Below are 61,831 nucleotides of genomic sequence, written 5' to 3'. Positions count from 1 at the left end.
CTGTTACCAAATCACAAACAAACTTACAATCGTTTCGTTAATAGTGTAATTGAAAATTATTGCCCATATATGGTTTTATTTCAAGTTGAATTATCATTTTAATGGACATCAAATGTTTCAAATTTTAAAAAAGTATGATGTCTTAATTTTAAATTAACATAGTAATTAATAGACTCTAAAAGCATGTTGTCTTTATTTCAATTAACATAGTAATTAATTCATAAGGGGTATCTCATATTTTTTAAAAGGTAGTGATAAAATCACTAACTATCGATCATTACATATGTATATGTATATATATGTATATATATATATATATATATATATATATATATATATATATATATATATATAATATATTTACAATGTAATGACAAAACTCAAGTTAGAGGGCTAAAATTTGGTTGTGAAGGGCTATAATAAAAGTAGAGGGTTACAATAAAAGCAAATGTAGTTCATATAAAAGATTATCAACTACTAATAAATACAGGATACTATCAAAAATGAAATAAATGAAGTAAAAGTTTTTACGATATATATATATATATATATATATATATATATATATATATTATATATATATATATATATATATATATATATTCATTTTTTTAAATTCTTAGCTTCATCTCTAAGCCAAACCACTTCAGCCATATTCTCTCTCCTCTTAGCTTATTCTCCAAGCCAGACCACACATCACCAACAACCATATCTCTACTCCACCCATTTTCTCTCTCCTCTTTGCCAAATTGCTGTAATTAAAGCCCGAAATTGTAGAAATTTGGGTAGCAAATTACTGTAAAAAAAATTGCGATTAATTAACCTTTAGATCATCAAACAACATCTGAAGAAGTGAAATTAATGAGAACCGAAGAAATGTGAACTCGTTTTCTTCGTGGAATCTTAGATTGAACATTCTTCATAAAAAATTTCAGTAACAAAAACAACAATAGTAATGTGAGTAGATTGTAAAATATTTGTAGGGTGTTACTGGTTTGGTCAGGGGTTACTTGTAGGGTGTTTCTTGTTTTGGTCAGGAGTTACTTGTAGGGTGTTACTGGTTTTGGTCAAGGGTTACTTGTAGGGTGTTACCGGTTTGTATAGGGCCTACAATTAACCCTTGAATAAGTAACTCATACAAGTAACTTTTGAATAAGTAACTCATACAAGTAACCCCTAAATTAAGTAACTCATACAAGTAACAAGTAACTCATACAAGTAACCCCTAAATTAAGTAACTCATATAAGTAACCCCTAAATATGTAACTCATACAAGTAACCCTTGAATAGGTAACTCATACAAGTAACCGTTGAAGTAACTCATATAAGTAACCCTTAAATTAGTCCATACAAGTAACCCTTGAATAAGTAATCCATACAAGTAACTCCTGAAAAAAAAATACAAGTAACCCCTAAAAAATACAAGTAACCCCAAAATACGTAATCCATACAAGTAACCCCGAAAAAAATACAAGTAACCCTGACAAAAATCAGTAACCTCGTTATGCGCGTGTCTGGGTCCGTTATTTTTGCTGACTTGGCAGCAAGCTACATGGTGTGGCCTGCGCTGTATGTTTTTTGGTTTTTATTTGTATTTTTTGTTTGCGTTAATATTGTTTCATAGAAAAAATACAAATATAAAATCAATAATATCACGTATTTCCTATATTTATAATTCGTTGTTGAAAATTCTCTTATATGTTTTTGGTTAAAAAATTATTATTGCTTTTGTTTCTTGAATTGATATTGTAATTATGTCTGAAATTTACTTAAATTTTAGTAATATGTTCCACATAAACATAGTAACTACAAAATATTTATATGTAACAAGTATTGAAATATAAGTAGTATAAAACTTAAATTAGTAACAACGAATCCCTTATATTGAACTTAAAATTTGTGTTTAATCAGTTACTAGAATATATAGATGAAGAGATCCATGTTTTATGATTGTGATTACAACAACTTTTATTTTGTGTTGCTAAAAAATAAACTAACTTATCAAACATTGATGTTGATGATAAAGAGAAAACTGAAGAACATTGGAATTAACGATTTATCATTTTTCTTCAACGAAATATTATGTTTTAATTATGGAAAACACCAAGTTCAATTAACGTATCAGGTTGATGTGAAACAAATCATATAATGGAAAACCCCAAATTTAAATATCAACAATGTTAAATATTACAAATTCACATTCACTTACAAAATATTAAAATTAAAAACTGGAAATTTAAAAATAAAAATTGTAATCGACGAATTAGATTTCCAAAATTGTTGTTACACGTGCAAATCTCCGATTTAATTTGGATAACCCATCATTTTGCCAGGGGTAATTCTCCATTTTAATTACATTTCTTCAGTACTGGAATTGAACTCCAATTTTGCGATTATGAACCCTAGAAATTGGGATTTCAAGGGATGTGAAAATAAAATAAAATAAAAAAATATATTATTATATTAAAAAATATGGAGCAGATTGTGTGCACAAATCCAGAATATTGAAGATAAAAAACATGTAAATTATTTTCACAAACAAATCTAGGAAAAAAATTATAAAAGAAGAGATGAACATTATGAAGAACAATGGAGGAGAGAGAAGAACCCTAGAAATTGGGGATTTGTGAAACGAAATTTAAAAATAAAAATCGTAAAAAAAAATTGAAGCAAATTGATTCCATAAATTCAGAATATTAAATTTTTTGACATGTAAAGTATTTTAAAAAAAATTGGATAATTTTTTTTTAAAGGAGAGGAGAGAGAAGAGAGAAAGTTAGACCCCAAAAAATAAAAGGGTCGGTCGAAGTGAGAGAGGAGAGAGTGCGGGCTGTTGGGAGAGTGGGCCCAAGTTCATTTGAAATTTGAATTTGAAATTTATATTTTTGATTTTTTTGGGACTCAAATGAACAACCAATGAAAAGGCGACACATCATTAGTGTATGTCTGGCCCACATACATTCAGTGTATGTGTAGCCATTGCGATTATAGTAATGAACCAATGCTTCATTCATTACGTAAATTTTTTTTTAAAAAAAAAGGGGAGAGAGAGAGAAAAGTACATGTTTTTTTTTAAAAAAAAGTCTGCCAAACTCTAAAAACTTGACAAAAGTAATTAACTCATCTTTCCCACCATTGTTTTGCTCGCCTACCATATGTCTGTAATTGTAAGAATTGTCTTACAATTACGGGAAGAACAACAAAACCCTTTTTTTAAAAAAAAAAAATACTCCCTAACTACGAATCAAAAGAAGCCATATAAATATATAACTCAAGGTCAATGAACGAAGACGTAGTTTGTAGTGGGTTGGCTGACAATTACTGTCAAGAAAGATGAAGGTGAAGAAGAACCATGGCTTACCACTATTCTCAAACAATTAAGGTTGGTTGTAGCAGATGATACAAATTAAGGAAGAATATGTTTGAGGAAAAAAAAAAGAAAGCTTCGTGAAGCTAGTGTTTCTCACGGTAATTTGGTGGGATTAGGAATTTATAAATTTAGTGTTGTGAAGGTGGATTTATCTAGAAGGTCTACAAGATAAGAATTGATAAAGTTTGTTTTTTTTTATTTCAATCCGATAAAACCAATTCTAGGAAATCAATTTCTCTTTTTTTATAAATCCGAAAAAAGAAAATAATTAATATATATATTTGAAAATAAATTATAAATTTAAAAGTTTATATTAGAAAATTGTTGACTAAAATATGCTACAAAAACTTGGGGTATTACAGACGTCCTCTCCTCAATCCTAAAAACCCCCTTCTCTCCCCCCTCAACAAACCCTTTCCTCCCAACCGGCGTCAAAACCTTTATCCCCACGCCGGCGAACCCTAATCATCCATCCCCTACCATTTCCACCCTACAACCACCATGCTGAAACCCCAAAATAAAAAAAAAACCCAAAATTTAAAATCAAGGGTTTTGATTTTGGGGTTTTAGGGGTGGTAGTTTTGGGAAAAATTGGGCAGCGGCAATGTGGGGCAAGAGATTGTGGTTGCCGGCGAAGGTGTTTTGGTGATTGTTGCCTGATTTTGGCTCAAGGTGGTTAGGAAAGGAGGGGTATTTATGGTTCAAGGCAAGGAGTGAAAAGCATGTGGTTCAGGGGAAAGGACGAGAACCAACTCCGGGTTAGGGGCAAGGGCGGCGCCGATGCGGGGGAGGCTGAGCTGAGTTGTGGCGAGGTGGCTGTGGAGGTTCGCTGGTCGAAGGTGGCTGGTTGGTTGTGTAAGAGGTGATTCTTTTTTGATTTTTTTTAGTTTTTTAATTAATTAATAAATTATTAAATAATTTAAAAATGAACTAATTATAAACTGCCATGTGGCATAGTTAACAATAATGACAAATGGAGTTAACTTCTGTTAGTCATTAAGGGTAATTGGTGACATTTTTGTTAAACTCGGGAATATTTGGTGAATTTGAAAATTTTCATGGGTATATGGTGAATAAAAAATAACTTATAGGAGCATTTGGTAAAAAAAAATCCTTTTTTTTTAAAGTAAAAAAACTTATGCTCAATTTCTCTCCTTCCACGTCATAACCACTACAAAGTCCACAATTCCTCTCTCCCACATGCACCATAACCACCAATCCACCAACACCATTCTTCTTCTACCTCCCATAGTCCCATCCTTTCATACTCTCCAACTTTTTCCATCCATAACATAAAAACCACCTTAATTAAATAATTATTTAAAAGTAAATAATTTATCGCAAAATCGTGAGAATGGTGGGTGGCATTTGGATTTATGTTGGTTATTTTTGGTGTTGGTTGAACGGTGGTCAACTTGCGGTGGGGTGGGTTAGATAGTTGTGGTTTCATGATGTAATCGAGTTAGATGGGTGGTGGTTTTATGGTGTAGGTGGTTTGGTTTTGTGGTGGGGTAGGTTAGATTGGTGGTTATGTGGTGGGGGTAAGTTAAACTGGTAACATAAGGGCTCTTTATAATTATAATAATACTGAATAAAAATAAAATTTGTTTTCTTTTCTTTTCATCGCTTTAATGTATTTTTTATTCAAATACTTCGGCTAATTTAATTTGATGATATATACTTTTAAAAAAATGTTAAAATATATTATGTTATTACATTTGTTCAATGTATATTTTGATAAAATTAGCTCTTTTAAAATATAAATTAACTTGCTGATAGATAAATATAATGATAAATAGATGAAATAATACAGTAACAAACAAGAAAATATAAGTGATTATGTAAGTAAATAAAAAATAAACAGAATGTTCACTAAAGATAGCAAAATACAAGATTAAATTAATATAATGTATAAAAGATACATTAAAAGATTCAATTTGAACTCACTCGTATGCAATTTTCTACCATTAAAATGTTTGTTCTAAATTTACCATCATGTATGAACACTCTTTTTAGTCTTCTTTAAAGGTGATGTTCAAAATTATTTGGGTCAGATATAATATATAAAATTGTAAAAATAAATGAAACTAAAAGAATACTCTATAAGGAAAAATAAATGCAAAAACGAACATGACATCATAAAAGAAAAAAAAGATAAAATAGGAAAAAAATGAACAATAATCATATTTGAATCCACAAGCTCCCCTAAGATTAACTTCTTACCACTAATCCATGAATGGAACATTACTTCTTTATGCAGCAAAACGTTAGTATATCTGCATTTTTTTTAAAATAGTATGTGGCTTTTTCATATTGAGCCCCAACTACCATGGCCCTAGGCGATCACACCCCTCGCCTACCCTCAGGGACGGACCTGGTTTTGGCAAGGTATAGGAGGAGAGATAAGGGAGGAGGAGCAATGAAGGATTTTTTATACAAAAAAATAAATAATAAAAAAAAGAAATAGAACTAATGAAACAATGCCACAAGGTCTATTTAACCGGTTTGGCAGGTAAGTTCAAGTCACGGATCGTTTAAGAAAAATGTGTACAATAGTTAGGACTGCCCTTAGTTATTCAAAAGTTGGAACCGTTTAAAGAAAATCTTCCATATTTGGAACCTTTGTTGTAAATTTTCCTAAAAACTATAAATGATACCATCCAACCTATACATGATATCATAAAAATTAATCGATGATATCATTCAAACAATTAAGCATGTTATTCAAACAATGAATATACCATCCTACCTAAAAATTAGTGACGGATTTTAGAATGAAGCTATATTGAAACTTGTTATAATTTAAATAGAGTTCCCAATAAAAGGAATGAACAAAGTTGCCCCTTATGAACTTTGGCACAAAAAGAAACCTACTCTCAATTACTTTAAGGTATGGGGGATGTAGGACAATTGTAAGATTGCTGAAACCCAAAAGAAAATCATTGGGTGAAAAAGGTAATTGATTGCATTTTTATAGGCAATGCGAAATATAGCAAAATCTACAGGTTTTATGTCATTGAACAAAAATGACTTTGTCTCAATTCACACGGTGATAGAGTCAAGGGATGCAATTTTTGATAAAAATCGGTTTTCATCAATTCCAAGGCTAAAGGATCGGATATTGTACCTAATACTGCTTCCGCCATTGTAGGTGATCCTATTATTAAAGATCATAAGACTATTTTGTCGGAAGTTAGGAAAAGTAAGATAATTAAAAAAAGAAAAATCATTTGGACTTGATTTTCAAATTTATTTAGTTGAAGGTCAAGTGAGTCAATAGAGACTCAAACACTATAATGCTATAGTGTGGAGGATCTTAAAACCTTTTTATGAGGATATGAAGTTTTATGATGCGACATTTTGGAAAGAAGCTACCCAAGATGAAATGGATTCAACTATGGGAATTGAAATATTAATACTCGAGTTTTGTCAGATTTATCACCCGGTTGCACTCCTTTAGGTTGTAAATTTAGGTTGTAAATGGATTTTCAAAAGAAAATTAAGGATAGATGGAACCGTAAAAAAGTAAAAGGTCCAGTTAGTTGTCCAAGAGTACAAACAAATTCACGATATTGATTACTTGGATACAAACGCACTGATGGCAAGAATAACCACCATAAGGTTGTTGATATCTCTGGTAATGACTCGTGACCTTGTACTTCACCAAATGACTGTAAAAACGACATTCTTTAATGGTGAATTGGAGGAGGAATTGTATATGAAATAACAAGAAGGCATTGTTATCAATGGACAAGAAACCATAGTGTGCAAGTTAGATCTTTGTATGGGCTAAAACAGTACCTAAGCAATGGCAACAAAAGTTTGATGATGTTGTCTTGGAAAATGACTTTAAGATGAATCAGTCGGATAAGTGTGTACATAAATTTTTTGATAATTATGGTAAAGGTGTTATGATTTGTTTATATGTTGATAACATGCTTATCTTTGAGACTAAAGTGGATCAAGTTGAAAAGAGCAAAGAATTTCTTTCATCTAAGCTAGATTTTCCATGATAGATATGGAAGAAGCGGATGTTATCCTTGGTTTTAGGATAAAGAAAGGGAATGGCTCAATAAGTTTAGCACAATCGCATTATATTAAGAAAGTGATTAAGAAGTTTAGTGGGTTGGATAGTTCTCTCATGTCTACTCTAATGGACCTAAATGTTTCTTTGGTTCCAAATGGAGGAGGTCTGGTTTCACAATTGGACTATGCTAGATTGGTTGGATGTATGATGTATGCTATGACAAGCACTCGACCGGATATAGCGTTCGCCGTAGGCAAGCTATGTAGGCGTACTTGTAATCCAAGTATGAATCATTGGCAATCTCTAAGTCGTGTTCTAAGGTATTTGAGGAAAACCATGGATTATGGTATGGTTTACAAAGGAGTAGATCCTTCGAATTTAGAAGGGTAACAGGTTCTTGTTGGATCATTAATAAAGAGGATCATTCTTCTACTAGTGGTTGGGTGTTTCTTCTTGGAGGAGGTGCTATTTTATGGGCATCTAAGAAGTAAACACGTATTACAAACTCAACAATGGCTTTCGAGTTCATAGCGTTGCCTTCGGTAGGTAAAGAAGCAAAATGGCTAACGAATTTGATAAATGAAGTGGACTTGTGGCCTAATCCCTTGTCACCTATTTCAATACATTGTGATAGTTCTTCTACTATATCAAAAGTATATATCCATGTTTATAACGAAAAGTTACGTCGCATAGGAGTGCGCCATAGTTATGTGTGTATGATGATAAAGGATAGGGTTGTTACTATTGATTTTGTTCAGTCTAATTTCAATTTGGCGGATCAATTTACAAAACTGTTGACAAGAGAGATTGTGAATAAAACTTCATTGGGATGAGTTTTAAGCCCATTGATAAGTCATGAGTGGAGGAAAACTTGATTTGACTTCTAGTACAACGCTAGACCTTGAGTTTGCAATTTTGGAGAAGGGATGAAGATGAGCCCAATTCAACTGATTCGGTGTTTATTGTTCAACGCTATACCCCTTCAGTTGTAATGGCTAGATAATTTATATAACCATTGCTTGTTCTAAATATTGTACATTCATTGTACTTGATATCAGGGTTTTAAGGTGTAAAAAAAATTGCTATTCAATGCTTCCCCATAACCACCTACAACAAGTAAAATAAGTTGAGTACGAAGTTTAGTACCCTACCTGCAACAAGTGAAAGATAAGTACTCAATCTGCAACAATAGTTTAGTACCCACATTTATATTTCACCCAAAGGTAGAGTGAGAGAGGAGTGATTTTTTTTTTTCTTCTTTGGTGAGAATGATCTTTTGAGTCCAATCAATCCAAATTAAAATTTAACGAGTCAAATATCAAAAGAGTAGAATTTTTTATTTTTGACTGATTAAAGAACAGAAATTTGATTGAGTAACAATATTCCTTAATGACAAGGGTGGGAAATTAAACTCACCGCGTCGAATATATTCACCGCGTCGAATATAGTCTTAGTCAACACTCAACACTAACAGGAGTAACAACGACCCCAATAGAAAAATAATCAAATCAGCGATGTATTTTTTTTCTTTTTTTTTGCGCAATTTCAATAAATTCCCCAATTCTTCATCCGAATCTTCTTTCAAATTCCTCTTTCTCAGCCAAATTCGAAGGATTAAGCGTCTCATAATCTGTTTTGATTGATCAAATCTAATGTTATTATTACTGTTTGGATCCAATTTAGTCAAAATTGGGCCTAAGCACTAAATGATCCAATTAAAAGCCCAAGGTCAAGGTTCAACTCTCCAATTGCACAAAAGTCAAAGGTCAGCCCACAAAGCATGCCAATTGGGCTAAGGCCCAACCTCACCATGTATGATGAGATATAAAAGCCATCATATTGACACATTCATAGATGGACGTTGAGATTCTAAGTCATATGCTCATTCTTGCATTCAGAAATATTCCACAAAAGCCTCAAGCTACAAACTCTCTTGCATAGTGTCTTCCTTTTACACATTGTACTGACTTTAGCATCGGAGGGGCCTTCCTCGGAAACACCCCCGAGGCTAGTTTACGTGTGTTCACTGTGCAGGAAACCTTCGGCCCAACACAACTTGGACCGAATCCAGTCTTCTCCATTTCAGCGGACCTTCGGCAAGGTCCCATTGTTTTCAACCGAAACAATTTGGCGCCGTCTGTGGGGAAGACTTTCAAAACTCTTTAAGCCAAATTCCTAACCAAGATCATCTTGCAATTATCTTAGCAGCCATGGCTAAGAACCGCAAGAGCAAAAGCCTCCGTCAAGGAGCGGGCGAAAAGCCTAAAACCCCTACACCATCGCCCTCGCCGGACCGGAACTCTCCCAAGGGTGCCGGCTCGGGGGGAGGATCATACAAAGAGGATTCCCTATCTCCTGTAATGCATGACTCTCAATATAGGCCGGACCACTCTCGGTCTAGCAGGGGTCAGTCTGATCATAGGACATATTCAGTGTCCCAAAGCCAACCATCGGCTGCGCGGCCTCATTCCCACACTCGGCCGAGGACCCCTTTGACGGGCCCAGCTCGGAAGAGGTGGCAAGAGCGCTGGCAGTACTCATGGAGGCAATGAGGGCACAGAATATGCCACCGCCTCGTGATCGAACTCCTCCGCATACCCGGCATCAGCGGAGGAAGTTAGACCATGACGGTGGGAAGCTTCCTTCCTTCCGGGAATTGGAAGAGTGGGAGGAGGATTCTTGGAAAAATGAAAAACAGAGGAAAAAGAACTCTCAATTATTTAAAGGATCCTCATCCTCAAGACCAGCAGCGCATAAGAGCAGCAGCTCAGCTTCTCGGCCAGAATCTACTCGCCGGGAACCTGAGACTGTTCGCAGAAGCGTCCTTGACCGACTCGGCGGCCAGGAACCGAGCGTGCGTAGTCGCCTCTCGTTCCCTGCAGCCGAGGCCCAGACTTCCCAGCCAGGGACGAAAACCACTCCTACCTCTCTAAGAGGGCGGAGCGCGGTCCCTTCGGCCAGGAACAAGGGCAAGGCCGTTATGCTACCCGCTAGTTCACCATTCGAGCAATGGATACTGGAAGAGCGCGTACCCACGGTTAAAATACCGTCGCATATCACATATGACGGGACCACGGATCCGAAGGACCACGTGGCCTCGTATGAGACTCATATGCATCTTTGCCCCAGATCCGAGGCGACTTGGTGCAAATATTTCCCAACCACTCTCAAGGGGATCGCGCAAGCGTGGATCTCCAAGGGAGTAAGGCAAGGCTCCATAACAGGTTGGGATGATCTGTCCTCCAAGTTCAGGAGCAAGTTTTCCACGGCAAACCGCCGAGAGAAGACTACCGCAGAGCTCATGAGTCTGCAACAGGGGAAACCGAAAGCCTCCGAGACTACCTGACCCGTTTCAGTAACGAGTCATCAAGCGTCTCCCAGCTGGACCAGGGTTAGCTGTTTTTGCAATGCAGAATGGCCTTCAGCCAGGAAAGTTCCTAGACTTCATGGTCATGCATACCCCGCAGACCTTGGAGGAAGCTCTTAGTGCTTCGGATAAGTTCATCCGAGCCGAAGAGTGGAATAAAGCAAAAACCCAACCTCAATCCGGGGGAGGGAAACAGAGGCAAATACCCTTGTCTGAAGGCCAAGGCCATAAGGCAAAGGGAAAATCAAAGGCTCCGGAGCCATCTTTGGCCAACGACCTAAAGAAGGACAGGTTTGCCTCATACACAGGCAGATACGAGTCCTACACTCCGCTCTCTCTTCCACGCGCCAAAATTTACAGTGTGACGAAGGAGGAGCAGAGTTACCGAAAGCCGAGACCACTCCCAGAGTGGTATCAGCGAAAAAATAAAAATCAGTGGTGTGAGTTCCACGAGTCTTCGGGCCACAACACTGAGGAGTGTATCCAACTGAAGGACCAGATAGAGGACATGGTCCGGAAGGGATACTTGAAAAAATACATCGCGGATCACCGCGAGAAAAAAGAATCCGAGAGGTCAGCAAAGGACCCTCGGCAGGACCTTGATTTCCCCCGGAAAAACAGTAAAAAAACCGGAGGGGAAATTCCCTCCGATCAATGTTATCTCGGGAGGAATATACTCTCGGAGGGAGCACAAGCGTCACCTTAGAGCTTTGACTCACCAGGTGAACAACGCTGACATTCAATCTCCCCAGTCGCCGGTGCCGAACATGACGTTCACAGCCGCCGACTGCCGGGGGATTACGTTCCCTCACGAGGATCCGTTGGTGATCATCGCCACGGTGGCCAACCACGACGTCAGTAAGGTCCTTGTTGACGGTGGCAGCGGAGCAAACATTCTGTTCCGAAAGGCCTACAATCAAATTAAGCTGAAGCCCAAGCACCTTACGCCGGTACCCTATCCGGTATCCGGGTTCAATGGGCTTCAACTTATCCAGATGGGAAGGTGACACTTCCTGTCACCATCGGTTGCGATGAGGCAGCCCGGAACGTCATGATTGAGTTTTTGGTCATCGACGCTCCTTCAGTGTACAACGTGATTTTGGGGAGACCCATAATTCACGAGATCCAAGGGGTCGTCTCAACTTATCATCAGCTGATGATTTACGTCTCAGACGCCGGCTTCCCCGAAAGGATACAGGGCAACCAAAAGGACGCCCGAAGGTGCAACTACCTCAAGCCATCCAGTAGTCGCCCAGATGACGACAAGGATGAGGAGGAGAAAGAAAAAGAAAGAGAGCCAAGCACAAAAAAGCCGAAAGGCCTAAGTGCTTCGGCCCAAGGATCCGTGCCCAGAGAAAAAGGTCCCGAAAGGGAAAAGGTTGACTCTTCAGCTGAGCCGCAAGACTCAGAGAGCCATCCGAAGAACACAAAGACTGGGACACCTGCTGACATTGGCAGCAGACCAGATTCTGAAGAGTCCAGTCCATCGGCAATGGACATGGATCAACAGACTGAAACAGTTGAGTTGGCCGAAGGAGATGCTGAGAAATGTGTAACAATCGGGATGGACCTTGATCCGAACACCCGTTGTGAACTTATTCAACTCCTTCGGGACAACAGAGATGTGTTTGCTTTCTCGGCAGCTGATATGCCCGGGATAAGTTCAGACCTCATCTCCCATAAGCTTAATGTTGACCCAACGTGTCGACCAGTTAAGCAAAAGAAGCGGAATTACTCCGCCAATAAGAACCGAGACATCGCAGCCGAAGTCAAAAAATTATTGGAGGCAGGGTTCATTGAACCTTGCCAATATCCGGAATGGCTGGCAAATGTGGTGATGGTTCAGAAGCCCAATGGTACCTGGAGGATGTGCGTTGACTTCACGGACCTAAATAAGGCTTGTCCAAAGGATTTTTATCCCTTGCCGAGAATCGATCAGCTAGTCGATTCGACAAGTGGCCATGCCTTGCTTAGTTTCATGGACGCATTCTCGGGGTATCATCAGATCTTTATGCACCCCGACGATCGAGCCAAGACAGCATTCGTCACGAACGCTGGGGTGTATAATTACAAAATGATGCCCTTCGGATTGAAAAATGCGGGGGCAACCTATCAAAGGCTGGTGGATCAAGTTTTCGCCGATCAAAAGGGCCGAAACATGGAAGTCTATGTTGACGATTCGATCGTCAAAAGCAGAAAACTAGAGGACCATGTAAAGGACCTGGCTGAAACTTTCGCCACCTTGAGAAAGCATCAAATGAAGCTGAATCCGAAGAAGTGTGTCTTCGGCGTGAAGTCAGGGAAATTCCTGGGGTTCATGGTCAGCAAAAGGGGGATTGATGCCAATCCCTCTAAAGTCAAAGCGGCGCTCGACCTTCCTGAGCCGAAAACGAAGCGGGATGTTCAGCGGCTCACCGGAAGAATGGCAGCCCTCTCGAGGTTCATTTCCAGAGCTTCGGATAAGGGTTTACCCTTCTTCAAAGCCCTGAAACTCCCGAAAACAAAAGAGCTTGTTTGGGAGGAAGAGCAAAAAGACGCCTTTCAACAGCTTCGGGAGCATCTGGCTCAACTCCCAACGCTGGCTAGCCCAGCTGAAGGAGAAACTCTATACCTATATGTGGCCGTTAGCCCGGCCACCATCAGCGCAGTATTGCTGAGGGAAGAGAGTAAGAGTCAACAACCGATCTATTTCGTCAGTCATACACTGACGGATGCCGAGACCCGCTATCCTCTACTCGAGAAAGTTGCTTTCGCGGTAGTAGTAGCTGCTCGGAAGCTGAGGCCCTATTTTGATTGCCATCAGATAGTGGTCTTAACTGATCAGCCGTTGGAAAAAGTTCTCGGCAAGGTTGAAAAATCCGGTAGGCTAGCCAAGTGGGCTTTTGAGCTCACCGAATTCAGCATCAGCTACCGTCCGAGGGCTGCAATTAAGGCTCAAGCCCTGGCGGATTTCTTGGCCGAATGCTCATACCAAGAAGTGCTGGACAGTGAAAAGAAAGTCTGGACCGTGTTTACGGATGGGTCTTCCACCGAAAACGGTTCGGGGGCAGGAGTGGTGATAACTTCTCCCGAAGGCAAATCCTTTGAGTATGCACTAAAATTTTCTTTTAAGGCCTCGAACAATGAAGCCGAATATGAGGCAGCAATCGCCGGACTACAATTATGCATCTCCTTGGAAGCCGATCATGTCTGCTTAAAAACAGACTCCCAGCTAGTTGCATATCAGATCAGTGGCAGCTATGAGGCCAAAGAGCCCTCCATGATAGCTTATCTTACCAAGATCAAATCAGTCATTGCAGAGCTGAAAACTTTTGAGGTTCAGCTGATCCCAAGGGGTCAGAATACTCAAGCCGATGCACTCTCCAAACTTGCTAGTTCATCTTTTACCGAGCTGAACAGGTCTGTATATGTAGAAGTGCGTCGAGAGAGAAGTGTCGACGAAGCACCTGAAGTGTGCTGCGCTGACCCAGAGCCTAGTTGGATGGAACCCATCTTAGCTTTCAAGCTTCGGGGAGAAACTCCTGAGGATAAAGCTTTGGCCTCCAAGATGAAGAGAACCAGTTCTAGGTTCATTGTCTTCAGGGGGAACTTCTGAAAAAGTCCTTCTCAGCCCCATTGCTGAAATGCGTGGGACCAACAGATGCAGATTATATCCTACGGGAGATTCACCTCGGCATCTGTGGGAACCACGTGGGGGAAGAACCTTAGCCCACAAGGCATTGAGGGCCGGATATTACTGGCCCACCATGATCGCAGATGCCAAGGAGCTGGTTCGGAAATGCGAAAAATGTCAAAAATATGCTCCAGTTATCCGTCAGCCAGCAAGGGATCTTCAGTCGATCCTTAATCCACTCCCGTTTGCCCAATGGGGACTGGATATACTGGGACCATTTCCAGAGGCTGTGTATCAGAAAAAATGGCTGATAGTTGGTGTCGACTACTTCAGTAAATGGATCGAGGCCGAAGCAGCCTCGAACATTACAGAGCAAACTGTCAGAAAATTTATCTGGCAGAATATCATCACTCGCTTTGGCATCCCGAGAGTATTTGTCTTCGATCATGGGAGGCAATTTGACAACTTACCGCTGAAGCGATATACAGATCAGTTCGGCATAAAACTGGCATATTCAGCAGTATGCCACCCGCAAAGCAACGGACAAGCCGAAGCAGCAAATAAACAGATCTTAAATGCCCTCAAGAAGAGGGTGGAAGATCAAAAGTCCAAATGGCTAGAAGAGCTCCCTGGAACCCTTTGGTCCCTTCGGACAACTGAAAAAGAGGCAACGGGCCACTCACCTTTTGAACTGGTGTATGGTGCCGAAGCCGTCCTTCCAGTGGAAATTGGCTCTGAGAGCCTTCGAGTGCACCATTTCTCGGCTGAGAATGAGCGACTGATGAGGGAATCTCTTGATTTCCTCGACGAAGTAAGAGACTCAGCTCGAGATAAAATGGCCGCCTATAAGCAGAGAGTCAGCAAATTTTATAACCGAAGGGTCCATGCAAGGCCTCTCAAAATTGGAGATCTTGTCCTTCGGAATGCTGCTGCAGTTCAGAAAGGCCGAACCCATGGGAAACTCTCAACTACATGGGAGGGACCTTATGAAATTTATGATGAGCTTCAGCCAGGGACATACCGACTTCGGCAGTTGGATGGAACTGAGTTGAAAAATCACTGGAACGCTGATGTACTGAAAAAATATCATGTGTAAACCCTTCGGGGCAGAACAATCTTTGTAAGTACATTTTGAACTAATGAAAGGCCTTGGAGCCGCCATTTATATAAATATTTACAACTTTTTATCCTTTCAAAATTTTCTTTGTTCTATCTACTCTTTAAGGGTTTTTTATTCAGCCTCGTCTGAAACCTTCGCCTTCGGGTAACTGGGTTTCAGATTGCTGACAAAACTCGTCTTTTTAAAGAACACTGGTCTTTCAGCTGAAGTCAAACTTCAGTAAGACTTGTTCTCCAAAGGCATGAGTCCATGGACAATTCTGGGATATTGCCTTAGCTGAGCCTTGTATCCCAGAGAGCCATTATCCGAAACATTGCCTTAAGTTGGCCCTGTGTTTCGGGTATCCATTTTTCAAAGATAGACAGAAAATCAAGGATAACAGCAACAGTTGAAAATTTTTAAATCAGCCTCGTCTGAAACCTTCGCCTTCGGGTAACTGGGTTTCAGATGGCTTACAAAACTCGTCTTTTTAAAGAACACTGGTCTTTCAGCTGAAGTCAAACTTCAGTAAGACCTGTTCTCCAAAGACATTAGTCCATGGACAATTCTGGGATATTGCCTTAACTGAGCCTTGTATCCCAGAAAGCCATTATTCGAAACATTGCCTTCAGTTGGCCCTGTGTTTCGGATGTGCGTCTTCTTTAAGAACGCTGGTCTTTCAGCTGAAGTCAAACTTCAGTAAGACTTGTTCTAAAGAGGTTAGTCCCAGAAAGCTAATATCCCAAGCATTGCCTTCAGTTGGCCCCGTGTTTCGGATATCCAACTTTCAGACAGTCAATCTTCAGTAAGACTTGTATCCCAGAAGCATTGCCTTCAGTTGGCCCTGTGTTTCGGATACCCATTTTGAAGAAGTGCAGAAATTGCTTATTCAACTGAAGTCATACTTCAATTTCTGGGGGGCAAGAAGCACTCAGTGCAACTATGTTCGGCAGAGTTGAAGAAAAGAAGCAGTAAAGCATTCAAAAATAAAGCAACTGAAGAAAAGAGCATCAAAATAAAGCAACTGAAGAAAAGAGCATTAGATTAATATTTCATGCTCAAAAATTGAGCTACAAGTTCAATAATTCAGTATCGGCAGCCGCCCACAAGCGGAAAATAACAGCTGCCGAAATACGTACATAAGCAAAAAAATAAAACTGTTGTACGACAAGGCAAGCTGAAGCAAAAAACAAGGCAAAAAAACTCAGAAAGCGGCAAGTCTAAAGTTAAGCACATGATGAACCGCAAGATTCTGAAGACGACTGCCCGAGTTCCTATGCTTCAGCCTGAGGATCAGACTGATCAGCGTTGAGCCCCATGGTGGCCTCAGCCCCAGCAGCAGAAGAAGCGGGCTTTGCACTTTGCCGAGCCTCCCTTTCCCTCTGCTCAGCTTCCAACTCCAGTCTCTCAGCTTCCTCTTCGGCTTCCTCAGCCTTAAGAATTTCAGCTTCGGCTGGAGTTGCATACTTCATGTGAGGGTCTTCGGGATTCTGGACCCACTCAGCACATTTAGACCAGTCCAGCTTCGGCTCAGCATGAAGGCAGACTCTTCGGCATACTCGGAATCCGTTTCTGAAACCCATCTCATATTCCTCTTGGGTATAAACACGGACTTTGAGTAAAGCCTCAGCATCAGCCAGCTTCTTCTGGGTCTCCTCCAAGTCTTCCTTGGATTTCTTCAACTCATCAGCGACTTTGGAGGAGGAACCCTTCAGCTCATTCAGCTCTTGCTGAATTTGGAAAGCCTTTGTCTGAGCTTGGGCCACTTCAACTTTCTGGATCAGCAGTTGATCCTCAGCCTCTTGGAATTTAGCTCTTTGGGCTTCAGCAGCAGCAGCAGCCTCTGAGAGTTGGACGTCTTTGGCCAGGAGCAACTCTTCAGCAGCCATTCGGCTGGCTTCAAGAGCCTCTAGACGCTGCTGCACTTCAGCTTGTGCAGCAGTTCCTTCTTGAATTCGGCTCTCAACAGCAGCCTTGAATTTGGAGACGTCCACTCCCATATGCTCCTGGAGGAATTTTTCCCCTTCCATCAGTGGGGGAAAAACTTCCTTCTCCATAGCATCGCAGAAGGTTTTCAGGGCTTCGGCAGCTTTTTTTCCCGTACTCCTCAACCTCCTGCTGCTTCTCTTCAGCTGCTGCTTGCTTCAGCTTAGCAAGCTTTACTTCCTCTTCAGCAACCTTCTTTTCGTGCACAGCAGCGTCTACCCTATCTTGTAGGGTATCTATCAGCTCTACAGTAAGAGTCTGATTGTGCACGAACTGAAAACAGGAAGACAAAAATAAATAAATAAAAAAAAAATATATATATATATAAAGAGCTGAATTTCGGAGGAAATGAAGGAAAATTACCTGCATCATCAGCAGTTGGTTTGACCTGGCTGGGTCAGGAACTGATCTGCTGGATTCGCCCATCCCAGCAGTGGCCTTCAGCGACCAGATCCTTGCCCTGTCTACTTCGGACATGCCAGCAAAATTGCCGAAGTAGGCTGCAGCTCCTTCTCGGTTTTGACCCCATATGAGGTCCCAGATGTGGTCTGGGATTGGAATTCGGGGGGCCGAGAAACCCATTTCTCCAGAATGCAGAGTCTGGAAAGAAGGGAAGGCGACGATGGAGCTTGATTAGCTTTGGTTGTCTCAGCATCGTCCTTCTCAGAGGAGTCAATTACTATGACCTCCTCTTCTTCAGGGGTGAGGACGAAAGCCTCAACCTCTCTTGCGATGTCTGCCGTGAAGCCCTCAGCGCTGGACATCACGGCATCCTTATGTTCGTGCTCATCAGCACTCTTCTTGATTTCTTCTGGGACCCCTCCCTTAGGTTCGGGAGTTCTCTGATCCACCTCCATCTCAGGAGGTGGCGGAGGGGTCTTTTGAGGTGATTGGGGTGTTGGCTGGGGAACCCTCGGCGATCCGTTGCCTTCCTCAGGTTCCCTTATTGCGACGCCGATGGTCATCGGCCTCTGCTGAAAGTCATGAGGGCCGATGATGGCCATCCTTCGGCGCCTTTTCAGAAGGGGCTGCTCGTCCATATCTGAGTCTGAAGACTCTTGTATTTGGTCTTCGGGACGAACAGGAGCTTTGCCTTCTCTGTGTCTGTTACTCTCTTCAGATTGTAACAGACAGGGGGGAAGAAGAATGTGAGTAATAAAAAAAAAAAAAAAAAGAAAAAGAAAAAAGAAAAAAGAAAAGAAAAAAGAAAAAGTTGTCTGAAAGCTCACCGAGGTCTTCAGCAAAGCCTCGTCTTCTTCAGCTGCTCTAGCTGCAGCTTCGGCTTCAGCAGCTCTGGAGGACCCTTCTCCTCCTTCGCAAGCCTCAAGTACCCGTGCAACCTCTTCGGCTGTGCAGGCAGCTTCAGCTTCTTCGTTCAGCAGCTGAAACCAAGGGTCTCTCTTCTTCCACCAAGGCTTCTGCCTCTGATACAGAGCAACAGCCTCAATTTGGAAGTGGGAAGAGTCTAGATGAACTTCCCTATGCCTCGGCTCAGTGATAGACGGGGCCCGTTCAGTTACAACTCGCTCTCGGTTAACACCAAGACGAGCGTAGTTAATGCCAACGTTGGTCTCGTCCCGCTCTGAAAAAAGGAAAGGGGAAAGTTTAGCTCAGATATATCGGCACAGCATAAAAAAAAGCAAAGCGAGAGAAGAAAAAGAGGTAGTTAAAAAGCCTCGGCCCCAGCCGAAGAAGCTTACCATCCTTAAACTTTCGGCTGAGGCCAACAGCTGCTAGCATGTTCTCTTGGAAAACGTAATGCGTATCGGGGAGCCAAGTCTCCGGGATATGCTGCATTCGACCACTCCCCCCCGGGTTCGGCAGCTTGCCGAAGATATGTTGCTGATCCAGGTTCGGATCCGCCCCGTTATCTGCGGGGGGACCTAGACTTCCCATTTCGGGATCAGGCTCAGCTAAGTACCGGGGAGCGCTGAAGACGCAAGGGTGGCCCGGATCTGTGGGTGCCCTAACCCAAACCCATTGACCTCTCCAGTCCTTGTCTGAAGAGTCGTTTGGCCACATGGTCAAGTATTGGGGCCGGGACTCAATCCGGTACCACCCAGAACCATGGCTTCCGTGCCCACTTTGAATATTTGGCACTAGCCGATGGAGCTTTTTGAAGCAGTGCAGGTTCGGCACGTACTTGAAGAACTTGCAGACCCATAAGTATGTCATCACCCTTCGGATGCTGGTGGGGGTTAGCTGACATAGGGAAATGTTGTAATGGATCAGCAAGTCTCGGACGAAAACGTCCAAAGGGAACCTCAGCCCGTACTGAAGCTGTCTCGTGTACACCCCCACATACCCCGGGGGTGGACGATGGATTCTATCGGATGCTGAGGGCATTCGGCACCAATATCCATCAGCTTCACAAATGCCGTAATGCAACTCAATTTGCTCGGCAAATCGATATTGATCGGCGTTCTCTACCCACCATGAGTAGGGGCGGTTCTTTATCATGGCCGAAACGACTTCGGCATTCTCCCATTCTGAAAACCCAGGGAGGATATCCCAAAGGACAGCGGGAACTTCATCATCCCGTCCAGAAGCGCTCGGCTCATCCGTTCTTTGAGGAGGAGCCGAGGAAAGGGGAGTCGCCCTAATCCCTTCAGCAGGGTCAGACTCCGGCCTTTGACCATTCCAGGTCCCAATCCTGTTCCTAGGATCGGGAATCGGCCTTGCTCTTCTTGGAGCACGGGCTCTACCTCTAACTCCTCTTGCCATGGATTATTTCGAAGAGAAAAGTCGAAAGGAAAGGGGAAGGAGTTCGAATTCGAAGAAAAATAAACTGAAATCAAAGGAATTTACCTTAATCTGAAGCGAAAGTTGCCGATTTACGAGTTCGTAGTGGCAAGTCTCAGTTTCTAAGCTCAATGCTCGGGGAATTTGCGAAGTTTTGATGCGGGTTCTTGGTTTCTCTCTCGAGGAATTCTGGGTTTGTGTTGGTGAATAAGTGAGGAGAATGACACGCCTCTGTTTATATCTCCAGGTACGGGATACGAAGAGTCTATGCTTTAATTTCTCTTAAATACCCACTAAGTAACCATTAAACACATGTCTTGTGATTAAACTGCCCATTATCTGTCCAACTTCCGCAAATCATTAACCGTTGTTATCTCATTAATTACGGTTTAAATTCAAATTTTTGGATCAATTAAATCATTTACTTCCCTCCTTTTCTGAATTAAATCAAACCCGACCCGTCATCCTTCCAAATCGGGTCTGGGGGGCAAGTTGTTTGGGTCCAATTTAGTCAAAATTGGGCCTAAGCACTAAATGATCCAATTAAAAGCCCAAGGTCAAGGTTCAACTCTCCAATTGCACAAAAGTCAAAGGTCAGCCCACAAAGCATGCCAATTGGGCTAAGGCCCAACCTCACCATGTATGATGAGATATAAAAGCCATCATATTGACACATTCATAGATGGACGTTGAGATTCTAAGTCATATGCTCATTCTTGCATTCAGAAATATTCCACAAAAGCCTCAAGCTACAAACTCTCTTGCATAGTGTCTTCCTTTTACACATTGTACTGACTTTAGCATCGGAGGGGCCTTCCTCGGAAACACCCCCGAGGCTAGTTTACGTGTGTTCACTGTGCAGGAAACCTTCGGCCCAACACAACTTGGACCGAATCCAGTCTTCTCCATTTCAGCGGACCTTCGGCAAGGTCCCATTGTTTTCAACCGAAACAATTACTATTTGTGATCAATTATCAATTGTAGTTTTATTAAAATCCCAAATTTCTGATTTTGATATTGTTCTTCAATTTTTTTTATTCATAATTCATTTACTAAGAAATGATCGATATTTTCTGGGTAATTTCATGTCAATTCTTTGTTTAGTAGGATGAGTGGTCGCTCAATTGGAGGAGGTAGTACTCCAAAGAAATTTGATGCATACCCTAGAGTTGAGATCGATATCGAATCATTAGGTTTTAGAAACCCTAGAAGAACTAGAAATTCTAAATCTAATTTGATCATGTTCAAATCAGTTGCAAATCGTGTCAAGTATTATTACAAATTACATCCTGTATTAGTCTTTTTGCTAATTTTGTCATTTGGGATTGCAATTATAACCATACTTATATTTTATGAAAATCGTGTTCGATTAGTGTATAATTATAGGCAATTCGATGCGAAACCGGATTTTTATCCGCTTCCTAAGCTTACAAATCTTGTGATGGTAGCTGGGCATTCAGTTTATACTAGTAGTAATTGTGGGAAAGTTGATAATGAGAAGTCTTGGTTTTTGGAATCTTATCAAATGCATCCTGGACAAGCTGCCACATTTTTGGAACATATTAAGGAGGGTGTTGATGTTGCTGCTAAGGATGATCAAGCTTTGTTGTTGTTTAGTGGGGGCGAGACTCGAAAGGACGCCGGTCCTCGTAGTGAAGCCCAGAGTTACTGGCTTGTTGCCGAATCGAAAGGGTGGTTTGGTGAGTTCATCTATATTGTTTGTCTATGCCTTTTGCCAGTTCCTAATTTACTTGAAAGAATGTGTGTAATATGATTGATACTATGCTTTAACTAAATTTTAAATGTTGCCTTTTATTTTATCATTGCTCAATTCTGTTATATGCAGTATTATGCACCAGTGTTGTTTTCTGAATAATTAATCACCCTGACATTGATACAATGTCTTTACAGAAAATCTGTAGTATTATTAGGGTTTCCTTAGGAATTTGAGAAATTATCGAATATGTTGTTTTAGGCACTGGCAATATCGGAAATTGAGGATTTCCATGAAGCAAAGTCCTAATTTTTGAGTAATTTTAAGAATTTCAATAGGAAATGAGGAATTCCTTGAAGCTAAATCCTTGGTTTTGATTACTATTATACGAAGTAAGAATTTTCATAGGAATTTGAGGAAATTCTTAAGGTGAAGGCCTAAGTTTTGATTGATATTGCTGAGCGGAAATTGAGTCAGGTATTAAAAAAATGATGATTCTCCAATAGTATATTATTGAAAGTTGAAGTTATGTAATAACCTATACGTAGTATTAGGTATTATAGTCATACCACCATATCTATCAAGCTATTATAGTATGACCCTTAAAGTGTTCTTTTGGAGAAACAACAGATTAAGCCAAAGAAAATGGTGCACAAGATTTAGGCATGAAACTCACTCATGAGCAACCTAGTGTTTTGTTGACCTGTCCAGCATGGAAACAACACCTAATCTACTGGAGATTCCAGTACCATTCGAAATCTTTTAATAATTGGGGTATGTTTTCTTCTTTTTTTAATAAAGCTGGCTTGTAAAGGATTTTCATAGAGAAAATTCTTTGATACCCTCATGTGAATGCTAATCTTTGTTTGGAGATATAATTCTGTAGGTGAGATTGTTTAGTAGGTTTTCCTTCATAAAATCCTAGATTTCAGCTATGTTAGTTCACATGATCTGAAGTTTTGCTAGATCTGATTCTAGATTAAAATAAACTTTGACGTAATTTGTACACTAATCCTTAAGATAAAAACTTCTCAAATGAGATGTCATTGGATTCGTATTATTGTGTATTTTCCAAAAATTAAATGTTCATAATTTTTAATTACAAAATTAAAGATATTTAATGATGAGAAAGCACAAATGAAATCATCGAATTTCAATTTTCTTAGTATTTCTATGTCTCTTTCCCCTCAGCTTAATGTTGTTGTGATTAACAATACTTTGCTTAAATTAAAATCTTTATTGTTGTTGTTGTTTTTTTTTTTTTTTTTTTTTTTTTTTTTTTTTTTTGTGCTAACTTTAACTTAATTAAACTTCTTTTGTGCTTAACTTAAACTTAAATTTGCCTAATGTAACTTATATTTGGAAATAGTGGCGGAGCCAAGATTTTAACAATGGTAGGGCATCGTACTACTTGAACACTTTTATCAATGTCTTAAATTTTTTTTTACAAAAAACAAGACACATCTATGTACTGCAATAGGACATTAAGAGGGAAAAAAAAAGAATGTTGGGTAAGAGATTAGAACTCATCCTATGGTATACAAGGTAATGTTCTAACCACCAAGGACATTAAGCCAAAAAAAAAAGGAGAAAGGAAAAAAAAAAAAAAAAGAACCATTCATGTTCTATTGGTTATAATCAAATAAGTTATTAAAAAAAAACAATATGGTCTTTACTGCAATGAATTATTATCCTTTTTCTAGAGTTGATTGGTTTTAACCCGGTGTATTTTAATCTTCTTCTCTTTTTTTTTTTTAAAAAAAAAGTAATTTATTTATGTTTAATATGTAATCCATCCGTCCCATAATATAGTTCTTGTATTCCTATTTTTGAGATCCAAAATATTGTCCCTGTTTCTATTTTTGGATAGTATTATACTCTTACTTTTTTAACTTTATTCATTGTACTTCCTAATTTACTCTTGAATTTTGCACATGCATTATACTTTTTTCCACTTTCTCTTTCTCACTTTTGTCTACGATTGTACTTTTTCACTTTTATTAATGTAATTCATGCACTTTTTCCTCCTATTTCTTAAATACCTTGAAAGAACTATATAATGGGATAGAGGGAGTATATATTTTATTTCATTCATTTTTAAAGATAGTCATTCTTGGAGATAAAGCTCCACTTAAGCTAATTTCAGAAAGTGGTCATCTTATATGTTGTGTAGATGATTACGAAAAGAGTTCTGCGTATATGAATGCTGGGTAAACCATTGTAACATTGTATGGTCTCACGTCATGATTAATGTTGTGGGAGATTATACAATGCACTACATGGCCTATAATTAATAGTGATCAGTTAGCAGGGTTTTTTTTTATTTTATTTTATTTATTTATTTATTTTTTATATCCAAGTATGGTTGGACCTTGTCTTTTACTCTTATGGAATGGTTACAGTAGTACACTGAAGCACAATCAATCTAGATTAAGGAATAAGGTAAGGGACTAAGGGGTAACTTTAATTTAGGGTTTGCTTATGTAAATGTGCTACATTTGTCTACGTTTGTCCTTTGATTGTGACTTCCGTATGACTCCATTAATCAAAGCTTTAAATTTTTGATTGTTAATTCTTGATGTCCTGTTAATCAAAGCTTTATGTTAAACTTGGAAACCTATTTAAACAAACAGTCTGCATTGAGCTTTGTTCAGTCATCTTAAAAATGTCTTAGTCACTAATAGATTAGAAATTAGGAAGAAGATATACAATAGTGTACCAAAGCACAAGGCTTTGAATCACTAAAAGGTGGAAATCTGAAGCTAAAGTGGAGGAGCTTTGTCATCAAGTTCAACTTGAGAGGGAGACTTTGCAGGGAGAAAATGAAGCTACCATGGAAGCAGTTTAATTATTAATTAAAGCATACAGGAAAGAAGATTGAGGAAGCAGTCCTCTAGAGATTAAAATTCAGAAAGAAGCTCAGTGTATGGTGGAAGGTACTTTTCAGCTTTTCTAATGAATCAAATGACCAAGATAGAGAATATGAGTATATTGGGAAGCATGAATGTCTTGATTCACTTCATATTTTAAATTGGTGTGAGAGAGAGAGAAGAAAGTTAATGTGGTTGCTATGAAATTCAGGAATTGCATTTCACTATAGGACCAAGGGATAAAGGAGATAAAAGAAGTTATCATATAAGTTTAAGCCATATACACTTTTGATCAGTCAGCACTTATTTGTGTCCTTTTGGATATGGGCTATTTATTATTCTTCCTTATTTGTTTCAATTGCCTTTGGGTTATTTCTGGACATGGGATTGAATCTATTCAGTTTCAAATTAAGTCTTATCTTGTTATCTAGGTACTGAATAATTTCTTTGGATTTATACTTGTTATTTAAGAATGTTGAGGATAGCATTTTGTTTGGGACCATAGTTAAGATTTTCGTTCAGGCTGGTTGAATTTTTTTTTTGTTTGGTATAAATATGCTTGAGTGCACAACAGTGGCAGCGCCTGATATATATGTACAGTGACATTATATTGCTTGGTCCTTGGACTTATGGGTCTTTGCCTGATCTTTTGACCAGATAAGGTTGCCATATTACTAGATAATTTATTTTAACGTGTATATATCTACTGAGGGTTACAGTGGACTAAATAAAAGCTATCAAATGAACTGTTTTTACTAATATACTCAGTTGCCAATCAGATCAAGGGCCTAATAAAAGTAGCCTTTTGAAGATCAAGAATTCATAATGTCTTAGATCATGTTTAAGGTGCAAACATCTTCTTTGTAGCTGCAATGCTTCATGGTTAAATTTGCATGAATTTTACCCTCCTAACCTGCCATTGGTTGGTAGCTAATGGTGTTGGGGCTAGTGGTATGTATTCTATGTAAGGAATGGCTAATAGTTTCAGATCTTTTGAGGAGTTTTTATGATAAATTTTTGGAATTTGCTCTTAATACTTCGTAATGTTTGGCGTTCCATTTTTTATCTCAAAGGCCAGAAATTGTCTGAAAGAAAGAATACCTTCACTGAGTCACCATTGAACTGCTATTTTGTCTTATCAACTAAGATACGTAAAATTTGATGATAATCTGCTAAAAATTTGAAAATTCCTATCTAAAACTTGTTTGGCATGCTTCTTTCCTCTTCCTGTATGTTTATGTGATGAACCCAAATAGAGCTCCACCTATTCGGGTCTACCATCGTAGGGGTAAGGTTGATAACCGTGGTCAAGGAGGGAATACCGAGAAGAGCAAGGAAGCAGAAACAGGGGAGGGATGAGCAAGGGGTCAAACACAACAAAGAGCTAAAGACGAGTAATTAAGAGTAGAAGAAGGAAAGAAGAACAAGCAGCTTCAATTATGTTATGTATGGTTTTTCTTAAAGTAGTAATTAAGTCACATGTGACTCCTAAGTAGAAGTATAAGTAATGTAGTAGTATGTTTAGTGAAGGCATCCAGAAATTTGTAAGAAAACACAAGAGAGTAGCAACCACAAGTTGCCGGAGATTGGTAACCTCAAGTTACTCCCATTATCACTTGTAATCGTTTATCTAAATTAATCAAACAAGAATCAAGCCTTCCTTCTATCTAATTATTACAATTAATCACTAAACTCCGGTGACCGGAAGTCGGTTCATAACAAATTGGTATCAGAGGCACGGTCATGGCAGGCAACACCGAGCAGCGGCTGAGCGCCGTGGAAGAGATACTTACCGGCTTGAAGGCGCAACTTACTGCTATTGAAGGAAAGTTGCAGCCACCAGAGGAGGAAGACTCCATTACTCGGGTGGTAGCGGCGGCCGTCAAGGCGGCGATGGAGGATGAACGGAAGAAAACGGAGGAGGTGGTGGCGGCAGCGACTTTCCGTCTGGAGCGTCGCGTCGACCAAATCAGAGCGGACGTCATGAATCAAGGAGCAATCGACTGCACTAATGTCACCAAGTTACAGCGAGAGTTAGAGAAACTCAGGCAAGCCCAACCACAACCCAATACACCCTTCGTTCCGATCGTCGGAGAGAATAGTTCGCAACCATTGAGCGCGTGCGAACCCCAGTGGAGGCGCGTCCGTATGAGGAGGAATGGCACCCCCTGAGCCAGGTGGGTGGCGTGGCGGTGGCGGAGGTCGATGGCGGCACCGCAAGTTGGAGATACCCACCTTCGACGGAACTGAACCCGACAATTGGATAATAAGGACGGAGCTGTATTTTGAGGTTTACCACTTATCGGAGAGAGAGAAGATGGAAGCGGCGGTGGTAGCCACGGACGGAGGGGCGTTGAAGTGGTTCCAATGGGAGCAAAAACGGCGGCCGTTTTACGGGTGGTCGGACCACAAGCAACGGCTCTTGAACGAGTTTAGGCCGTCCAACTCAGGCTCCCTTCACGAACAGTGGTTGGCCGTACAACAAGAAGGGGGGTCGGTGATGGAGTACAGACGGCGGTTCATAGACACGGCGACTCCATTGGAAGATATTCCGGAGAGTATCATGTTGGGGCAGTTCATTAATGGCCTCCGTAAGGATATCAAGGAGGAATTAAGATTGCTGAATCCGGTGAGCTTGGAGAGAGCAATGGAGGTGGCCGTAAGAATCGAAGAGCGAAACAAGTTTAGCCAAGAGAAGAGGTCTTGGGGTGGTGGATGGAAGAGTGGGTCAACGTTAGGAGGGACCAATTTTGGTGGGTCAAATACTAGCAGCTCACTAGAAAGGAGTGGGGCAAATTCGGGCCTCATTAAGACATATGGGCTGCTAGCAGGCCCAAAATCATGGCCCAAGGCACCTGAGCCATCCCAAGGCTCGGTTAACCAAGGGCAGCCCAGCTCAACTCCGAGTAGCAGGACGGTGGGGTCAACACGACGTTTGACCGAATCGGAGCTTCAAGATTGGAGGGCCAAGGGCCTTTGTTTCCGGTGTGATGAGAGGTGGGGTGTAGGACACCGGTGCAAGAGAAAGGAATTGAGTGTTCTTATCGCCGCCGGTGAAGGAGGTGATGGTGAAACCGACCGTTTGGGTGAAGAAGAGGAGTACGAAGAGGTTTGGGAAAATCCGGTGGGAGTGTCGCTATGTTCCGTGGTGGGCATTTCGAACCCAAAGACCATGAAGGTCAAAGGGGAGGTCATGGGTCGGGAGGTGGTAGTAATGGTAGATCCGGGTGCGACTCATAACTTTATCTCGGCCAAGGTCGTTGAGGAGGCGAAAATTCCGGTGACACAAGGCGGTGGATTTGAGGTTTCACTAGGAAATGGTGACACCGTGAGAGGAGAAGGTGCATGTCTTGGTGTTCGAATTAAATTGTCCGGCGGAGTGACGGTGATCGATGATTTTCTTCCCCTCGGGTTAGGAAATGCGGACATAATACTCGGAGTCCAATGGTTGGAGAAGCTAGGGGTGGTGACCACCAATTGGAAAACGCATGAAATGCATTTCACGGTGGCCGGAGTGGTCGTGGTTCTCACCGGCGACCCAACTTTAGAGAAGTCCTCTATTTCTCTAAAAGCTATGATACGGACTTTGGGGAAGCAAAAGGGTGGGCTTCTGGTTGAGATTAATCAAGTAGAGTCCTCAATTGGGCCTTCAGAATTGGGCCCAGCTCCATCTTTTCTGAGTGGCTTGTTGCAAGAATTTGAAGCAGTGTTCAAAATGCCCCATGGCTTACCTCCAAGTAGGGGGCATGAACATTCAATTGTGTTGAAGGAAAGGAGTGATCCCGTAAGTGTGAGACCATACCGGTATGCTCACGCTCAAAAGGATGAGATCGAGAGGCTAATCCGGGAAATGCTTGAAGCCGGAATTATCAAGCCCTCTACAAGCCCGTTCTCAAGTCCCGTTCTACTAGTTAAGAAGAAAGATGGGAGTTGGCGATTTTGTGTGGATTATCGGGCGCTCAATAGGGAGATCGTGCCCGATAAATATCCAATTCCGGTTATTGATGAGCTACTCGATGAGTTACATGGAGCATCCATATTTTCGAAATTGGACTTGAAGTCCGGTTATCATCAAATTCGGGTTAAGCCCGATGACACTCATAAAACGGCATTCCGTACTCATGAGGGTCATTATGAGTTTTTAGTGATGCCGTTCGGCCTCACTAACGCCCCGGCCACTTTCCAATCGCTTATGAACGACATATTCCGGCCCTTCCTTCGGCGGTTCGTGTTAGTCTTCTTCGACGACATCCTTGTCTATAGTTCTAATGAGGTGGAACACCATGATCATTTGAGGTTGGTGTTGGAAAAATTGGCAGAACACTCCTTGTATGCTAATTACAAGAAGTGTGAATTTGGTAAGCAAAGAATTGCTTACTTGGGTCACGTAATTTCCAAACATGGAGTAGCAATGGATGAAGACAAAGTCAAGGCCATTTTAGATTGGCCCAGCCCAAAGAATATCAAGGAATTGAGGGGATTTCTTGGGCTCACTGGTTACTGTAGGAAGTTTGTGGCCCATTATGCTAACATTGCTGGCCCACTTACTTCCCAGCTCAAAAAAGATGCATTTGCGTGGGGTGAAGAGGCAAGGCAAGCGTTCGAAAGGTTGAAGGTGGCGATGACCACCGCTCCGGTTGACGATGCCGGATTTTGGTAAACAATTTATCTTGGAAACCGATGCTTAGGGGTTCGGTTTGGGGGCCGTCCTTATGCAAGAAGGGCGACCAATCTCTTACTTTAGTAAGCTCTTGGGTGTTCGGGGTTAAGGGAAGTCCATTTATGAGAAAGAGTTGATGGCCGTTTGCATGGCCATAGTGAAGTGGAAACACTACTTGATGGGGAGGCATTTCATCGTGAGGAGTGATCAACAAAGCCTCCGATATCTAACTCAGCAACGTGAGGTTGGAGGGGAATATCAAAAGTGGTTACGGAAATTAGTTGGGTTCGATTTTGAAGTGCAATACAAGCCAGGGGCTTCGAATCGGGTTGCCGATGCCTTATCTCGCAAGGGTCAAGCCGAGGTTCAACTATCCACCATGATACACTCTTGTAATATTGACTGGGCTAAGTTAGAGGAGGAAATAGAAAAAGATCAGTGGCTTCAGCAAATTAATTAAGTTGGGCCTTGAGTCCAATAAGGATGTTCCTGCTGGGTTCACATTAGAAGGAAAGAGGGTCTTATACAAAAGCAGATGGGTGATTCCCAAACCATCTTTTATCATCCCAACTCTGCTCCATGAGTATCACTCAACTGCAACCGCCGGCCACAACGGCGAGGTGAGGACGTACTTGCGGATAGCCACGGATTGGTATTGGTCTGGAATGAGAAGACAGATAGGGGATTTTGTTCGGAGTTGTGAAGTCTGCCAACGGAACAAGGTGGTACAACAACATCCGCTAGGGTTGCTTCAGCCACTACCGGTTCCGACAATGGTGTGGGAAGATATATCGATGGATTTTGTCGAAGGATTGCCGAATTCAAAGGGGATGGACGCGGTTTTGGTGGTAGTGGATCGTTTCTCGAAGTACACCCATTTTATAGGCCTCAAACACCCTTTTAGTGCTCTTAGGGTGGCCGATTATTCCGTCAAGGAGGTGGTGAGGTTGCACGGCTTCCCTTCCACCGTAGTTTCTGACCGGGATCGGGTGTTTATGAGTATATTTTGGAAGGAGCTTTTCCGCCTTCAAGGGACGAGCTTGCTCCGTAGCACCGCCTACCATCCACAGACTGACGGACAGACCGAGATCGTCAATAAGACCCTTGAAACTTACCTTCGCTGCTTCGTGGCGGATAAGCCCAAGACGTGGGCTCAATGGCTTCCGTGGGCCGAATACTCTTACAACACGGCCCCTCACTCGACCACCAAGCTATCACCATTCAAGATCGTTTACGGCCGGGATCCACCAAAGTTGTGGCGAATCGGTAACAATCGCACACCGGTGGATACTCTTGAGGAGGGATTGAAGGAAAGGGATCTTCTGTTGGATGAATTGCGAATTACCTTGTTAAAGGCTGCCAGGGAATGAAGGAACAGGCCGATAAAAAGAGGCGTGATGAGTGATTTGACGTCAGGCAGCAAGTCTATTTGAAACTACAGCCGTATCGGCAGCAATCCTTGGCTAGAAGACCCAATGAGAAATTAGCGGCGAGGTTTTATGGGCCGTTTCCGATTGTGAAGAGAGTAGGGAAGGTGGCGTACAAATTGGAGTTGCCGGCGCATTGTCATATTCATCTTGTATTTCACATTTCACAATTAAAGAATGCAATTGGGACAACACCGGTCAATCCGACAATCCCGGAGCAGATACATCCGAATTAGTGATGGTTGTAGAACCATAAGAAGTATTGGAAGTGCGTACAGGGCAGCGGGGAGATGGTTCTCAAACGGAGGTTCTTATCAAGTGGAAAGGGCTGCCACCGTTCGAAGCAACTTGGGAGGAGGCCACCACCATCAAGGATCGCTTTCCCGCCTTTCACCTTGAGGACAAGGTGAATCTTGAGGCGGCGGGTAATGTGATGAACCCAAATAGAGCTCCACCTATTCGGGTCTACCATCGTAGGGGTAAGGTTGATAACCGTGGTCAAGGAGGGAATACCGAGAAGAGCAAGGAAGCAGAAACAGGGGAGGGATGAGCAAGGGGTCAAACACAACAAAGAGCTAAAGACAAGAGTAATTAAGAGTAGAAGAAGGAAAGAAGAACAAGCAGCTTCAGTTATGTTATGTATGGTTTTTCTTAAAGTAGTAATTAAGTCACATGTGACTCCTAAGTAGAAGTATAAGTAATGTAGTAGTATGTTTAGTGAAGGCATCCAGAAATTTGTAAGAAAACACAAGAGAGTAGCAACCTCAAGTTGCCGGAGATTGGTAACCTCAAGTTACTCCCATTATCACTTGTAATCGTTTATCTAAATTAATCAAACAAGAATCAAGCCTTCCTTCTATCTAATTATTACAATTAATCACTAAACTCCGGTGACCGGAAGTCGGTTCATAACAGTTTACGTCACCTTTTATGGCTTATCTTCACATGAATTATATTTGGCACTACCCTGGTTAGGATGGGTAGGTCACCGCGTCATAAATAGAGCAAGGAAATAAAGGATAGAGCACAAAAATGTTTTCGTATTAATTTTCTTTACTTGTATTTGTGTGGTACCCTCCATTGATTATTGTTACTGTGCTATAATTTCTACAGGGGAAGGAAATGTCAGGGAGAGAGAACTTACAGAAGAGCATGCAAGGGACAGTTTTGAAAACCTTCTCTTTAGTGTTTGTCGATTCCGGGAGCTCACAGGCACATATCCTCAAAACATAACAGTAAGTTTGTATTTATATGTGCATAAAAAGGACATATACAAGATTTTTATGAAGCAAACTGTGTAAAGGTTGTTCTCATTACAGTTAAAATTAAGAAAACATTAAAACTTGTTATAAATGGATTGTTACTTGTTATCCCATTAGTTTTACATTAGTATTCCTAACTTACATCTACATTGTTAATATATGTCATTTCTGAATGGAGTTTAATATTCTGGTCTATGGTGTTTAATTTACTGGAATCTCTGCTAAGATTCATTAATAAAATAATATAAAGTTGCAAATTCATGCTTCTTTTTGTTGAACTGTTTAGCATTGTGGTAATGATATTAAAACTACTTGAAATATGTAAGGAAATTTCGTGCCAATGTTTATGATTATGCAACTCCAATTTCGATCATATGCTTTTCTCCCATAACCATTGACTATCATCCTTAAAGGGTAATAGAAAATATGAAGCATAAGAAATACTTTGGATATAAATTCTGTAACCCTATTGTCTCTGAAACGAGCTGCAAGGTTTTTAGTATGCCCATTTTAGCTGAGCTGCCTAAGATTTGGCATGCTGAAGCTACATGCTATTAATGTCTTCAAAAAAATCTTACATAGAGGGTGTAAATTGTATCCTAGTGAAGGGTAATTTAAGTTCAAGATGGGAGGATGTATTTATAGCCTTTGATCAAATTTTTGGTTCATACTATGGTGCAAATAACATCTAATTCTACATACTGCACTTGCCATTTTAGATCATGATCCAATCTGACTACAATCACTGCTGATGATTTGATGATGACAACCCTGACAAGAAGTAAAATAGTTGGATATGAAAATTTTCTCTATAGCCTCTTGGCATAATTCCTTCTCCCCGTAACCTGCAAATAAGCTACCTCAGCTTCTGAAAACCTGCCCCTATGATGTGTCGTTGATGCATGATAGTCTGCATCATACAATAATTACACGCTGTTGGGGTCTACAAAAAGTCTGCAGGGACAATGTGGGTGATTACTGATTACTGAAAGGCTCGTCTTGAAGTCAGAAGAATCATGGGAATAGGGGGTTACTATGAACTGATTAGTAGCAAGTAAGGTGGGAACTGTGATTGAACAGAAAAATCTGTTACAATCTACAAGCTTCCGAGAGGCTTGCACTCTCCCAATTTACGCTGAACTCTCATCTTCCTACATGCTTCTCGTAACTAAATTAAATCTTGCTTCCAATATACCCCTCACTTTGTGTCGCGTCCTCGCTAGGGGGATTACTTTATGGAGGGAGGAGAGAGAATCAGAATCCATGGCCATGGTCTGATATATTGGTGCTTGGTGGTGTTATTTGTGATTGGTGGCTATTGGCCTCTTATAGAAGCGAAGGGAGGGGAAAAGCAATAGGTAGGGGTTGGGAAAACTTTGGGGTTGTGAAACTAACACTTGCTATGCTGCTTTGCTGGACATGGCTATGATGATTGTCTGAGGTCAGGCAACTATGGTGTATTTATTTGCCTAGCTTCTTTTTTTTTTCTCGTTCATCAAAACTTTGTCTAATGGCCATGACAAGCACACTTTAGGGCGCGCTTTAGAGCATATTTTAGGATGATTTTGGATGTATTTGGGGCCGCTTTGGCTGATTATTACCTTGTTATGCTTACGTTCCCCATATTACGTGCTTCACGGGTTTTCGGTTTGTTTTTGATGTGTTTTCAGGTAATATCAACCGAGTTTAATCGGATCCCGAGCCCTTGATGCGTAACCGAGCTAGCCTTGACCGGAGTCCGAGGAGTTAAGGAAGTTCAAGTGTCGTGCATTGATTACATAGCACAGGCAGCACGGCCGTGTTACCATAGGCACACCCGTGCTGGCCTATAAGCAAGCAACCCCAGGCAAGGCAGCACGGCCGTGCAAGCCAATAGCACGGCCGTGTCAGTATCCACGCACCCGCACGGCCGTGCAGGCCATTAGCACGGTCGTGCCAGATGTTGCCCGTGCCCGTGTCAGCTTCAGTATGAGCCCCGTGCTAGAGCATATTCAGCATGGCCGTGTCATTTTTAGCACGGCCGTGCCAGGAAGCTGCACGACCGTGCCATATATAGCACGGCCGTGCCATATATAGCACGGCCGTGCCAATCTGAAGGAGAAATCCGGTTTACTTACTGACAAGCTAGCACGGCCGTGCCAAATACAGCACGGCCGTGCTGATCCAGGGTTAACTGCGCGCTTGACTTCTCCGCATTAGAAGACGTATATAAGGCCCAACTTTAAGAGGATTCCTCAGACAGTTTTTTAGAGATAGTTTTGAGAGCCTTTGTAGAGAGTTATTGGAGAACGTTCTTAGTATTAGAGATTCATTAGTTTTCTTAGAGATATTTCTAGAGATTTTAGTTTTCTTGGATTGATTTGAAGCAAGATTTGCGAAGATTCTTTGTATTATTCATTGACGACGGATATCAAAGTTCTGAACTTTTCCATTGATTCGCATCAATACAATTGGTATTATTCATTCTTGTTTATTAATCAAGCTTTATTATTCCTTAATCAGAATTCATGTTTATATCTATTATGCTTTTGGAATTCATTATTGCTTTGATTATGAATATGTGTGAGTAGTCTCCTAGCTAGGGTTTCGGGATGAAACCCGGCCTAGGTAATCTATGTAATTGAGGATTGATTTTGATAAACGGATTGTGATTAAATTGATTATATGCGATTGCATGTTAATTCATTATAATAGGAGTAGCTAACCTAGAATCTTGAATTTGATTGCATGATATTCTTGATTTGAACAAGAGATTGTGAATTGAGTATTTCATTATTGAATGTGGTTTGATTATGTATCGAGTAATGTTAAGTGCATGAGAAATCCAAGCTTAGTATTGCCCGTTGTCTTCCTATCACATGATATTGATCAGACTTATAGTCTTTGCATATCCCGTTTGTCTCTGTGATTCCTTGTTGCTTAGTTACCAATGGTTAGGCGGATTCCCGTTCTCCCTAGTGTCTTAGTTTATTGATTTATTCCATCTTATTAGTAGTATTTTAGAACACCATTTTCCATTGATTTCGAACTAGCTTAGGTTTAAGATTGATTTGCAATTACTCTCGTTCCTCGTGGACCGAACCTTTATTTGCCATTGTACTTGGTTATAGGGTGTTCGTATAAGTATTGTTTGATTGAGAGTTAGATTGTAGCGACCATTTTAACCCTTGTCAAAATGGCGCCGTTGCCGGGGAACGGTGTTTGTTAATTGCTTTTTGATTTCTTGAGTCTAGTTCATCATAAAAAAGCACAAAAAGATTTTTCCCTTTTGGCTACACTTGTAGCCCTGCTATTTAATTGGTTTGGTTAGTGTGTATGCGCAGGTCTAAACAGAGAGAATTAATACTCTTCGATCCAGAAATCGAAAGAACTTTGAAGAGCAATCGTAAATCTCGATTGACGTCATCAAACTCTCAAGGAAAGGAACACAACACACAACCGGTTCCAATGGAAGACATACCGCGCCAACCTAATCGGCCAGCACCACGACCCCTTAAGGAGTTGGGAACTCCTGGGGCGTATAGAGCTTCAAGTGGGATTGCTCCACCCACTACTGAGGCCAATGATTTCGAGATCCGGCCAGCTATGATCACCCTCATCGAGAGAAGGCAGTTTAGTGGTGCCAAGCATGAGAGCCCTTTGGCTCATTTGAACGAATTTGAGAAGTACTGCAATACCATCAAGGTTAATGGGGTGAATCAAGAGTTCGTGAGATTGAAGCTTTTCCCCTTTTCACTTATTGGGAGAGCTCTCGAATGGTTAGAGAAGGAGGTGAAGCCGAACTCTCTACACACTTGGGATGATGTCACGACAGCATTTTTGGGAAGATTCTATTCTCAAAAGAAGACGGCCGATGCTAGAGCCTTGATTCAAGGGTTTCGGCAAAGGAGTGGGGAGTCGATCTATGAAGCATGGGAAAGGTACAAGGAGTACCAAAGAGAGTGCCCACACCACGGAATCCCAACATATCAAGTTTTACAGATTTTCTATGGAGGATTGAGTCCTCAAGGGAAGACCAGTTTGGATGCGGGAGCAGGTGGCCCAATAATGAACAAAACTGAAGAGCAAGTCATAGATATTATCGAAGATGTGGTACGACACCACATGGATTGGCAAGACGGCGAGCGAGATGCTGTGAACAAGAGTGGAGGAGCGGTCTATTCAGTGGACCACCTCAATGCCATTAGCAACCTGACATCACAAATTACGAACCTCGGGAAGGAGATGTCAGTGATTAAAGCCAAGCTCGATTCCGTGCCATTGCAAGATCTTCCCTCCCAATCTAAGGGGAGAGGTATGAATCCTAATCCTTCCGTTTCTAATATGCCTGTAGGATGTATTTTCTGTGAAAACTGTGGGTCTTATGATCATTATACTAATGCTTGTAATTTTGATCCCTCATATGATCCTAATAATAATGATGTTAATAGATATAATAATGAACAGGTCAATGCTATGTATTATGATAACGGAACTAGGAATGACAATAATAGATATCTGCCACCTAATCAAAGAGGGAACAATTATAATCAGGGAGGTAATGATTTTGATTATCAAAACCAGTGGGGAAATAGGGGCCAAAGGGACCAAAATTCCCAAGGACCCTATAATCAACATGGTGGTTTTGGAAATCAAAACCAATACCAACAGGGTAATCAAATGAATCATAATTCCCAAGGGCAATTCAATCAAGGGGGAAACGACATTAATAATAGGGGAAACTGGAATAATAATAAGGGGTACTCTAATCAAAATCCCCAACAATCTAATGTGCGTGGTTCCCGAGCTACAAATGATAATTATTATGCTCTTGGCCACCACAGAGATCTAGCTTGGAGGAAATCATGGAGTCCCAGGCCAAAATGTTCAACACTTTTATGTCCACCACTGATAAAAAGTTTAGTGAAGTGATGACACATAATAAGATGCTTGAAACCCAGATTTCTCAGTTGGCTAGTGCTATAAAAGATGGGGTTGGAGTTTCAAAACTACCGCCTCAAGGTATTGACCCTAAAAACTCTGTAAATGCTATCACCACTAGGAGTGGAAAGACATTGAGGGGGAGCGATGAAGTAGTACCCCCTAGGAGTCAACCTGTGACTCCACCTATCACTGATAATGTTGTAGGAAGTGAGGATGAGAGGACCAGAGAAAAAGATAAAATTAATGAGGTCCCAAAGGAACAGGTGGGAGCACAAACCAATGAACCCGACCTATTACATAGACTCCCCTACCCCCAAAAATATGTGAGACATAAGCTAGATGCCCAATTCGGGAAGTTTTTAGAGACCTTGAGAGAAGTCCACCTTTCTATACCATTCACTGATGCTATCAAGCAAATGCCTAACTATGCTAGGTTTTTAAAAGATATATTGAGTGGTAGAAGAAACTGTGAAGGGGTAGAAACTATTAACCTCACTGAACACTGTAGTGCTATAATAATGAACAAAATGCCTCCTAAGTTAGCAGATCCGGGTAGCTTTTCAATCCCTTGTGCTATAAACAAAATGAATATTGATAATGCTTTGTGTGATCTTGGAGCTAGTGTTAGTCTCATGCCATATTCTGTTTATCAACGATTAAATATAGGAGAACTTCTTCCCACTAACATATCCCTTCCAATTAGCCGATCGATCGATCAAATTTCCAAAGGGTAAAGTGGAAGATGTCCCCCTAAGGGTGGGGAAGTTTGTCATACCTGTTGACTTTGTGGTCCTAGATATGGATGAGGATGTTCATATACCTATAATTCTAGGACGTCCTTTCCTAGCTACTTCGGGGGCCCTTATTGATGTAAAGGGTGCCAAGATTTCATTGAAAGTAGGAAAGGAGGTTTTAGATTTTGATTTAAATAAAACTATGAAATATCCTTGTTCTAATTCTGATAATTGCATGATGGTTGACACTGTTGATTCCATTGTCTCTGATATGCGTAACGAATTATTCTATACTAATCATGATTTTGAGTTGAATGAGAACAAGGAAAACAGGGACATGGAGGAGCAATTTCTAGATGCATTAGCTGTGGCCACTGCAAAGGAGGCTAATGAAGCACCAAAGGTAAAGCTTAAACCCCTTCCAACACATCAAGGAAGGGTTTCCCCTGTGTTTGTAGTACCTAAGAAAGGGGCGGTGACTATTGTCAAGAATAAGAATGGTGAGCTTATCTCCACTGCAATGGCAAGTATTGATTATGGGTAACCTGTAATCCATGTGTTGCGTCAAGCTATCGACGTTAAACTTAGCGCTTCCGGGAGGCAACCCGATTTTCTTGCTTTTACTAGAGTAGTTTCTTTTGTTTTGTAGTTGGTTTAGCTCCTAATTTGTGTGAGTTTTGTGTGCTCTTGTGTGTTTTTGTGCAGGTAGAAGATTGGTTAGAAGTCGGAATGAAGAGAGTGATGCGTGCCTTGAAGGAAAAGAAAACCTGCAGACTGCAGCAGACAGCACGGCCGTGCCATCAGACAGCACGGCCGTGCCAGAATCCAGCACGGCCGTGCCAAAATCTGCACGGCCGTGCCAAACCTCTAAAGCCCACTGACATTCTAGCACGGCCGTGCTAATTTTAGCACGGCCGTGCCATCTGAAATTCAATTTCGCAAAAAGCCTGCCAAGCCAACACGGCCGTGCCAAATTCGGCACGGCCGTGCCAAACCTCAGCACGGCCGTGCCAGTTATAGCACGGCCGTGCAGCGCGGGTTCCGGATAGTTTTTCGTGTTTTTTAAACACGATTTCACTCAAATTCTCTCATTATTCCCCAACTCTCTAACACTCTTTCCTACCCTTTTTCTCTCTAAACTAACCCAAACCCCCAACCTCCTCCCTCAATTCCTCAAATCAAACCCTAATTCCCCATATTCTTCTTTCAAGATCTCGGCACCCTCCTTGCATTGGAGCATTTTTCAAGTGATTGGACGCAAAATTCGGCCCTCTTTGAGCTCGCCACAACTCCAATTCGTGGAGTCCTCGGTGAATTCGTTCTTAAACTCATTGATTTTCGCAATTTTTGTCCAATTTCATTCGTTTTATTGAATATTTGTTGTTGAATTGTGCTTTATTGTTGCAAGTTTGGGTGAACTAGTAGTGTTAGGGTAGTACATTGCATGCTAGGATAGTTTCTTGCTTGTTAATTGGTATATTGTGCTTAATTTCTTGAATCAAACATGCCTAGAACAAAGACATCGACTAGGAGACCGGGTCGGGACGATGCATCCTCATCCATGGTTCCACCCACGGTGGACACCATGGGTATTGTTTTTAATAACCCGTCCTTTTTGGACAAATTTGTAGGATTATCCCACCGACCGATCCGGCCTACCAAGTTCTACGACCCTTTAGCCGCTAGGGCTCTAGGGATCGAAAGCGACATGGTTCAACTATTTTCATTTACCAACTTTGATTCTTTCCTTACCATGCATGCTCTCACTTACAAGAGGCTTACCCTCGAATTTTTGTCTTCTTTGTACGTGCATCGGGATGAGAATAACTCACCCCGGTACTTGTCCTTTCAACTAATGAACTCGGGCACCATTCAAATGTCGGTGGCCCAAGTTAATGCCGCCTTTGGGTGGACATCCGACCTGAAATATGGTCCTAAGGATGGCCACTCAAAACACTACAACTCCGGGTTGTTTTGGCGGCAAATCACGGGGAAAATGGATAGAGATCCCCGCAGGGATAAGGCGACTTCCATCGTCAATCCCGCCTTTCGGTTGTCCCACAGGACCTTCTCCTCTACTATCTTTGCTAGAGGAGATAGTTCGGGTGTAGTCTCCATTAGGGAGTTACAATTTATTTGGCACCTCACCCGTGGGGACGGGCGTCTAGACATGGGAGCGTTGTTACTAGACCACCTCGACGGTGTAGCCCGGGGTAGGGGTGATATTACTATCGGTGGCATGATCACCATTCTTGCGCAATATAATGGGATTGATTTTTCTGAATTGCAGGCTATCCCAGGCACTACGAGGCTTGATATGCGCACCTTGAGAGCCATGCAGTGGCTTGAAGGGACATCCCAGCCGGATTGCTATTTGTGGCTCGTAGCAGGCAAGCCATACGCCTACTTGCCCGATCCGGAGAGGACGGTGGTTTACAACAAAGACAACTGGATCTTCGACCCCGACTTCGCCTGGCATGAGGACGGAGGCACGGAGTATGTAAACCGCAATCCCCAGCCTCACCAGGGGGATGAGCAGGCCCACGGGGGCCAAGGAGGTGACGATGCTGATGATGATGATGATGACGAGGAGGGTGGCCCGGATGCGGCCCAGCAGATCCCGGCGCAAGACTTCGCCTGGCTCCGCCAAGGAATGGAAGATTTGAAGCTCGAGGTAGCGGATTTGCGCCGGTCGAACGAGGATATGACCTCCGCCTTCAGAGACCTGAAGAGGAGTGTTGATGATATGGCCTCCCGTTTCCCTTATGGCCCGGGTGGGCCTAGCTCGTGATCCCTTTCCCTTTCCCTTTAGTTACCTCCCTCTCCTTACTATTGTAAGTCCTTGATGTATAAACATTGAGGATAATGTTTGATTCTAGCTTGGGGGGGGGGGGGTCTTACTTGTATTCATTCTTAAAAAAAAAAAAAAAAAAAAAAGATTTACTGCTTTCCTAGACTAACCTTAACTTGTTTGCTAGTATGTCTTTCCTTTTTGCAGATTGGGAACATTCGAGACGCGGCATGAGTTTGAAGAACGATGCTATGGCCGTTAATTGGAGCTCCCGGGAAGCAAATTTGGTGAGATCTTTTTTTTTTTTGTGTGCTTAGGATAGTTTAGTTTAGGAAGAATTTGAATGGTTCGAGGATGTTTGATCGGTTCTAAGGAACCTGGGATCGTTGATGTTGATAACATTCAATCACTTGTTTGTCGATTGGGATTTTATGTGATTTTTATGCCTCGTTATGTGCCTTTCAACTTATTCAGTTGGCTTAGTTGTACATATGTTTGTGTTAGATAGGAAAAGCTTCTGCTATGAGGATGTGTGGTTTAGCTTATATGATATGCCTCGTAGTCTTTTCCTATGTTTTTGGATCATAATAAACTTGTCTAATTGCAAAATTTTGGAATATTGTTCATGTTGGATTCGAAATGTGAATGAATGTGTATGGAATGTCTATTTCCACTTAAGCCAGTGATGAATACACAGTTCGAGTCTATTGTTGATCAATGTGGACGAGTCTAGGCGAAGGGTAGAAATAGAACACTTTTGTCATGTGAAACTCTATGCCTTTGGGTTGTGGTAAGATGGAGTCGCTTCCCGGTTGTGGATTTGACCCCCTTGATTGGTAGTTGCTTTATTTGTTAGATCCCGTGAGGTTTATTTGTTCTAGCCTTCATCATTCTTGTTGAGTGGCATATTTGGATCCTTGATTACGCATTTTTCGATCTTTGTGTTGTCTTGTAGCTCCCAAGACCGACTTGACACTTTTAAGGGAGGAAGAGGGCACCTTTTTCATTTTTCTTATTCTTGTTCCTTTTGTTTTGTTACAAATTAATTTTCTTTTTACATCATCTTACTTGCTAACCATGTTGAGCCTTTAATTCCATTCTTGGTTACCCATGTTACAAACCCGATGGCCGATGTTTTACCAACCCTTAGTTGTGAAGCGTTTACCTCGCAAGGTTTGTTTGAGCTTATTGTGTATAAATCAAGAATAATGATCGATAGTTGGTTTGAGCAAGTTTGAAAGTGAGCTTAATTGTAAAGATGTAATATGAAAATTTGTTTTTGAAAAAAAAGGAAAAAAAAGAAAAGAAAATCAAAAAAAAAAGGAGAAAAGCCGTCCGAATTGTGAAAAAGGCGAGGACATATGAATAAAAGCTTTGAAGTTTGAAAAAGGTGATTTGAGTGTGTATAACATAGAGAGTTTGGGATGTGTAAAAGTGTGATCAATGTTTATTGTGGAATGTGAATTGCATCTTTTGAACTATTGTTTTTGAGAATTGTGATTCTTGCGCTTCATTTAGGAACTAACCCCATTTTTAAAATTGTTTTCACCTACCTTACCCATTGCCAATACATTACAACCCTTTAAGACCCTTAGACTTTAGAGGTGTTCGGTTCTCAAACGGTGGAGGGAGATACCTTTCAACCCTATGGAAAGATTATGCGTAATCGAGATGTCGGGATACCTTTGTTATTTCCTCAAAATATCACTTTTTCCGGTTCCTTCGAGGAATCACGAGGGGCCAATTAGGGTGGTGATTTGAAGCAAAAGGGGAGGACGTGGCCGGTTTGGTTGGGTTTAGAGGGAAGCATGATTTCTTTGTTCTCTATGCTTGGTTTAGGTCTTGTTCGCATTTGATCAACGATATCTTGGATTGTGTGTCTCGTTGCTTGTTTGAGTGAGTTTTCATTCCGTGCATGGTTGTTCTAAGTAGGATCCATTGATTTCATTCCGTGCTTAATTTGATTTGTTCGCAATGGCATAGTTTATTTGATCTTGTGTGTGTTTCCCTTGGTTTTTGCTCGAGGACTAGCAAAAGTGTAGCTTGGGGGGTTTTGACAAGCGCACTTTAGGGCGCGCTTTAGAGCATATTTTAGGATGATTTTGGATGTATTTGGGGCCGCTTTGGCCGATTGTTACCTTGTTATGCTTACGTTCCCCATATTACGTGCTTCACGGGTTTTCGGTTTGTTTTTGATGTGTTTTCAGGTAATATCAACCGAGTTTAATCGGATCCCGAGCCCTTGATGCGTAACCGAGCTAGCCTTGACCGGAGTCCGAGGAGTTAAGGAAGTTCAAGTGTCGTGCATTGATTACATAGCACAGGCAGCACAGCCGTGTTACCATAGGCACACCCGTGCTGGCCTATAAGCAAGCAACCCCAGGCAAGGCAGCACGGCCGTGCAAGCCAATAGCACGGCCGTGTCAGTATCCACGCACCCGCACGGCCGTGCAGGCCATTAGCACGGTCGTGCCAGATGTTGCCCGTGCCCGTGTCAGCTTCAGTATGAGCCCCGTGCTAGAGCATATTCAGCACGGCCGTGTCATTTTTAGCACGGCCGTGCCAGGAAGCTGCACGACCGTGCCATATATAGCACGGCCGTGCTGATCCAGGGTTAACTGCGCGCTTGACTTCTCCGCATTAGAAGACGTATATAAGGCCCAACTTTAAGAGGATTCCTCAGACAGTTTTTTAGAGATAGTTTTGAGAGCCTTTGTAGAGAGTTATTGGAGAACGTTCTTAGTATTAGAGATTCATTAGTTTTCTTAGAGATATTTCTAGAGATTTTAGTTTTCTTGGATTGATTTGAAGCAAGATTTGCGAAGATTCTTTGTATTATTCATTGACGACGAATATCAAAGTTCTGAACTTTTCCATTGATTAGCATCAATACAATTGGTATTATTCATTCTTGTTTATTAATCAAGCTTTATTATTCCTTAATCAGAATTCATGTTTATATCTATTATGCTTTTGGAATTCATTATTGCTTTGATTATGAATATGTGTGAGTAGTCTCCTAGCTAGGGTTTCGGGATGAAACCCGGCCTAGGTAATCTATGTAATTGAGGATTGATTTTGATAAACGGATTGTGATTAAATTGATTATATGCGATTGCATGTTAATTCATTATAATAGGAGTAGCTAACATAGAATCTTGAATTTGATTGCATGATATTCTTGATTTGAACAAGAGATTGTGAATTGAGTATTTCATTATTGAATGTGGTTTGATTATGTATCGAGTAATGTTAAGTGCATGAGAAATCCAAGATTAGTATTGCCCGTTGTCTTCCTATCACATGATATTGACCAGACTTATAGTCTTTGCATATCCCGTTTGTCTTTGTGATTCCTTGTTGCTTAGTTACCAATGGTTAGGCGGATTCCCGTTCTCCCTAGTGTCTTAGTTTATTGATTTATTCCATCTTATTAGTAGTATTTTAGAACACCATTTTCCATTGATTTCGAACTAGCTTAGGTTTAAGATTGATTTGCAATTACTCTCGTTCCTCTTGGACCGAACCTTTATTTGCCATTGTACTTGGTTATAGGGTGTTCGTATAAGTATTGTTTGATTGAGAGTTAGATTGTAGCGACCATTTTAACCCTTGTCAGGCCATCATTTGTTCCTCTCTAGTTCTGTGTATAAAATCACAACATCCTCCAGCATACTACACCTTCCTCTGATGCATATTGGGAGTTTAGGACTGTTCTTATAGTAGCAGAATTTTATTGCATTTTGTTTAACTTCCTTTAAAGAGTTTGATTTTTTTTTTTTTCTTCTGCAAATTATGTTTTGTTGCAACTTGCGAGGACATGATACTCCTCAAATAAATTTTTGATTCAAAAAACACAAGATGACTGTAGTCTGTATATATTTAATTTTAAGGTACAAAACTTCTCACTAGCAAAGTACATTGAGTCACTACATTCTTCTAACATTGTGTCATTTGAGCCTTGAGACAATCTAATCATGTTAATTGAAACCTTAGAAGATGAGAGTTATTTGTTTCATCTTTCTACTGTAATTGGAATATGAAGTAGTACAGTTGTAACTTACTTCACTCTGGTTCTGAATCTATCTGGATGCAGTTGGCTTCTTTTGTTATTGTTGAAAATTTTATTCTAACAGAATCTGCATAATTTTTTTTGTACTATCAGGTTGTAAGTTACTATTTTAAAAAGGAGAGATTTGCACAACTTCACAGGTTGGCAATCGGCTACCCTGCATCTAGGTTTTCCTATGTGGGCACACCTGCATCAGCAACCTCTGAAGCAGCAGCTAAGAAAGGTGAATCCTTAGTGAGATCTCAGTTTGAAAAAGACCCATATGGCTGCCTCAGTTCGCTCCATCACAAGAAATTGAGGCGAGATCCTTTTCATCGGTCATTACCTTATCCTAATGGATGTCCTGAAATCGAAGGCTTGTTCAAATATTGTTGAACATCACTTTACGGAGGCCCTCTCCCATGGGGTTAATGTATACTGTGGCTATATACTTTTTATGATCATTCACACGATGAGCGTCCAAAATGTTCTATTCCAGATTTGTTGCAGATGTAGAAGATAAAATTCCTAATCGGCATTAATCTACTTCGCCGTGATGCAATTTTTCCCATGGTTTCAACCTCTCCTATGGATTAATTTGAGATGCAATTTTCATCTTCCATATAAATAATTACAGCAATATTTGAAGGGAAATTGAAGCTTATGAAAACATATTTTCAGTAAAAAAGTAAAAAGGAAAAGCCACAAAGAAAATGAATGATGCTTATTAAAAAAAGGGTATTTTGACTTTTACCACCTTCAAATAACCACTTAATTGAATTTACCACCTCAAAAAAAAAAGATTTACTTTACCACCTCATAAAAAAATTAAACATCAGTTTTACCACCAATCACCTCCAACTAATGGATTCCGTCCATAAATCCGTTAGTGGGGCCTACCTTGCACACGTGTCGCCATATTATTGGGTAAGCTTTAGAAAAAAAATTTAAAAAAAACAAAAAAAAAATTAAAAAACCCCATCCATCAACCGGTGGTTGCTGCCACCGTCGAGACCCCACCACCGGACCGACTACGACCTGCCCCACCACCTGACCGCTACGACCAGCCCCCCCCACCTAACCGCTACCAGCCCCCACCACCTAACCGTTACGACCAACGACCCCACCACCTAATAACTACCACCGCAACGCACAGCCACAACCACCGCACCGCACCGCACCGCACCCAGCCACAGCCCCCACACCGGATTTCGACCCCCTTTCACCAATTTCTGACCTCAAAACCCTAGCCACCAAATTCCGACCACCCATATAGCCCCCCTAATTCCGACAACTCTTAAAACCCTAGCCACCACCTAATCACTACGACCAACGACCCCACCACCTAACCGCTAACACCGCATCGCACCGCACCCAGCCACAACCCCCACACCGGATTTCGACCCCCTTTCACCAATTTCCGACCTCAAAACCCTAGCCACCAAATTCCGACCACCCATATAGCCCCCCTAATTCCGACAACTCTTAAAACCCTAGCCACCACCTAATCACTACGACCAACGACCCCACCACCTAACCGCTAACACCGCATCGCACCGCACCCAGCCACAACCCCCACACCGGATTTCGACCCCCTTTCACCAATTTCCGACCTCAAAACCCTAGCCACCAAATTCCGACCACCCATATAACCCCCCTAATTCCGACAACTCTTAAAACCCTAGCCACCACCAAATTCCGCACTCCTAAAACCCTAACCACCACCTAATTCCGATCACCTCCCTAGGTTACACCAAATTCCGACCCCTCCCTTGCCCCCACACGAAATTCCGACCAACCATGGTGTGTTAATTTCGTTGCTGGCTAGGTTGATATGGAAATCGGGGAAGATGAAGAAGAACCATCAAAAAGGTGGGCCCTACTAACGGATTCATGGACGGAATCCGTTAGTTGGTGGTAAAATCGAATTTTTGGAAATTTTGGTGGTGGTAAAGTAAATCTTTTTTTTTGGAGGTGGTAAATTCAATTAAGTGGTTATTTGAAGGTGGTAAAAGTCAAAATACCCTTAAAAAAAGTACAACACTTTTTTGGTGTAGCCAGTTACAACGTGCAACAAGATGACATATATCAAAACACTGATTGGGTAACCCTTAATCGACCGAATACTTTCTTGACCGAGTAAAACTCAGTTTGACCAACCACATTATACGGCAAGCTGACCCACACTAAATACCGAACAAGTTCTCACTGATCGAGTAATCCATGACCGATCGAGTAACTCTTGTCACACTGTATGGCCGGCCACATATAATAAAATTTGTGAAAAAATTGTACTGGAAAAAATTAGCAGAAAAACTTTCCAAAAATTGTAAAGAACATATTATTATTTAGGAAAAACCGTGTATGATAATCAGTTTGCATAATATTTTTCTTTCAAAAATAATTTCTCTCACAAATAACTCATGATTTCATTTTCAAATATCAAAATTTTAATTATCATTTAAAAAAACTTAGTTTTCAAAACATTTTATTTCAATCATATTATTTCACCGGTTTTTTTTTATTTTATATATAACTAGATATAAACCCGTGCGATGCACGGTTCTAATAAATTATTTTATTAAATACAGTATAACATATTGTATATTTATGAAGATCATTCATGAAATATAAATTTGAATAAAATTCCTAATATCATAAGATAATTTTTTTAATTTTAACATTATATGTCGTTATTTTATATATTTAATGTGGCGCTTGAATTAAAAACCCCAATCCTTATTCATTAATTTTGCTTAGGTGACAATTTAAATTTTTTATTCAAAAATAAATGAAAAATCTTTTTTTTATTGGTTAAAATAAATCCTTTGCTTATGCTTTTTTTTATATACCCGTTTTGTTTTAAAATGTTAGTATCACTTAAAATCTTTTAATTATTAAAAATTAGGGGGAATCTTCTAAATTTCTATCTAACATAGTCATATGAGATTTAGTTTTATTCGTTTCGATGAGTACATAATTAATATGTAATCTTTATAATATTAGCTAGGGAGAGATTAAAGATAGTTGCGATCAAAGATTTGCATATATATGTGTAAAAAAGATAATTATTAGTTTTTCTTACAAAGTTTAAATTTTAATAATTTACTATTCGTTATTTTTACATATGTGGCAAAATTCTTAAATCTTATTCGTCACTTTTTTCGTAGGTGGCGAGTGAATTTTTTAATCCTAAAATAAATTATTAACCTAATTTTTCATTTGTCAAAATAATACCTTTTCTTATGTGGCGCTCCAAATGCTCTCCAAAAATGCCTACTTTAGTTGTATATATTAGATTATAACAGTCATCTTAATAAACTGTCATGTGTATTTCTTGTTATTTTCTTTTATATGCTTTAATAATGTTCTTTATCTGAAACAAGATGTACTTTATATGTGTGTTACACCCAAATTTTAAATTATTGACTTTTTTTTTACTTTACTTTGACCCATTGGTCAAGGTAATCGAACCTTAAAATTCTATTAAGGGTCTTTGGTTTGACGATGAAAGTAAGGAGAAATGGGATGGATTCAATCAAAGGCTTAAGAAAATGAACAAACCAGTTTGGAGGCAAAATAAGGCAATTCAATTTCAAAAGAGGTTGCACCGGGAGGTGGTTTTTATTTTCCAAAAACAAAAAGAAAAAAAAAAGAAAAACACACATAAAGTTTTATATGCGGCTGGCATCACCTTACGACCAACCACAATTTTTTTTCTCTCTCACTTCTCTCTCTCCTCTCTTCTATCTCCTCTCCTCCATTTTCTCATTCTTGAAGCACCGACTTCCTGCTCCAACGATCGTTTTCGACTTCCTTCTCCAACCTAGATCATCGTCGACTTCCTTGAAGATCCAACCTAGCTTGTGGTTGTCGTGAAGCTCCTCGTACTCCATCGCCGGAAAAACAATTTAGACATTTTAAGGCCATATTCATCCATGAAAACTCTAGATCTAGTGTTTTCATAGTCGAATTTGGCCATTTAAGCCTATTCGAAGTGAAATTTGAAGCCATTGTATTTGTTAGATTTAATTGTTTTTGTTTTTTCGGTTTGGTTGTGTTTTGGTTGGATTTGGGTTTGTTTGTGGTAGCGGGTACGAGAGGTGGTGGGTTGTTGGGCGTGGTGTGTGTTGCTGGGCGTGGTTGGTGTGGGTGGTTTTGGGATCGGAGTTGCTGGTGGTTAGGGTGGGTTTTGGGATCGGAGTTGGTGTGGGTTGGTGGGCGTGGTTGGTGGGGGTTGCTGGTGGTTGGTTTTGTGGGTTGCTTGGCGTGGTTGGTGTGGGTTGCTGGTGGTTGGTGGTGAAGGTTGATGGGCATGGTTGGTGGTTGTTGGTGGTTAGGGTGGTTTTGGGGATCGGAGTTGGTGGCAGCATGGTTGCTGCGCGTGGTTGCTGGTGGCGTTGGGGCAGGTGGCGTGGGGTAGTGAGTACGAGAGGTGGTGGTGGTGGTGGTGTGGTGGAGTTTAAGGCTTTGAGGTGGTGTTACTTACTTGTTTAGGGGTTACTAGGTCCGATCAGGGGCTACTTAAGTGGGGTTACTTGGGGGGTTACTAGACGAGTTACTTAAGTGGGGTTACTTAGGGTGTTACTTTAGGGGTTACTGATAGGGCACCCTGCCGCACCAGAAACGCACTGAAAAAAAAAAAAGATGTTGAAGCTTTCTAAACATGTTTTTTCTTACCAAACATACAAAGAACGAGGTGTTTTTTTTGTTGGTAAAATGACGCTTTTAAAAGATTTTTTCTACAAAATTTTCCTTAAATTTAATCATCTCTAGTACTAATATTCTATTCAAGAATTAAATCTAGAACCTTACACATGGGAATCAAATAATTTTTAATTTTATTTAATACGTACTCGTAAAATTATATTTGATATAGAAAATTAATCATAAGGTTAACGAAGTGATTGAAATTAATTAGGCTCATAATAAATATCATTTGCAACATACATGTGCGCACGCCGCACCTTATTAATGTACTTCGTACTATTCTAGTCGAGTTAAGCTAACAATTAGGGATTAAACTTTTTTACTTTTCATTTTTTGGGACCTAAGAAAGAATGTTAGTTAAAAAAATTAACTGTGAGTAAATGGTAGGGCCCACTAATTATTTTAGGTTCTAATTTATTTGCAAAAGAGGATTTTTATTGGTTTTCTCAAAAAAAAAAAAAAAAAGTTTGGTGTTTACATAAAAATACCGTGCCTTTTCAACTCCTGCTCTTTAGTCTTCATTTTCAACCTCCTCTGTTTGTTCTCTCTTCCAAAAAAAAAAAAAAAAGTATAGGTATTCATTAATTATGATGTTGAAATTGATACTTAGTGTTGTTATATTGTTGAATTTATTTGTTTGTTCTTGTATTTTAGAATTTCGAATTCCAATTTGGGGTCAATTCAGAATTATTATATTTATACAATTGTTTCCGAGCCGGTGTAAAATTGCATTTAAACCATATCTACCCATTTCCATATTCTTTATTTTTCCACAATTCAGTTGCTTGATGGTAACTAAAGGCCAATCAATTCTTAAAAAAAAGTCCTATCAATTTATGCTGTGCAAGATTACAATTCTCATTTTGCTAGATGACACAATACTAGTAGAATTACCAAACAAGTATAAAGTTTGTCAGCTAGTTTATCCGGATGAAAGGAAAGGTTCACATAATTTAATGCTTAATTGTGGAATTTGGAATTTTGATGACATAGTTCAAATGATCAAATTAACTACTTATTCTAGCAAAATTAGTTACGTTGATCTATATTGAACTAACAGAACAATTATATAATTCATGAACTCCCTTCGTTTTTAAATATTTGCTCCATTTCTATTTTTTTACTATTCATTTATCTTACTTTGACTAATGTTTGTGATTTATACATAAGAGAAAATATAGTCTTGTGGGTACTTGTTGGAATCATCTCAATGAATAGATTATTAATTTTCAATTGTTAGAATTTATATTTATTGGTAATTAAAGATATTAGTGATCAAAGATTAACATCAACATGCGTGTCCAAGAGAAATGGAGCAAGTATTTAAAAACGGAGGGAGTAATTCAATGGATTTTGTAAGTTGTAACTCTGATGATTTGTTATAATGTAAAATTTGATTTAACGGATATAAATGACAATTTTTTTTTTTTTTTGCTTTGGAATAACCATATTTAAAAAAAAAAAAAAAAATTAATGCATATGTTGGTTAATAAGCCTTTTATATGGGTTAAATTGCTTGAGAATTAACCATAGGTCCTAAACAATGAAAGAAAAAAGTTCGTGTCCTAAAAGATGAAAAGTAAAAAAGTTTAATCCCTAATTGTTACCTTAACTCTATTCAAGTCAACAAACATTTGTGAGTAAATAGTCATCCTACACTTAGACCCTCTAAATTAGTTAATTTCATAAATGTTAATGGGAAGATCGGGATTTCTTCAAAAAAAAATAAAAAAAAAATGCACATGGAAAAATGGAGCAAAATCATCAAGTTTTTAAAAACGGAGGGAGTGCCACCTTTAACTTTTGTGTGCGACTAGCCACATCGTGTGACTAGCTGACACACCAAGTAACCCTTAACCAACGAATAACCTCTGACCAAGTAACCGCTGACCAATCGAGTGACCCCCTAACCAACCAAGTAACCCCTGAACGATTTAATAACCCCTGAACAACCTAGTAACCCATGACCGACCCATTAACCCATAACTGAGTGAGTCACCCCTATGACACTAATAAAGCAATCCCCATAATAATTGTAGGGATGGCAATGGATCTGGACCCGACCCGGATTCGTGGATCCAGATCCGTTTTTCACGGTACTGGGTCTTCAAATTTTGGACTCAACGGATCCGGGTCCTGCTGACAAAAATGGATCTGGATCTGGGTCTGGGCCCTAGACCCGGAACCAGATCCGTGGACCCGTTTTTTAATTTTCCTATTAAAAAAACTAAAATGGTTTGTTTCTTTATTAAAAATGTTGATGATGTTAGTAATGATAAATGTTAACCCTTTCAAGAGATAAAATTTGGATGCTCATATTATATACATCATCGTTGTTTCTTCACTAGCTCATATGTAACATCTTTTTTTTTTTTTGTTGTTTATAATTTTAATTGTATAAGTTGGTTAATTTGGGGTTGAACTTAATAACCAACAACGTAAGTTTGAAATAAATCTTTTAACCCGTCACATATGAAGTTTGTGGTTTTTTTTTTTTTTTTTTTTTTTTTGGTCTTTTTGTGTTTTTTTTTTCTGTAAAAAATCACCCAAAATAAATATTCTTGTATGAGAGGTTTTAAAATAAAAAACATTCTTGGGTAAGACCAACCAAATAAAATTACTCTTGTGAACCCGTAAAAAAAAAAATTACTCTTGTGAAACGTCACTTGACTCATATTTTCGACGTTGACCTTAACACGTGACTTGCACGTGATGTTTAATGAGCACCCCCACCCGACCCCTTTTTTTTTTCCTTCGGTTATTTCTTGGGTTCCCTCTCTTCTCCTCTGTTCTCTCTTCCTGTTTACCTCTTGTTCTCACTTGAATAACTTGGTGAATTTCCTCTTTTCTCTCTCCTGTTCTCGCCTCTTTCTTTTGTTTGGGAACAAGCTTGTTGCATTTGCCCCAAATTTCCCTCGTTAGGGTTTACTGTGAAGTACGATGTCAGGTAATGTATGAATTCAAGTTAAAAAAGCAAGTGTGTTTATGCGAATTCTAAGTTGATACGTGTTTCAATGTATGAATTAATTTTAAAATTGAAGGTGTAATTATGAATGTTTTCAATTATGATTTGGGTTTCTGTTTTGTTTGTTAAATGCGAAATGGGGTGTGTGTAGGTCGTCGCAGAGGTGGTGGACGAGGCGGTCGAAAAGGTGGTCGAAGCGTTTTAGAAAAGGTACTTGGTGTTGATAGAATCATGAAACTTTGCTAAGTTTGCACTCTTAAGTTTAGAAAGAATCTTAGTTGGTCACTTCGAAGTATTAATTGAAATCTAGTTTAGAGGCATATATTTGTTTGAGTAAATCATAGATCTCACCTTATATAAAAATTATTTTCCAATAGTGTAAGCTAGAAAAATTCAAACTTGCAATACAATTAAAGAGGGAAAAAATGTTTGGAAAAAATGTTTTTATTACCTGTTATGCATGAAAAGGGCTCTTTGTGACTGATTCCATTAGAGCCTATTGAAATCTTAGAACTGATCTTTATACATAGAGATTCTTGGGTTAAAGAATAAGATTATTGTCTTAGATTCTCTGAGATCTTTTAGATATTTTCACTTATTTTTATGATTTTACCTCTGATAAATTTTACACCAAAATATCACTAAATTCTGTTGCCTATAAATTGTATCTTGATTTTTATGTACTTGCCATTATGCTTATTATTGATTTATGATAAGAATAAGACGCTGTAGTTTGCCTGTTAACTGTTAATTTTACAGGATTTGTATTCAGCACATTAGTCTGTAGGGATTGAAATTTAATATGATAAATTGATAAGTGTTATGAAATATTGTATGGCATTATCCTCCTTTATCATTTCGGAATGTTCTTGAACTAGGGTATATTGTTATCTAAGCTTATATTGTATGTATATATATATCTCCTCTCTATGGAATAATATAGACTGAATTACGACGCATATATAATTTATCCGTGATCAGGTATGTAGTCACCCCTATTTTGATTATGTTATAAAATTTCTTGAGTAACGTGAGTACAATTGATCATTTGCACAATAGATTAGTTTGTTTCTTCTGCTTTCAATTTTCTAATATATCTACCACTCATTAACATGGCATAATCAACTAGCAACTTTACCACAAAACTATATTACGATTTGGTTAATTATCTAGTAACATGCATGATTGATATTGTATTTTCTTAATATAGTTTAGGATGCAAAGTATAGTTCCAAAGTCTTATTTCTGCAATTTTGTTTAATAGTTATTTATATGTATTATGAGATCCAATTCTTTTTAACTTTTTACCTTCAGTGATTAATATTAATTGTTCAATAAGCAAGTATTAATTTATTTATTTTACGCTTGTATAATGTGATAATTTGACATATCAAAAGGTAATTTGATGGTAGTGGCAGCGTAACATATCTATATGCAATTTAACTAAGTGGTGATGAGTGTTTTTATCACATATATGATGATGATTGATTTTCCATATCCGTTGATTTACCTTGTACTCCGTATTACAGTACCAATTATAGATTTATTTGCAAAGTTGGTCGGATTAATAATTTTCGTAGTTTTAATTGACTTTGAGATTAATCCTAGTTTTATCTTGAATAAGTTTGGTTGCTTCATATTGTTTATTCCGTATTTGGTTAATGTAAGGTATAGTAAATAAATTATGTCATTTTAATATATCTATATTATAATTTCATTTGCTGATTTTAGAATCGTAACCGTATTTATACCATGAAAAAAATTGATTTATTCCGTGAGTGTTATATTGCTAATCAGATAATATATGTACAAATTACAAGCTAAAAGTTGAGCTTCAAATTAGATAACTAAAAGATAATGTTTGACAGCTATCTTTGACTCACTAAAATAGCTGAACGTTTGCTAACACTAAGGAAAATACTATACTAACTAAATTAGTAAAATAGATGTATACAAATACTTATAGATTATTTTGTATATGATAAACACCTTTGCTAACACTTGATTAGCTTTATCCTAAGAGTATCAATTACTTATGATATTTTATGATAAATATATCTATCTAAGTGATTTCCAAATTAATAAGTCCTCATTTATAGTTTTTTTTTTTTTCGATGGCATGTTTAGACCGTATACTCCGTATGCTAGATGACATACGTTTGGTATATTGGTATATTAAGTTCACTATTAAAGAGAATCACACTAGTTTTGATCTGTTATGGAGAATACTTATTGGTTATAAGTCTATCTAGCGATTTGTTAAAAGAGCTTAACTTTGATTGAATTAAGTGACTTTAATTTGATGAGTATGGATTAAACTTTGTGGACTAAATTTTCATGGAAATGCAATGAAGTCTTTAAAGATGATCTATTGCTTGTACTGTATGAATGGAATTACTTTTTTGTGGGTGAGGAAATAATCTCATTGACCATATGAATATTTGCATAAATATATATATATATATATATATATATATATATATATATATATATATATATATATATATATATATATATATATATATATATATATATATATATATAATTCATGAGTATGATTTAGCTCTTTGATGATAGATAGAATTATTTTTAATATTTGAATGCATGATGTCATATACTTAATTAACTATATATGGATATTTTCTAGTTAACCTCGAGTTATGTTAATCATATTCCATCTTATATTATTTTATTCATTTATTTGTTGATTAGATGGAAAAGGAGTTGATTGATAAATTATCATAAGTGATGATAATATGAGATCCCACATATAATTTCTATGAAATGATCAACTTTCAAGCTAATACTCATTTGCATCCCCATTTTTGGGACTTGAAGTTTCACATTTTGTTCTTTTAAATTGAATGATAGCTAACTAGACTCACTAGCTCATTCCCAGAAGTGAATGAGAAATTGCACGATTGAAAGAAAACTAATAAGCATGTTTGCATGATGTTCATTTAATTAATTATATTATTCATGAAAAAAAAAATTCAGAAGAATATTTATTGGAACAAGATATAGTGTTATGAGTTCAAGAAATTAATCATGACATTTTAAGCAACTTACTTACAAAATTTATTATGCCCATACTTATAAGAGATTAATATAATTGGCAAGAGTTAAGAGTAATTATGCTTGATACATGCATTACTAAAATGATTTATGCCTTAAAATTTGGATGAGATTTAATGTTGGATTCATTTTATTCCCCATATGCAAGGATTAGGGGGAGATTGTATTCATTCCATTATTTTATGTAATCCTTGCACATAAATAATAAAATATATTGATGGTCAGTTTAATATATACTTTAACTTAAAAATCAATGATTTATTAAATAGAAGTGGCCACATGTTAATTAAATATTTTAAAATGATACCATCCTGAAGATGGATATAAATAAATGTCATTGATCATACACTAATTATAAATGCTCCAATTAAAATTGATGTCCCAGATGGACAATACTAATTGATTATGAACCTATAGCGTGTCTGAAGTGTGATAGATCAATAGAATCTAAAGATAATTAAGTATCTTCGAAAAGGAAAGGAGCCGCCATTGACAATGACGATTTTGAGGAAGTGATAAACTACATTATATTTCTAGAAGAAATAACTTTTAGTAAAATATTTATGTTCCATGATTTTATAAAAGACTCCAGAAGAGTATGAAATATCCAACAAGATAAAAATGTATCAAGTTTATAATTTAAACTCCAGTAGAGTATGAGTAATTATTGGATAAAATATTAATTGATTGTCTTGCCAATTGTATAAAGAAACACATGTTGGTGTTATAATATCACATCATATTCATGGCCATGCATTAATTAAGTTTAATAAAGTGATCACTAGTGTTGGAAAACTGATCAGAGCTCAAAGTTAGAGAAGTGATTGGATGTGATAATTAAATCAGGCCATCCGGGTTTAATAATTACCGTTATGGAAACCTGAAGTTTCATTTGATACTGTGCCGACGCTCCCTCAATGTTAAATGTATGAAATGAATTGAATGGCAAGACATAACATTGAGATTGAGTTATATATATTTGGATTGTGATTCGTACTAATTTGTATTGATGAAAATTTCAAGAGTTAATAGGTTATAAAAAGGATTAATGGGTGACCAGAAGTTCACCAAAATAACGTATATATTATTATAAACTATCAGATAACCAGAAGCTCACCAAATACATTATTTAAAGCTTTAAAGATCCAGAAGATCACCACCTAGTAGAATTACAAGCAAGTGATCTATGTTTGTATAACAATTCTTTTGATTGGGGCTATTATATGTCAGCACATATGAAATAGGAGAAGAAAGAAAAACTTACAACTGCACAACATATGCCTCCCCATTGACATTGATCTCCAGAAGAGTAAATATTATTGAAAATTTAATAATAAATACACATGAAATATAAAGTTAATGAATAAATGATTCTTTATCGAAATTGTTCTCCAGAAGAGATAAATTTTGATTGTGATCCTCCCAATGAAATGAATTTTAATGCAAATTTATATACTAAGTTGGTATAGAATTAGACGCCCCTATAAAAGAGATATTTTACCAACTTTTGGGGAGAAGAAATAGCAAAAGTTGGAAAAATCGAAAAAAAATATTAAATAAATAAAGAATATTTATGATCCCTATAATGGTAATTTGAAAACTTATATATATGCCAACTTTTGTATATATATTATCAAGATATGTTGCATATTTATGATTTGATTTGTTTTCAGTTATGACTCATGTTGCATAGCGTTGAAGATACATTTTGGTCATATTAATTATGTTTATACATTGAGATAAAATTTTGTCAATTGTACTTGAATCACTACACCTGAAGTGTAGGTTGTATATGACCGGTTCCAAAATAAAGATTTGTTTAATAGATATGATATTTGGCAAGATAGTGCAGTTGACACTAATAGTGTAATAGTTTATAATTACCATAGTGTATGGAATACCCTAAAAGTGGTATAGATATCTGAATTATTATAATAGATGGCCTATGATGTAAGAAAAGTTATGATGGTACCAATGACAAAATGTATTCAGATATCATAGTAAAATAGCATGCGGAATGTAAGTTAAAGGAATTTTTTTAATACAGGTACATAATGGAACCGATGAATAATATGCATATGCATAATGGAATGGACTAATGAGTAAGGGATCTGAAATATATGTACATTTTGATGTCGACATAATGATAATGATAATAAGTTTATCATGGACCCGAAGTCTAATGAAATATAGATTTTTAAATCCACACTGTACAGTGTCTTGCATCATTTTGAATCTTATTTTAAAGTGCATGTGTGAGTTATAAGTTAATGGATATTTATTGCATATATAGGAAGTCGTTAGATGCATTACTTTATTGTATATTTGTTAATATGTTATCATATTTTCTATATCTCATATTGGATGCATTAATTTCATACAATAACTGTGGTGTATGTAAATGTTCATTCAACGTTTAGTAAGGTATGTTTACAACTTTGATGAAAAATTAGAAAGAGATTAATATTTCAATGGGCTTATAATTGTGATGAAATTATTGATGACACTGATTTAATTGCACATTATGAATTAAGAAGAGTTCCTGAAGAACTTATATACGACCTATTGTAATATCCAGCCCTACAAAGTTTATATCTTGAATTTGCAATTATTATCAAACTCTTGAAAATCTATGTACGTGATAACATTATTAACATCTCAACCTGAAGTTTGAGTATATGAGAGTTAATGAAATTAACTATTTGTATTTGCAAGAGAGCTATCGTGTCAATTATGAAACGTCTAAAGAATATCAATGGATCACTTATGCTTGACAATGTTTTCTTATGGTTCAGAAGAACCATAATTAGCGTATATAATTATGTGTGTTATATTATAATTCATATGAGAAGAATGATATTAATAATATCAAGCTAAGTTTTGTCATCAAATTATTACTCGTATTAATGAATGTTTGATCAAATAATGATCATCAATATTTATTATCAACGACTTCCAGAAGAAGTCATAACCGTATAAGTTTATTCTTTGAATCAACTATTAAATAGAAATTTGAAATATTGATACTAGAGATAAACACATGTATGGTGAAATGAAGACACTTCACATGTTAGCGTGAAGACTTGAAGATGCAATTTGTTTTTGCAGTCAATCAATTGTGAAGATCTCTTGTCTTTTAAATTTTGGAAATTTATAAATTGTGGGGTTTATTTTTACTTTTGATTGTGACCACTCAACACGTTAACTTGGTTTTGGTGTATGGATTGTTGTTACTTGCAACTTGTGGACATGTTAAATTCTCAATGATAGCCCGCTGTTGACTATCATTGAAATAAGCAAAAACAGAGGGCTACCATTGAGAATTTTCCTTTTGTGGTTATAAATGTTGAAGCTGATTATAGTTTATTGTTAATGTGTTTAACTCTGCAGCTGAGGCTATTTTACTTGGATTTCAGCGTTTCTTGATGGGCTTAGAGATCCATTGGACAATAATGAAACTCATTCCTACCTATTTGGTTATGCTGTTGCTGATTTGCTTTATAATTGGAATAATTGCTGGAATTTATTGTTGGAGTTATTTATTCCCCATAGTAAAACTCCAAGTGTAAGTACGATTTTGCTTCAAAAGATCAATAACCAAATCGCAAATATCAATTAGTTGACTTTATGGTCATAAATACTTTGTACACATTTTTAAGCCTGACCGTGCATAATTGAGGCTAAGTACATAATACTTGATCGCTTCTGATCACTCAATTGAAGGGATTTAATTTCCTTGACTTGGGCGTGCATGGTTGCCGTAAATGACTTCTTTCTTTGTGTTAGTGCTCCACTATAAATTAAAGTTTCCTCCATTTCATAATGATACACAGAAATATATACTTCTATTCTTTACTCCAAAAATACACAAAAATATATACTTCTATTCTTTACTCCTAAAACTATCAGGTGTACTACGAAGGGCTAGATCTGTTTGCTGTTATTGTGGGTTCTTATACTTATGTTCCTACTACAATTTCTATTGTTTTGGCTAGGTGTTATAGTGGCATTGCTGATCCTCAGAAGGTTTAGTGGAACCATATATTGAGTGATGATGTCTTTCGATTTTGGGGATTAGTTATGCTCATAAACCCTGTAATGCAAAATATCTTGGAACATTTTACTAATATGTGTCAATCGATTTTACGATTCGATTTATCGGTTTTCAGTTTGTAATGGGTTGGAATTATTATCGGGTCAGTTCGGGTCGGTTTTAAATAATTTTGGGTCGGTTCAGTTAGGTATTTTTTTTTATTACGGTTTCTTTTCGGGTCAGATTTTGATCGGGTTGGGTTGTAATTGGTTCGGGTCATAATCGGTTTGGTTTGAACTTGGTCGGTTTAAAAACAAGTTATTAGTTTAAGGCGGGTTTTGGGTCAAAACATATCGGGTCCTAATCGGGTCGAGTTGTAATCAGTTTAGGTCATAATCGGTTCGAGTTGAATTCGGTCGGTTTGAAAATGGGTTTTGCCAGTTTATAATTTGTTTGGGTTAAAATAGACCGGATCCTGATTGGGTTGGGTTGTAATCATTTCAAATCATAATCGATTCAGATAGAGCTCGATCGATTTTTAAAACGGGTTTGGTTCAAAACAAATCGGGTAAAATCGGTTCATGTCATAAATATAAAGACTTAAACAAGTAACATTGATCAAATAATGAATTAGAACGAGTCGAGTTGTAAACTTGTAATTGGTCGGGTCATTAACACGATATTGTAATAATTATCATTTTATTAGTTGTTAAAAGGAATGGTGTCCTTCGAACAAGTGTCTTTTTCGGATAGAGGGTTCGAAATTATTAGAAAGCTAGTTATTCAGTGAGGTCAAGTGATGGAAATACCTAGCGGGAGGCCGCTTTCGATTAGTAATATTGATGCATAATTAATATTACATCCTAATCTTGACCGAACCCTTTGGGTCACACCCAATCGAGTAACCAATCCGCGACGACGAATTAATATGAAGTATTATATAAGTCAATAGTGTTTTATGAACAAAGACGTCTGAGCTTAAAGCGTCAAAACCGAGCGTCGTAAGTCGAGTCGATTTTAGAAATCTATGAAGACAGAAAAATAATCAAATGACGAATCGTGCTAAAATTACAAGAATAGCACGACCCCTAGCCACGCCTTGGATCGAAGGCAAGCGGCTAAGCGGCTGCAAGCAACAAGGGATCGCACCCCTCACAAGGACTAGGCTTGCCGTGGAGTGTGAGGCTGGCTAGGGGAGCTGTGTGGGCTACGCACCACAGCTCCCCCCAGCCGGGCTTGCCCAACAAAGGCCAGCAAGCATGCGAGGCTACTGTTGTTGTTGTTGCTAGGCCTATGCTGCTGTTGCTGCTTGGGGTAGGCGCATAGGCCTGTGGCAGCAAGCATGGGCTTGCGACAAAGGGACGACCAGCCTAGCCTTGTGGTGCAAGGCTGGCGGCGAAGATGGCCTTGCTACCCAAGGCCGACAACTGTACGTGTTGACCGGGTACATGTGGGAAGTCCTTGCCTTGCTCTCCAAGCCCAAGGGTTGAGGTTGGTCTTCTTTATGTTGACCAAGTGTGCCATGCACATGGGGTTGGTAGGTTTATGCTTACCCTCCAAGGATAGGTTTGTGGTCCTTACCTACTCCTTCCTTATGTGATGACACTTGTCATTTGATTATTGTTTCATGGCTTTTAATTTAATCTATTAAATTAATTGCTTACTTTTCTCACTCTATCATTTCTCTCACACGGAAAGTTGATTGAAATTTTTGGGAACCTTTGCCTTTAAATACCAACCTTAGGCGTTGGGATTATTGACTTGAGTTGAACTCAATAAGCCATCTCCTAATAGGTGAGAAAACCTTTAATTTCGTAATACTCTAGTCTTTCTTGGTCTAGCCCGACTAAGCTTCAGGGTAGGGGTCGTTCGGGTTTGGTGTCAAGGGTGTGAGACATTGGAGGCTTGCGCATTTGCGGGGTTCGAAGCTTTCAAGCTAGCCTGAGCTCTAAGAAAGAGCGAAGCACGCGTTAAGGGTAATTCCGTCTTTCCCTTTTATTGTTAATTAATTATGTTGTTAATTAATATGCATGTTTTAGTTGCATTTATTTATGTGCGGATCTTGGGGTCGGGTTTTAGTTCCGCGTGGTGTTGGACATCACGAAACCCAACAGTTGTATTTTAACTAGCAAGTCACTAATAAATAGAAATTACTTAATTAGTTATAATTTCTTTATTACAAGTAGTTTATAAATAAAAATACGACTATTAATTATTAACTATTAAGCTATAATTTTCATTGGTAAAAACTAATCAAAATCTGCCCAAGCCATTTTTAAACCTTAAAATCTTCATATCTCATTCCTAACACTCACCCATATCACTTTAGGCAAAACACTTTTTCACTCACAATTTTCTCTCATAGCGGGTTACGGACTTACGGGTTATGTTCGGTCATAACCATGGCTGTAG

At 39.0% G+C, this 61,831-nt stretch overlaps 3 protein-coding genes and 1 long non-coding RNA gene across 4 annotated transcripts; all 4 read left to right on the top strand.

Annotated features, from left to right (window-relative positions):
* Positions 1 to 7,388: 7,388 nt before the first annotated feature.
* On the top strand, positions 7,389 to 7,787 carry LOC110681606 (uncharacterized mitochondrial protein AtMg00810-like). The gene has a single exon (XM_021857759.1). The coding sequence runs from the start codon at positions 7,389 to 7,391 to the stop codon at positions 7,785 to 7,787; it is 399 nt and encodes a 132-aa protein (XP_021713451.1).
* A 13,525-nt stretch (positions 7,788 to 21,312) lies between these two features.
* On the top strand, positions 21,313 to 22,076 carry LOC110681605. Its single transcript, XM_021857758.1, has 2 exons — positions 21,313 to 21,904; positions 22,051 to 22,076. The coding sequence occupies exons 1-2, from the start codon at positions 21,313 to 21,315 to the stop codon at positions 22,074 to 22,076; spliced, it is 618 nt and encodes a 205-aa protein (XP_021713450.1).
* LOC110740287 lies at positions 21,804 to 29,471 on the top strand. The gene is made up of 2 exons (XM_021920768.1): positions 21,804 to 21,904; positions 26,045 to 29,471. Exon 2 carries the CDS (start codon positions 26,947 to 26,949, stop codon positions 29,446 to 29,448), a length of 2,502 nt encoding a protein of 833 aa, XP_021776460.1. The 5' UTR covers positions 21,804 to 21,904; positions 26,045 to 26,946; the 3' UTR covers positions 29,449 to 29,471.
* Positions 29,472 to 51,700: 22,229 nt separating this feature from the next.
* On the top strand, positions 51,701 to 58,941 carry LOC110740259. The gene is made up of 3 exons (XR_002514999.1): positions 51,701 to 52,293; positions 52,463 to 52,521; positions 58,777 to 58,941. It is a non-coding gene; the product is annotated as an uncharacterized LOC110740259 (long non-coding RNA).
* The last annotated feature ends 2,890 nt before the right edge of the window (positions 58,942 to 61,831 follow it).

Source organism: Chenopodium quinoa, unplaced genomic scaffold (genome assembly GCF_001683475.1).
Source record: "Chenopodium quinoa cultivar QQ74 unplaced genomic scaffold, ASM168347v1, whole genome shotgun sequence".
Lineage (NCBI taxonomy): Eukaryota > Viridiplantae > Streptophyta > Magnoliopsida > Caryophyllales > Amaranthaceae > Chenopodium > Chenopodium quinoa.
This window is presented reverse-complemented; position numbering and strand designations above follow the sequence as displayed.

Bases quoted from the DNA above. Each gene is read 5' to 3' on its own strand.
- LOC110740287 (XM_021920768.1), top strand. From the start codon at position 26,947: ATGGCACCCCCTGAGCCAGGTGGGTGGCGTGGCGGTGGCGGAGGTCGA.
- LOC110681605 (XM_021857758.1), top strand. From the start codon at position 21,313: ATGAGTGGTCGCTCAATTGGAGGAGGTAGTACTCCAAAGAAATTTGAT. The intron at 21,905-22,050 runs GTGAGTTCATCT...TGTTATATGCAG, and splicing joins CGAATCGAAAGGGTGGTTTG to TATTATGCACCAGTGTTGTT.
- LOC110681606 (XM_021857759.1), top strand. From the start codon at position 7,389: ATGGAAGAAGCGGATGTTATCCTTGGTTTTAGGATAAAGAAAGGGAAT.